Source organism: Lygodium microphyllum, chromosome 7 (genome assembly GCF_053477565.2).
Source record: "Lygodium microphyllum isolate KBCC chromosome 7, Lygodium_microphyllum_v1.1.10, whole genome shotgun sequence".
In the NCBI taxonomy this organism is placed as follows: domain Eukaryota; kingdom Viridiplantae; phylum Streptophyta; class Polypodiopsida; order Schizaeales; family Lygodiaceae; genus Lygodium; species Lygodium microphyllum.
The window spans coordinates 20916339-20988427 of NC_141141.1; the positions used below are offsets into that span (position 1 = coordinate 20916339).

Genomic DNA, 72089 nt, shown 5'->3' on the forward strand with positions numbered 1-72089 from the left:
TCGAATAGTATCATGGAGAAGCTACAGTAATCCATCGTAATAATACTTTGCAAGTTTCCAAAATACTCCATCTCATACACAACCGTGTTCGGATCCATTGCTCGTCGCCGGCTCTCTTGCTCAAACCTTGCCATGACACCACAGTCCATTGTGGAGCGCATTTTGTCAATACGCTCCACCCGAAAATGCCGTCCGCACGACCATGCTGCACTATATATTTTGTACCGTACATTGAAACACTCAAATTAGATGTAGCAAGCAAATTTAGATACGACACATTCTAAACCCCTCATTACCTTTGGACTACATCCCCTCGAGAACTCCCACTCCTCCATTGAGACCTCTGTCCCTTCGCTGGATGCTGCGGTCAAGGCTCCATGCAACCATCGTGTTGACATAAACCGCGGCATCTCCTCCATGCCTTCGGGATATCAAATCGGTCGGTGACGCGTACTGCGTCGGAATTCAGCTCGCGCTTCCTCATGATCTTGCCTTGCAATATGGTACTTGGCGAGCCACGTCTCCATGGAGGCATGGTGCAAAATACAAAAGTGATTCACCTTCTCTTCCATTGAGGCATTCATTCTTTTTTCTACCCCATTTCCAACCACCACATCTCCAGTCAGCCTATCATCGTCCTTCAGCGTCTTTAGCATTTCATTGTCTGGTTCCACCGTTGGTAGCCATTGTGAGATATACACTAACGCTTGTGACACCAACCAACCTTCCGCCATGCTATCTTCTAGACGAGCTTGTTGTCGCACAAAGCCTTTCGGGGTTTTCATGAAGCGCTCCAGGAAGAACATCCATCGCGTATGGATAGGTCCACCAATCTCCACTTCGTCCACAAGATGCACAAGAAGGTGAACGTGTATCGTGAGCATGCTAGTGGGCAGGTATTTCTCAAAGAGACAGACCGTCTCAACTGCTCCCCGCCTTGCAGATTCAATAGAGGACGTCTTAATCTCTTTCTGTGAGAGCCATTGCACCAAAGTCTACAACTTGTAAATGACCCCGCGAATTTCTGGAGTAAGGCGTCCTGCGATCGCGATCGGTAGGACAAATTGCCACAAATGAGAAAGCATTATGAATAATGGCCACTTTTCAAATTGCAAAATGTCCACACTAATTAAAATCCATTCTGTTCACAAACCTGACATATCTTATGCCAATCATGGGATTTTAGCCTAGACATTTGGTCATCTTTAGAAAATGCGGACCTGAGAGAATGCATCATACCCGCCGGAGTGCGGATAGACTTGATTACTTGCTTCACAATGCGCTCTTCTTTGGTAGACAAAACCTAGGGAGCGCGAGCACAAGGAACTTTCAATCGATCCCCATATAGGAAAAAAAGAGAATTCCCCATGGAATTCCCTAGTTGAAAATACATATAAGTGGGGAAAGTAAAAACTAGGGAAAACTGGACATTTCCTAGTGAGAATAAGTAGGGAATCACATAAGACCTTTCCTATGTAGGAAATATTTCCTACATAGGAAAAAACAAAATTTTCTATGTAGGGAATAATTCCTATATAGGAAATATTTCATATATAGGAAAAATTTTCTAGAGGTGATTCCCTAGGTACTCTCACTAGGAAATCTTTCATTTTTCCTATTTTTTACATTCCCTACTTATATGTACTTTCAACTAGGGAATTCCATGGAAATTCTCTTTTTTCCTTATCACTTTATCTACTTTGCCCTTGTTGAGATGTCGAGCTCCACTCGTGATACGCCAGGGTGACCGTTGTGTATTTATGTCACCGACTTGTTAGTTGCAGATGCGGTTGGTACACCGCCCCTGAATAATAGCTACATGATAGCTATCCTTATCTACTCTAGTTCGTGGCTCAGTTAGTATGCCACCTTAGTTAGTTGAGTTTGGTTTGAGACCCATATCTAGGGTTCTTCTATTTTCTTTGTACCAGAGTTCTTTTGGCTTACACAACTAAGAAGAGGAAAACTGTTTTCAGCCTCCACCCTTGTGTGTCTTCCCCCATTGTGCAAGCAAGAAAGCTTCAAGCGAGACTCCTTCCTTCTCTCCCACAATCTTGACATGGTATCAGAGCCTTGTTCGTGGTAAGGAGCTCAAGAAAGCAAGCCAAGCTCGCGGTGGTCTGGTAAGAGGAGCAGTGTTGCTTTCATTTCCTGTTTTGGGAGCAGATCTCTGCAGGTAGCACAGCCGAAAATTGCAGGAGTGCATTGTCTCAGGCTGAGACACCCTTCGCGGTGAAGCAAGAGGGCAGTATATGCTGCGGGGAAGGGCTTTAGCCCTTGGCGACCTTGTTTTTTTGATTTGAGGCCATTTCGGGGCCTGTTTTGCAGACGGAAGTTTTCTGCACGCACTCAAGAAAAGGCTCAGTTTTATGCTGTGCGACCACTGTTCTACAGGTCGGTGAAAAGTTACTGTAGAAATTGCATCGTATGCTTGTGCGCAGAGACATTGGGAGTTTCAGAATCATCCTTGGTTCCTGTTTATGCAAAATCGTCACTAGGAAGTGACTGTGTGGTCAAATACCACTTTCGCCAGTTTTGCAGATTTGCCCTTGTGAGGGTGAAGCTGTGTTTTTTGCAGTGACAGAATTTCTTGCAGTATTCTGTAATGGCGTCTGATTCTCTTTCACAGATTGTCACTGAAAAGCTTGACAAGAACAACTTCCAGGCATGGAAGTTTAGAATGACGAATTTCCTTATGGGAAAAGGATATTGGGAATTTGTTGCAGGAAATGAAGAAGAACCAGTTCTTCCTGATGTTCCCAATCAACAACAAATGCAGGCATTTAAAACATGGCATGAGAGAGCCAGGAAAGTTATGTATTGGCTGTCTATCAGTATTTCAGACTCTATGATTGTGCATATTCAGGATGCAAGTACGCCAAAGGAGGCATGGGATACTTTGTCAAAAATGTATAGCACAAATACGCAAGCCAGGAAAATGCAGCTCAAGCAAGAGTTGCATAATGTGCAAAGAGAAAGTATGAGCATCAACGACTACCACATGAAGGTGAAGAAGATTGCAGATGCACTTGCTTCCATTGGGTCGCCAGTGGAAGATGATGATTTAGTTTCCGTGACCTTGAATGGTCTAGGAAAGGATTATGCACAGTTTCGGACATCCATTTCAGTTCGTGAAAGATTTCCTGATTTTGAGGAGTTGATTGCTCTTCTAATTTCTGAGGAACAGAGAAATGGTGGTGCATCTTCTTCAGGAGGAACTTCAAAAGAAGCTGTCTTCTACTCAAATGCTGGAAGAGGTAGAGGCAGAGGTAGAGGAGGCCGATTTGGAGGCCGTGGCAGAAATCAGAATATGCAGCAAACTCAAGAAAACCAGTCCTATGGAGGAGGACGTGGTAACTCTAGAGGCAGGGGGAGCCAAAGAGGTCGTGGTGGATGGCAAAGAGGCCAAAATGCAAACAGTAATGTTGAATGCTACTACTGTGGTAAAATGGGTCATATGGCTAAAGACTGCTATAAAAAGCAGAATGACATCATGAATGGAAAACTGCAACAAGGGAATTATGCATCTTCTAGTAGACAGGGTGATGACAGAAATGAGCATTTGTTCATGGTGCAGCACATGAACAATTCTATGACAAGTGCAGAAGAAAGCAATGATGTATGGTATGTTGACTCAGGTGCATCAAACCACATGACAGGTCATGCAGAATGGATGGAGGATGCAAGGAAAATGGAAAAACCAGGATTTGTGGAGACTGGTGATGATACTGCACATCCTATTGTGCAGATTGGAAAAATTCCCTTGTCTATGCAGGGTGGGAAAAAGAAATACATGTCCGATGTATTTCATGTCCCGAATATCACCAAGAATCTGGTTTCTGTTGGTCAAATGGTTGAACAGGGCTTGCAGGTCAGATTTAATCCTCATGGATGCTTTGTTGAGGATATAAAAAATAAAGGTCGCTTGATAGCAAAAGGAAAGAAGAAGGGCAGAATGTTTACGTTGGATGCAGACATGTCTGAATTGAGTGCAGCAATGTTTGCACATGGGACCGGTGTAGTTGCAGATATTGATATCTGGCATAAACGCATTGGTCATGTTAATGTACAGCGACTTAAATCAATGCAGGCCCAAAATATTGTTGCAGGATTGCCCAAATTCAAGGTTGCAAAAATGCATAAGGTATGTGAAGCCTGTCAGTTTGGAAAACAGGCAAGGAAACCATTTCCTAGACATGTTCAAGAGAGTGAGAAGCCATTGGAATTAATCCACTCTGATGTGTGGACTACTAAAGCTGCATCTCTTGGAGGCTGTCATTATTTTGTCACTTTTATTGATGACTATAGCAGAAAAGTTTGGGTGTATTTTATGAAAAAGAAAAGTGAAGTTTTTGGGCATTTCAAAACTCTTAAAGCTATGGTTGAAAAAGAAACAGGCCTGCAGATAAAATGCCTAAGGTCAGATGGAGGGGGAGAGTACCTCTCAAATGAGTTTGCAAGGTTCCTGCAGGAGCATGGCATAAAGCAGCAATATTCATGTAGTTATACCCCACAACAAAATGGAATTGCAGAAAGAAAAAACAGACATATTGGAGAGGTGTCTCGTGCCATGCTCAATGAAAAAGACCTGCCAGATTTTTATTGGGCTGAAGCAGTTGCTACAGCAGTCTACATAATGAACAGGACTCCCACTGCAGCAATACATGGAATGACTCCAGAGGAGAGGTATACTGGTAGGAAACCAGATATTTCTCATCTGAAAATTTTTGGTTGCATTGCCTATGTACATGTGCCAGATGAGCTGAGATCCAAGTTGGATCCAAAAGCTGAGAAGTGCATCTTTATTGGTTACTCTCTGCAGCAAAAAGGGTATAGATGCTATAACCCTTCTACTCGTAAGTTTACAGTGAGCAGAGATGTTGTTTTTGATGAGATGAGTAGCTGGTATAAACCAGTAAATGTGATTGATGATGTAGATGCACAAAATGGTAATGCTGCACAGAATTCACAGCAGCAGTCACAAAATATTAGTGGACCTGGAGCGTCCTCTAGCAGTGGTTCACATTCTTCGCCATGGACAGGCAGATTGAGATCAGGAGAATCTTCTCAAAGCAATGCAGATAGTGGTATGCAGGTATCACAAAAAGGAAAAGAGAAGGTTGATCAGCCCATGTTTGATGTGAATGCAGGTCACTCTTATGTGGATGGGGAATCCAGTGGCTCAGAGCAGAGCATTGATGATGAGTTGGGTATTCCTTCTATTGTTACACCTGGAGTAAGGAAGACCAGGGATGTTTTGAGAGCACCTGGGAGTGAACCTACTTTGCGCAGGTCTACGAGAGCTAGGTATCCTGTGGATAGGCTGAAATATGATGGATTTACAGCCATTCACTATGCATATATGGTCAAAGTGATACAGGAACCAGAACCCACTTCTTTTGAGGAAGCCATGGGAAAAGAAAAATGGGAGAAAGCCATGGATGAAGAAATGGATGCCTTGGAAGCAAATGCTACATGGGAATTGGTACCTTTGCCTAAAGGTAAGAATGCAATTGGCTGTAAGTGGGTTTATAAGGTGAAGCACAATGCTGATGGTTCTGTGAACAGATACAAGGCAAGATTAGTAGTCAAGGGGTATGCACAAACATATGGCATTGACTATGAAGAAACATTCAGTCCGGTTGCAAGGATGGCAACCGTAAGAGCAGTCATTGCTATGGCTGCATCAAAGGGATGGTCTTTACATCAGATGGATGTAAAGAATGCCTTCTTGCATGGTGATTTGCAAGAAGAGGTCTATATGGAGCAGCCACCAGGTTATGTGCATGCTGTTCATCCTGAGTTTGTTTGCAGGTTGAAGAAAGCCTTGTATGGCTTGAAGCAAGCACCTAGAGCATGGTCTGACAAGATAGGACAGTATCTTGTCACTATTGGCTTTCAGATTTCCAAGGCAGATTTCTCACTTTATGTGAGAAAGACAGAGAAAGGTATTATGCTGCTTGTCATTTATGTTGATGATTTGATTATGACAGGTGACAGTGATGAAGATATCCTTCATGTGAAAATGCTATTGAAGCAAAAGTTTGAGATGAAGGATTTGGGAGAGCTGCGTTATTTCTTGGGCATTGAGGTGATTAGATCACCAAGTGGGATACAGCTCTTGCAGAGGCAGTATGGATTGGACATGCTGTCCAAATATGGGATGACAGGCTGTAAGCCTATTTCAGTTCCTTTGGAGCAGAATGTGAAGCTGAGCGCAGATGCAGGTGAGCTTCTAGAAGACCCTACTATGTACAGACGCATAGTAGGAAGCTTGATTTATATGACTATTACCAGGCCAGATTTGAGCTATGCTGTTGGATTGGTAAGTCAGTTTATGCAGGCTCCAAGGAAATCGCATTTGGATGCGGCTAGACGCATACTCAGGTATGTGAAGTCCACATTGCAGTATGGACTATTTGATGAGACTGGGGTTCAGATACAGCTGCATGGATACACTGATGCTGATTGGGCTGGTAGCATTTCTGATAGACGATCTACCAGTGGATATGTGTTCTCTTTTGGGAGTGCTGCAGTCACTTGGAGCAGCAAGAAACAGCCTACAGTTGCCTTGTCCAGCACAGAGGCTGAGTACAGGGGTGCAGCAATGGCTGCATGTGAGGTAGCTTGGTTGCATAAGCTACTTTATGATATGCATCAGTCTACAGATGGGCCAGTTGTCATTTATTGTGACAACATGAGCAGTATACACTTGGCAAATAACCCAGTCTATCATGCTAGAACAAAGCACATTGAGGTGCATTATCACTATGTGCGGGAGAGGGTTTTACTAGGTCTTATTGATCTAGTTTATGTCAGCACAGAGGATCAGGTAGCTGACATATTCACGAAGGCATTGGGCGCAGAGAAGCTGCGCAAGTTCAGAGACCTGCTTGGTGTGCAGGAATTGGGATTGAGCTCGAGGGGGAGTGTTGAGATGTCGAGCTCCACTCGTGATACGCCAGGGTGACCGTTGTGTATTTATGTCACCGACTTGTCAATTGCAGATGCGGTTGGTACACCGCCCCTGAATAATAGCTACATGATAGCTATCCTTATCTACTCTAGTTCGTGGCTCAGTTAGTATGCCACCTTAGTTAGTTGAGTTTGGTTTGAGACCCATATCTAGGGTTCTTCTATTTTCTTTGTACCAGAGTTCTTTTGGCTTACACAACTAAGAAGAGGAAAACTGTTTTCAGCCTCCACCCTTGTGTGTCTTCCCCCATTGTGCAAGCAAGAAAGCTTCAAGCGAGACTCCTTCCTTCTCTCCCACAATCTTGACAGCCCTTCCTCTTAGACATGCTAATATCAAACAAGAAATTGCACAATAAATTTTTAACTAGAAAATTATATAGAGAATGTCATCATTTCTAAGTAAGGATCAATAACATGCATCTAATAATCAAAATAGATTAAACAAATTAAGACATCAACATCTACTTCTAGCAACCAAAAGAAAAATGAAAATAATTTTAAAGAAGCATAGAACTAAAAACTAGTTAAGCAACATGTGTGCCTTGATTGTTTTATCCCTTAAATCTCCAATATGTTGCAAAGTAATAAATGTTTGTCTACCCTCTTCTCTAAATTTCAACATGGGTGGCCGATAGATATCATCATATGATGGTATGCGTATCACTCCTATTGATACTCAAGTGATAAAATATCATTAGTTAGTATAACCATTTCAAAAAATGACTCGTTATCAACATAAGAAAGCTGGTAATACCTGATTCTTGGCTTGAAGAAGTGTTAAGGCAAGCAATCTCAATGTCTTCCTTTCTTGCATTGTCTCTTGTGTCATCTTTAGTAACTTGTTTACCTATATATACATAGAGTTAACCAAAGCTCATGATAATACAAGGTTATGAAAAATTTCAATAACACAAAAGAAAGTAATTAGATATTTTGTATCAATTTGGGTCACCAAATTTGTACAAGTTTTTGATCCTTAAAGTTGGTACCTGCATCTTGACTTGAAGAAACATTATTGCAAGTAACCTCCTGATCTCCCTTTCTTACATTACCTCTTTTCCCACCTTTTTTTGTTCTTTAATCTATATTTATATATATATACACAATTACTCAAAGTTTAAAAATATGAATAACTATGAATATTTTAAATTAGACAAAGAGACTAATTAAAGCTAGTTAATCTCAAAATGAATCACCTAATAAAGCAAGATGTAAAATATGTACAAATTTTAATTTTCAAAGTTTAGTAGAAATAAAGACATATACCTGTATCGTGATTTGAAGAGACATTAGGGCCAATGACCTCCTTAGCTTTCATTGTTCCATTATCTCTTGTACCATCATTTGTGATTTTGTTACCTTTATGTACACATAATAAACCAAAGTTTAGAAACATAAGAGACATTTATAAAACATCAAAACACGCATACCTTTTTTTCCCTGTTCTTTACACTATCTGATAGTAAATTGAGCGGTTGAAAACAAGAAATTCATTGTTCATACTTTTATGGGCTCACCAACTTCTCCTTCTGGTTTGAAGCATCGTACAGACTTCCTGTTGAACAGTGCGCGAGGGAGACGAGGAACGGAGGAAGAGAGAAGAGAAGAGAGACACGAGACACTGGAAGTGGAACCCCAGAAGTGCATCAAGTGAGTACACATTAGCTGCAACATCAGCTCCTTAGCTAGAATAGATAAAAAATCAAGTAGAATAAACATGAGCTTGAACAGACGAATCAACTGAAAATAGACAAACAACAACTAGAAACAATGAAACATCAGCTAGAACAACTCAACAGCTGGAATAATAATGAAACATCAGCTGGAACATTTCAATAGCTGGAATAAGAATGAAATAAAATATCATCCCATCAGCTTGAAACATTTCTTATAAACAAAGCGTGAAATAATTTCAACGCATTAGGTGTAATATAGATAAAATGATATGAAACATAGCATGAAGAGCCAAAAATCAGCTGGAAGAAAGAAACATTTTGAATAATCAAATGATGAATAAAATACCGACAATCATCAGCAAGAGCTCATCAGTTTTCTTACTGCTGCTTAGAGCCCAAGCAAACATCTCAGCAATCTGCTTCTGGGACTCTAGGAACATCTTTGTATGCCTAGCCTCCAGATCATCACGAAATTTCTCAGACTCTCTCTACATCTGCAGTTTCATCTCTTCTAATCTGAGAAAGCGCTTCCCCAAAGTACGGATCACAGAAACCAATTTGGAGAGCGGAGTGCTGTCAACTGGGGGCTGTTGATGCCGCAAGCTGGACTTTGAAGAAGTCCTATGGTTGAGAAATCTGTCCATCTTGAAAGCCTTCACGGCCTCATAGTCTATACTGCGGCTGCACTTCTTGTGGAGAGATGTGTAAGAAGTATCATGGTCATCCAGAGACCGGTTGCGATACCAGCATTATCACATATGGCACCATATGCATCTATGGCTAGACACGTGGCAATAGTACAAAGCATTCCAAGAGCTGCAACTGTGATCCCGTACATGGCTGCTAGGATATGGCTGACATAGATGGCAACATCAATAGCAAATATTGGAACAATTACAGACTTGTAGCCAAGTGCCAAACCAAAGGTGACATTGGTAGCAGCTCCTATCCTACAAGAATCAGCAACACTGGTCTGTATGTATTGCTAGTGAAATACTCTGTAACGTAGCCAATTACCAACCCTGCCCAAAGCCCTACTCCAACGCAAAAAAATAGTTTCCAGTTTTGAACCATCTTTGCACCACCGTTAGGATCATATATGTAAAACGTGGATGGTAGTGCTAGCGAACAAACAAAAGCTGCACCGAATGTCATTAAGATGGTGGATATTAGCAACTGTCTCTTCAGTGTAGATTCAATATCCCTTAGATTTGAGATCTCGAACACATCAGTTGCGAATAAGGTTGTGATGAGGCACACCACAATGCCCATAGAGCTAATGAGTAGAGGGAAGCATGTAGCAGTGAAGTCATGATTTGTGCCAAATGATGACATGGAAGCCACAACAAGAGCTGCGCAAGAAGCTTCAGCAAAGGAGCCAAACAAATCTGAACCCATTCCAGCAATATCTCCCACATTATCACGCACATTGTCAGCAATGATCGCTGGATTTTGCGGATCGTCCTCTGGGATATTCCTTTCTACTTTTCCAACAAGATCTGCTCCAACATCCACAGTTTTGGTATAGATTCCACCTCCAACCCTTTCAAATAGAGCCACGGATGAGCATCCAAGTCCATAGCCAGTGATGGCCTCAAAAAGGCCCTCCCAATCATCCTTGTAATAAAGTTCACTACAAGATATAGACCTTATAAAGAGGTTTAAAGCGACGAAAATACAAACAACAAAATTTGCCCCCGTCGTCGCAAAAAGCGTCGTTATTGACGACGCCATAGAATCGTCGCTATATGCCTCGGTATATGCGTCGCTATATGCGTCGCTATTTACGTCACAAATGCGATGCATATAGCGACACAAATAACGATGCATATAGCGACGGTTGCAGATAATTTGCGACGCTGATAGCGACGACAATAGCGACGCGTGCAGTAAATTTGCGACGCAAATAGCGACGGTAACAGAGAAAAAAAATTTTGTGGCACTGTGTGCTGTATGAGAGCCATACAAAATAGTTTCTGCACTGCTGCATACAAAGCGTTTGCAAACAAAAAGAATGTATACTGAAATCATAAAACTGATAGATGAAATAAATACATGATATCGCATAAAATGCGATAGGTACAATCATAAAACAATATCACTAATACATAGAAAATGTCTACATAGATCGGGCGACTAAAAACTAAAGGTATGTGAGCGCTAAGGATCCAAGGGCGAGCTACAAATCGTCGTCCCCCGAAAGCTCTTCCCGCTGTAAAGGAGCATCAAACGGATTCTGCAGAAAAAGAAACAACATATCAATCCACCATACAATAATGCATTCAAATATCTCATGGTAACTACGGACATGAAAGATGAGTGACTTACTGGGCCGCCGCATCTGTACAATCGGTGATCTGAGACCATGCCTCTCTACATATCGAGTCTCAAGGCCTTGCGGATCGCGATTTGTAATGGAGTGCTGCAAAGAAAACAAAATGCTAACTGTTAGAAACATGATTGTCAGTACAAAGAATATCTCAAAAAAACAAATAAGCAAAACAAAAGAGAAACTTACAAAGTCCTCCAAATATGTCCTGTGGCCGCCACTCCCAAGAGGATGTACCGATCCGGCCTCGATTCGTGCCCTCGCCGCCTCCCGCTGCTGACTCCAACGTCTTGGCGAATTTGTAGCCTCCTCCCTCAGTCGGCGCCAGTCATCTGCATCTAACCACTCGGGCTTTGGAGCCCCACTCTTGATTTCCTTGCATGCATCGGATCGTCTATGTGACATATATGCACGCATGCAATCCATCATCCAGCCCGTAGAGAATCTATCCACTGCGGCTGGCACCGGGAACTCCTCGTGCAAGGATGCTACTATGTACTCCTTGCTCCCCTCCGGTATGTTCCTCCAATGATCCAGGACGTTGTGCCGAAAAACTTGTTTGCACAACTCCCTCATGCGAGCCATCACCCTCCTCCCCTCATCATTCATGATGATGGCTCCTGACCTGCCATCCACTAGGTATCCATAATCCCTAGGAGTGTGCCTCGTCTGGGCCCTCTCCCATCTCCGTCCACGCTCCTGGGCATATCCAGGAGACCTCTGAACATCCGGTGTACCGACGGGGGTACCCTCTCCCGGAGTGCCACTCAAAGGGGTGCCACCAGAGGGGGTGCCACCAAAAGGAGTGCCACCAGAGGGGGTGCCACCAAAAGGAGTGCCACCAAAAGGCGTGACATCTGCCGACGGCTGCGCAAAAGCTGGAGTAACTGGAGTGGACGTCCCCATAGGTGTGACAAATCCTGGAGGTGACCGAGCTCCAGCTGAACGACGAGACGGAGACACCGCGTCCGTGTCTCCACAGCAGCCCCCCCTGATCCTCCTGCAGTCGCAGTCCCTCCCTCTGGCCCAAGTCGCGAGCGTCGAGATCGTCTGCTCGAAGCTGAAGCATCTGATCGCACTAAAGCTGATCTAGCAGAGCGCCCTGACGAAGAACGAGACAGCTCCTGATCTGCTATCTCTCTGAATCTCGCGAGCTGATCTGGAGACATACGTGCCATCATCTCCTGAAACTCCTCATCGCTCATCCCTCGACTCATCCTGAAAATGTCGATACCTGCACATGTAAAAAATAATGTTAGAATAATCAATTTAAACTATACAAAGCACATTAATATAAATCATTTTTGAAAAATCCCTCTTAAAATGCATATCTTATCTACCTTTATGGAAGATCTAAACAACGAATTGAGTAATACAATTCTCCAAGAATGAAGTATTCTATGGTCCCATATTAATCTCCTGACACAACTCTGCATACACTGGAAGGTCGATAGACATGTCACCACAAAAGAACGAGTCTGCCTCGTTCTCAAAAAATTCTACGACTTCTGTATTTCCATCATTGTTAGCCGATGCGGGCTCCAAGCTTGCGGTGGCCTCCACCCCTTGTAAGTTCGATCCCTCTATTTGCATATTTTCTTCGTCTATGCCTGGAACATCGCTTTGATCGTATACTCTCGCACCTCGAGGAGTTGAAAGTATAACATACCACCATCGAGGTTGTCGGGGATTTGGATAGAAGATTACCTGTTCACAAACACTTACAAACCGTCTTCAAACCATTGTGACATAAACCATGTCGTATTACAATTAGCAAGCAAATGACTAGTTGTACCTGTTCACAATGTGCCGGCAACACAAAGGTGTCGCGCAAATCTATCCATTTTTTTTCGGAATCTATTTCGAGAAATCCAAATGGACCTCGTCGAACTGTTGCGCCAGCTCCTCCAAGTACCACTTTGAACCACTGCACATCGAATATTATCATGGAGAAGCTATGGTAATCCATCGTAATAATACTTTGCAAATTCCCAAAATACTCCATCTCATCCACAACCGTGTTCGGATCCGTTGCTCGTCGCCGGCTCTCTTGCTCAAACCTTGCCATGACACCACAGTACATTGTGAAGCGCATTTTGTCAATACGCTCCACCCGAAAATGTCGTCTGCGCGACCACGCTGCACTATATATTTTGTACTGCACATTGAAACACTCAAATTAGATGTAGCAAACAAATTCAGATACGACACATTCTAAACCCCTCATTACCTTTGGACTACATCCCCTCGAGAACTCCCACTCCTCCATTGAGACCTGTCCCTTCGCTGGATGCTGCGATCAAGGCTCCATGCAACCATCGTGTTGACATAAACCGCGGCATCTCCTCCATGCCTTCAGGATATCGAATCGGTCGGTGACGCGTACTGCGTCGGAATTCAGCTCGCGCTTCCTCTCGATCTTGCCTTGCAATCTGGTACTTGGCGAGCCACGTCTCCATGGAGGCATGGTGCAACATACAAAAGTGATTCACCTTCTCTTCCATTGAGGCATCCATTCTTTTTTCTACCCCATTTCCAACCACCACATCTCCAGTCAGCCTGTCATCGTCCTTGAGCGTCCATAGCATTTCATTGTCTGGTTCCACCGTTGGTAGCCATTGTGAGATATGCACCAACGCCTTTGACACCAACCAACCTTCCACCATGCTACCTTTCGGACGAGCTCGTTGTCGCACAAAGCCTTTCAGGGTTTTCATGAAGCGCTCCAGGGAGAACATCCATCGCGTATGGACAGGTCCAGCAATCTCCACTTCGTCCACAAGATGCACAAGAAGGTGAACTTGTATCGTGAGCATGCTAGTGGGCAGGTATTTCTCAAAGAGACAAACCGTCTCAACTGCTCCCCGCCTTGCGGATTCAATAGAGGACGTCTTAATCTCTTTCTGTGAGATCCATTGCACCAAAGTCGACAGCTTGTAAATGGCCCCGCGAATTTCTGGAGTTAGGCATCCCGTGATCGCGATCGGTAGGACAAACTGCCACAAATGAGAAAGCATTAAGAATAATGGTCACTTTTCAAATTTCAAAATGTCCACGCTAATTAAAATCCATTCTGTTCACAAACCTGACATATCTTATGCCAATCATGGGATTTTAGCCCAGACATTTGGTCATCTTTAGAAGATGCGGACCTGAGAGAATGCATCATACCCGTCGGAGTGCGGATAGACTTGATTACTTGCTTCACAATGTGCTCTTCTTTGGTAGACAAAACCCAGGGAGCGCGAGGAAGCTGCACTCCCCCTTCAGCACTCGACTGTGGCCAAAGCGCCTCCATCTTACCTACCTCCTTTAAATCCATTCGTGACCCTATAGTGTCTCTCTTTCCTGTGATGTGGTCCCATAGCAAGCTGCCCACATTTTTGAAAATATGCATGGGATCCAACAAGTGGTTGACCTGTAAGTGGGTCCAATATGGCAACTCGTAGAAAACTGAGAACCGTCGCATTCCATTTGGATGTGATTCCGGGTTTACCATTTTCAGCTCGTACTAGCTTGCAGCGTTCATACGTGCTGAAGGTCATCCAAGAAAACCTTCCCTGAGTTCATGATCCTCCGGCAAGAAAGCGGCGTGTCCTTGATATACCATCTTCTTCATGGTTCGTGACCTTTGGGAGTCTAACTGTGGCCCACACAATGGACATGCATGATAACCTGAGGTAACGAGACCTGCAAGGCGATCCACGACCTAGTGAATACTTGATTGAATGAAATAAAATATAGATATTACCGGCGTGAACAAAGGTCTGCTCACCTGAGCACTCTCCCAATCCCGGAAAGTCATGCATCGTCCACATGAGAATGGCTCGAATGTTGGCTGACCGCCGACCATCGCGCCTGCTCATATCTTGCACCGTGACCCCCTCCTCCCACAAAATCTTAAGCTCATCGACTAATGGACGAAGATACACGTCCATATTTTTTACTTTGTAGCGGCCCGGGACAAGCAAGCTAAGGATAAGATGTCCTTTCTTCGTAGAAAGCCATGGAGGAATGTTGTAGTTGACAAGCACTATAGGCCACAAACTGTAAGAAGTCGAGCGAAGACCGAATGGGTTCACACCATCCATGGCGAGACCGAGCCGAAGATTCCTTGGCTCTCGCGCAAAGCCTGGGAAGGTAGAGTCAATGTGGCTCCATGCGCGCGAATCTGCTGATATTCGTTGCACTCCATCCGTAGACCTATTCTGCACATGCCACGTTGTCAAGCTTGCCATGGCAGACGTGCGAAACATGTGGTTTATGTGGGGGATGAGCGGAAAGTGTCTGAGGACTTTTTGAGGGATGGTCTGCCCTTGCAAGTCCTGTCGATACCTGTGAGCACCACACTTTGGACATGTCTCCATAGTCTCGTATTCATCTCGAAACAATATGCAGTCGTTGATACATGCATGGATGTTATTGTAGTCCATGCCAAGCTTCCGTAAAACATGTCGTGCATCATCACGAGACTCAGGCATGGTGTTTGCAGGTGGCAATATATGATATTTCAATAACCTGAAAAAATCATAAAACGCCTTGAAAAATCCAACCATGTTTGCAATAATACTGTTTAAAGAAAAAACAATGAAGTCTGTGTGTAAGGTACCTGAATAACTCAGTCACACTCGTATCGCTCCAACCGTATTTTGCTTGCACACTTAAGAGTGCAAGCAATGTCTTCAACCGAGATACTCGGCACCCATCATATAATGGTATGGATGCTTCCTCTCTAAGCGGGTCAGATGTCTCAACATCCATGGGAATCAATGCATCGATCATTGCCTCCATCTCAGGCTCCAAGATTGTAGGCAAGTCGGGAAGGTTGTCTGTCTCCTCTGGCATTGACGATATAGATGGGCCTTGCAAGTGGTTGATTGGCTCCTACCATCCATCCATCGCACGTCCACAAACTCTTCTAATTGGCCGCAAAGGGTGCACTCTCCCTTGGGTCGAGACATCACCCCCCTGGATACAAAATTTGGCAACAAGACCCAATCTTATTGTGTATGGTTTTCAATTAGCTTGAGAGTACAATGCATGAAAAATGCTAACTTCAAATTACCGTTTGCTGAAAATCTGCAATCGCCTGATCAATGATCTCAGATTGAAACTCGCCAAATCGTCGTACGTGTTCTATAGACAATCGGCGTTTTCGTCTAATTGCCAACTTGCATTGAGAGCAAGGACATGGGACACGCTGATTAAGATACGACTCGCGGTCTTGAACAATAGGACCTTCTTCGTTTGCCATCTTATCTACATTACAGCAAACGAGGCTTAAATGGATAGCTTTATGGAGATGTACGTCAAGTTGCAAGTTGACCATAAACCTTGCATTGTATGTAGTAGTCAAGAGATTTTCCGATGTTATATCTCGGCCTTGTATCATGCTCAACGATTTGCTTGTCCCAGTAGATAATTTTTTGTTATATCTCGGCTTTGAGTATAAGTGATCCATTTTAAAATTAATGCGCGCCATCTATGAAATTTTATAACTATAGTAATAAAATTTATTTCAACCAATTTTACTCATAGTCATAAGACCTGAGAGAAATTATCCTACACTCAATTTAAGGGTTTCTTCTTCTATAACAATAATTTTGGGTTAATTTTGATGAAGTACGTGGCCGTATGCAAAGCACATTGCATATCATTATCAATACGTATATTATCTTAAATTTCATTCCCTTCCCTCTCCCTCTCTTTCTCTCCCTCTCCCTCTCTTCCTCTCTTTCTCTCACCCTCTCCCTCACCCTCTCGTTCTCTTTCTCTCCCTCTCTCATTTCCTCCCTCCTCCTCCCTCTCCCTCTCCCTCCCTCTTTCTCCCTCTTTCTCCCTCTCCCTCTCCCTCGCTCCCTCTCCCTCCCCCTCCCTCTTTCTCTCCCTCTCTCATTTCCTTCCCCTCCCCCTCCCTCTCCCTCTCCCTCTCCCTCTCCCTCTCCCTCTCTTTCTCTTTTTCTCCCTCTCCCTCTCTATCTCTCTTTCTCTCTCATTTCCTAAACAAGCAAAAAATAAAGTGATTTAAACATCCTCCAAGCAAAAGGGAGAGGGAGAGATACAATGCACTCTCCCTCTCTTTCTCTTTCTATCCCTCTCTCATTTCCTTCCCCTTCCTCTCCCTCTCACTCTCTTTCTCTCTCATTTCCTCTCCTAAACAAGCAAAAAATAAAGTGATTCAAACATTAAACAAGCAAAAGGGAGAGGGAGGGAGAGAGAAAATGCACTCTCCCTCCTTCTCCCTCTCTTTCTCTTTCTCTCCCTCTCCTATTTCCTCCCCCTCCCTCTCCCTCTCCCTCTATTTCTCTTTCTCTTTCTTTCTCTTTCTTTCCCTCTCCCTCTCCCTCTCCCTCTCTTTCTCTCTTACTCTCTCGTTTCCTCTCCTAAACAAGCAAAGAAGAAAGTAATTTAAACATTAAACAAGCAAAAGGGAGAGAGAGAGAGAGAATGCACTCTCACTCTATTTCTCTCCCTCTCCCTCTCTTTCTCTCCCTCTCTCTCCCTCTCCCTCTCCTTCTCTTTCTTTTCCTCTCCTAAACAAACAAAAATAAACGATTAAAACCTTCAACAAGTAAAAGAAAGAGAGAGGGAGACTCACCAATGAGATATGGCGAGCGTGGGCGGCTTCTCTTTGCAACGAGGGCTCCTCCTCTCCTTCGCGAACAACGACGGTGGCGGTGGCGGCGGCGGCGGCGGCAGCAAGTCTCTTCCTCCTCTTCTCTCACAAAGCCTTGGCTCTCTCCCTCGCTCTCGCTCTCAAAAGGCGAAGAAAAGAAAATGAAAACGGCGCTCTGGTTTCGGCCGTGCTTTTTTTCCCTGCGGCGTTGCAATTGGCGTCGCTATTTGCGTCGCTATTTGCGTCGCATTTCCGCAATTGGCGTCGCTATATGCATCGCTATTTGCGTCGCAAATAGCGACGCATATAGCGACGCCAATTGCGACGCCAATAGCGACGCCTATAGCGACGCCGATATCCGCCGTCGCTAATCGGCGTCGCTATTGCCCCATTCCCTTGTAGTGGTTGGAACAGTTTTATAGTGATGTATAAAACTATGAGGCCATTAGCAGCAAGTAAGAAACCCATCACCGAACTTGATTGGAAGGCGATTTTGAATACTTTGCCTATCCCTTTTTTGGCTTCCAAAGTTGTGCGAGCATTCGCATATGTTGCGATCATCATGCCCAAAAATCCCGACACTATGGACGTCAAAGCTCCCAATATAAATGCAACTGTAGTGAAAATCGCTGTAAAGAGAGCTGGGGCACATTCGTGCTTTGGATCATATCTACAAGGCTGGGGCTTAATACTGAACCCCTTCACAGATCCCAGGAACAAGAAAATGACAACAGCAAATATGCCCATGAAATAAACCAAATACCTGTACTCTGTCAGCAAAAACGATGTGGCTCCTATGCATATAGCTTGCTGAATTTCAGCGCATTTCATAATAGCTACTGCATCTGATTCCTCATCCAATCTATCCTCCTCGTCGTAGTCTGATGATCCATTGACGATGTTGTGACTGTGGGTGCCGTTGTTGTCGAGGAAGGTGTAGCCATTGCAGGCAGGCCTGGACTTATGCTCGAAGGCCAAGAGACCAATTGCGATAGCGATCTGGTGGTGGTTGGTCAGAATCATTTGCATCTTCGTCTAAGCTCATGGTGGACTCATGATCTAGAAGCTCTCACAAGGATGCTTCCTTCTCGTCATTGTACTCAAAGGCATATGCCATGATGCTTCCTTCTGTTAGCCCTGAGCTTCTGCCAACTTTTATTACCCTCCTCCCCACGATGCTCTTGATGCTTGCTTGCAAGTCAATAGTTATAACATCTCCCATCTCACCTACCCCTTTGATAGTAGTTGTGACTTTGGAGACATAAAAATTGTCCCCGAACGGAATGAAAGCACCATCAGCTCGCACAAATGTCTCTACCCCATGAGCAAACATCATCAAATATCAATATTGTCATATCAAGAAATGGAAACCAAAATTCTTCTTTCAACTCACAGAGAAGTTTATAAAATGGACAATAAAGAATGCCTTAACAGCAGACAGTTCAAAAACAAGTAGCAAAGAGGGAAACCTGGATTCACACTTGTAAAAATGCCATACCACCGCTCATCTATAATAAAAGATGTTGCCCTTTCCACTGCACCCAAATAAACACCAGGTCCAACATTTGGAGGCAGTGGGTGGAACATCTTCTAGTTGGGGTAGTCCAAATCAATTGCAACATGTCGATTTGTCAGAAACCCAACCTGACGAGTCCCTATCCTACTCTGTACTATGGCTCCAAGTGTACCAAATGTCTCCTGACCTGCAACCTGTGCAATTCACGAGAGAGAGAAACGTATCAGAATTGTGAAACTAGTAATGATGCAACAATTATGTACATATATTGCAACTAAAAATCTGCCAATCTTCACCTCTACAGTGTAAAAAACACCATCAGTTGTTTAATTGATATATGATGAAGCATGTACACACTCTCAGCATTTCTCAAAGTTTATGGAAAGGAGGGGAAAAATGTGCGGAAAACATCTAATGACACCAAAAACACAGAAACACATGAGATGGTCATTTCTATTTTCTATACACAAATATGGACATCGTCATGCTGCAATTGAGTATATCGGTAAACAAAATGATGATAGATTCGAGAGTGATGACCCTCGAATATCAATGTAGACATATCAATCTGCCACTAAACTGTACACTATCATAATGCATCAAATGCCCTCATTTGATATGCTAGTTTATACAACTCAATTAAATAAAAAATACTAAACAATTTGTTAGATCAATATAAGACATCAAACTTGATTACATAAAAGGGCCTACAGTTGATCCGAAAATTGAACTAAGACCACAAGCATGACATCAAAAGAGTAGACACATCCAGATTATGACCATGCTCTAAGGCTATGCAACTGATCCTTGAGACAATTTAGAAACTTGGTTGTAAGATGCACACCTCCAAAACAAACGTAAAATTATAAAATGACTAAATTTCAAGACGAGCAGTTTGTATTCAAACTTTGAAGTTATTCACTGGCTTTTTACCTGAGATCCTGGACCGATGGATGGGTCATTGCCCCTTAAACCTTCAGCCAGCTCTGTGTATACCTCTTGCTTAGGGGTTGCGGCTAGAATACCAAAATAAGAGAACTCTACCACATCAACATCACACCATATGCCTCCAGCTGGTCCCTCAAATCATCCAAATGGGTATAGCTATAATATTTCTATGTCAGCTTGCCAACTTAGATAATGATTCAGCACTTTTACAGAACTGGACTTTTCTCCTGCACATTACTCATGGAAAACTAGGCAAGGAAACTTATCTAAAAAAGGGACCATGAAGTTAAGCAAGAAGTCCACTACATTGAAACTAGTATTACCTGTGGATCTTTAGTTGACATCATAATGCTTCTCATGTCAGGCAATCTAGGCATTTATTGCCTAAACTTGATCACAGAATTAGAGGCCATAAAACCACATGCCATGGGTTTTAGAGATAACTTCCTTCACCTCAAGATAAGTTGGAAGCCTCAGGCACTCTTGAAGCCATGCTTTATGAACCTTCCGAGCTACAAACACAATGATTGCAGGAATACTTGTTAAATGCCCCTGCCTTTTGAGGAATCCCACTGTTGTTCCAAGGCTGACTCTGCGTAGGCACCTGCTATGATATGCTCCGATAGTCATGACATCCAAAAGTGTCGAAGCTTGCCTGCCATTGGGCACCCTTTCACTTATGTCTGAGTTTAGATCCTTTTGTAGACCAAAAAAGAAGCTTTTCCTTTCTTCTGCTCTAACATGAGGCCTATGTGCAGGAGGCCATAGGAAATAAGCAGCACTACCTTCCGAATGGTGATGAGCACCAAATGCCAAGGCTTGCAATGTAGGACCATCTTCTCTAGGAAGATGACTAGAGTTCCCAGATGACATGGAATAATCACGATCTAGTGATGAACTCTCTGATACAGGTGAAGAGGAACAGCATACCCATGAATGATGAACCTTTGAGATGTCGATCTCCTCAAAAGGCCTGCAAGAACAGCATTTGATGTCTCAAACAAAGGTAATTCAAGAAAACAGGTAATTCAAGAGAAGTAAATGCCAAAAGATCACTTTGTGTTGTCTTGGCCTTTTGTTAATCAAGCGCACACTGCATAGATAAGGGCGGGATTCGCTATAAATCTATTAATAACAAATTTCAAAATAAAGAGGGTTTCCTTGTCATCTGCAGAAAGACCTGCCTTCTGGGCACATGTGATATTCGATGAATTGCATCTGAATCGCCTCATATTTTTGGTTTTTTCTGTTTTGGGTTCTCCATCAAGAAGTCATGGTCATCATCAGGAAGACTACAAGCCTCCTGTCCCTGCCCTGCCTCCACGCCCAGAACGTCAAGATTCATTCAATCCGAAGGATAGACAGCATCCTCGCAGAAGGGTTGGGGACAATCATGGAAGAGCCAAAGGCCTTGAGCCCTTACACCTCCATTGATGCTGTGAAATCATGAGGAGAGAGAGCAGGTAATGATGATGATTGCTAGAGTAAGAAGGCCACAGCAATTTCGTGTCCCAGGGCTACGTGCTGCCTCGCACAAGGGTGCCCACCATCCAAGGTCAGCTTTGTTCTCTCCTCACCCTTGTCCTCGATCGCAGATTTCTATGTGTGCGCAATGTTTGCGCTGATGGACAGAGCAAACCTAGCAGAGCTCTCTGTATTCAATTGTGGAGGACCCAATGCCTTCACTCTTCAACCTCATGCAGACCGGTCGTAGGGAATTTTAAAAATTTACAAGCAGATGGGGCAAGCTGTCGTAGGGATAGCAGCTGTGCATACCTCCATGATTGTCGACAATTATGCTGCGGGTTGAGTCTCAACAACCATCAGATGAAGAGCTAACGAGCACTATGCAGACTAATATGCAGTATTTACAATACGAGTCAGGAAGTCTCAAATTGAAGGGCCTTGACCTACACAGCAACAACGGTTGTCAGATTTGTTTCAATCTTTCACCCAACCTCGCTTATGTAGATTGTCGCATGTAGTAGCAGAGCCCCTGCCCCATTGTTAGCCTTCGATTATGCACAGTCTAAATAAGTACCCGCACTGTTGCGAAAATCAAAAGAGAACTCTATTCTCTTTCCTTCTTTTAATGTGAAGGTTTGATCACAAAGTATTTTGAGGTTCATGGAAAAATATGCTATTGGGCTTCAAAAAGCCTTCCTAGAGGCTTCAAAAATTTGTCTTTCTAAGGAGCTTGTACCCCCACTTTGAAGATATGCTTCTCCTCCTTATCTTTCTACATGTTGCAAGCACTTCTCTTACAGTCTATCTAGATACTAGATCATATTTGAGCATTCTTATTGGCCCAAATGGTGCTAATGTTAATGCCCTAATGACATTCCATAGGTTTAATATGCCTTCATTCAATACACCTTTGACCCCAAACAATGCCATCTTCATCATAACCTCTACATTAAGGCCTACAATTCTAATCCACCCTGTCACGTTCTTTTAGACAAAGCCTTCTTGCAAGGCAATGCTAGAGAACATGGAGAATTGACTCCCAAGATTGATGGCACATGACACACCATGCATGGATTTTTATAAACTTATTAAGCCTCTCCTTCATGTTTAGCTTCTGCATATACACCTTACATAGAGGGGTGTTCAATTTGTTTATGGAGTACTAGACCACACTTTTCTAGTGTATTTCTGCCATATCTATTCTAGGTGCCATTCTTTATAGCATGAGGCCCATTTGACTTGCCTAAGCTTCCATGTACTTGTCATAGGGTGAAGCCTATCTCCCGGAAGGAAAAATGAATTTCAAGGGTTATTGTAGTATCTCTATTTGAGCCTAGTCTCCTTCTTGGAACAATCAAGACATTGTATGTACCACCTAGCTTGATCTTGATTGTCTTATGTAGGGAAGGCTCTCATGCATAACAGGGATAATGAGAGTAAGATCACAAAACCACATGGCTTGATAATGGTCATCTTATGCAAGGAAGCTATCATGTATGACCAGGATTATATCCTTGCATGACCAAGATTATGGTCATCATTTTTGTTCAAATTTTTTTATGTTGTAAAGAATTTTCAATGAAAAGCAATGAACCTGAAGATGAAAATCAAGGGAAGTCATGTGAAGCTACCCTTGTTGCCTTTGATCAGCAGTAGTTTGGCGAGCACCTCTGTAGTAAGCAGCACTATTGCAAGATAAGAGCCCAAATCAATTTCAAGCTACGTACTCTAAAAACACTAGGCAAGCTGCTTGCTTTGAACTGCTATGACACCTAGGCAAGCATCTAGTATGTTATAGCTAGGTTGATCAATGTCATTAAGTATTTCTCTTGCTTTAATATATTTTAGTAGTTTGTTTTTTCACCTTCAATCCTATTGAAAGATATGTTTAGACCCTAGAGTTTATGCAAAACACCCAGTCACTTTGGAACATTGCCAATCAGAGTGTTGCTCAAATTGGTAAGATAGAATATATTCATTGAAATGACTTCAAATAATTGGTTGGTATTTAGGTACATGACCACCACCACAACACACTCCCAAGTTGAGTCTAATATGCTTCTTGACATGAGATTCTAGGGCATAGCTGCTACTTAAGATGGATGCCTATTGAAACCCAAAACAACTTACTTGTACCAAGCTACTCAAGAGGATTACCACATAACCTACTCGTACCAAGCTTCTCAAGAGGATAGGCTGAGGAGTGTACTAGATAGCTAGGCTATGGATCTTCAACCTTAATTAATCTCACTGGATTCATAATGCCAAAATTAGGACTTTCATGTGCATGTATTTCTAGCTGTTGCATGTTACTTGAATCATAGCATACATAATGTACAAGATAATCAAATAAATTCCTCCATCATATGCTCAGTAATTAAGGTCTGATGCTAGAAATCTTGAAATCACCCAAATTATTTAGAATCAAGCAACTACAGCTTCAATTATGCTACTTGGAAGCCTCGCTCCCTTAGCAACTTTGCTAACTCATTCAATCTTCTTTGCATTTGAAGCATGTATCCAAGAAGAGGGAGAATTTGATATTGTAACGTGTCCACTGGAACCCTCTAGGACACGTCTTAGCAGTCCATCGGAAAGGTTGTCTAGAAAACTCCACCCGGCACTCCCATGGAATGTTGCGGGTTTTGTCATCTAGGACTTTCCGCGTCTGCCACGTAACGGAAGCGTCCTGGCCGTTCCCACTTAGGATCGGCTGGAATTGTTGGTCATTTTCTAACAGCGACTAGCGTCAGACCTGATCGAACTACTTTACGCAGAACGCCTGGTATGAAGCGGATTCATGCTGCACTTGGTTCAAGGAGAATGGGAAACGAGAGGGATGCAAGGCTCGACCTCTCTGCCAAAAGGCATAGTCCCATTCCGTTCCCCCAAAACAGCCTGAATCGGGTAATCGGTACTTCCAAGTCATTGTTCTCCTTGCTTGTTTTGGTGATGACGATCATCCTCTACCCATCGAAGATCTTGAGAAAAGTTCCCGGCTAACCGGGACCACCCATCCGTAGGATAGACCCATGGTCCATCCTCCGCACTTTCCTCAGTTTGTTTTAGTTATGTAATTACCTACCACATTAGTTTGACATATACAAACAGCTTCCTTGATTAACCCTATTAAGCACTGGTTCCTTCACGTAATCTTATCAGAGGACATAAAGAAAACAAAGTCAAACAACTTCTTTGTTATCATTTAATCCTTTTATCTTTGCAATACAAGGAGTTCCCGCCCGTAGGCGCATTCATAATCCGCCCGAAGGCTATCCAGTAATCCTTCCTGTGATTACTATCCCAAGTTTCCGCCCGTAGACTAGTATGCGGGCCTCGAGATCCAATCCCGAGTCACGTTAGTCTCTTGTGCAGGGCCGGGAAGGCGAGGGATTTACAGCCAGAGCCCCCCCTGGCACCCAAGCGTCCTCCTGCTCCAAGCAGAACTCAACGGAGAGACCTCTCACGGCGGGTTCGGTCCACGTTCCCAGCGCGGTTCACAACCCCCTTGGTTAGGGTTAGGCAGGCAGTCGGGGGTAACTGAAGCTGCCTCTCCCTTCAGGCTTCAACCTGAAGTATTTAGATATGTTTTCCTCCTTTAGTTCATTGAGCAAACAATGCAAACAGTGCTTTTCTAATTGTTACAAGCATAATCAAATTCCAATGGTTGTTTTGGCTGGCAAACTGTCAAGGAGTAACTCCTTTTCCTCCGAATGCTACCCGCATTCGATCCGGAATCAATTGCAACTTGGCAAGATTCCTATCATTCTTGGGTTAGGGTCATAACCTTCCAATACATTAGGTTTGTTGTGGCAGGATCCAGCGACCATGTCGCTTCAGTTTATTGTCTGGTCATTTTCAAATACCTAACTTTACTCTTCCTTGGCAAATTATTCCCAAGAAAAGTAAGTAACAGGATGATTAGTCATCCTCTTGTAAGTTAAATTCTTTCAATAACTTGTCAACAATGTTGCGGCTTTGTGCACAAGTATTGCATCTATTCCACGGAATCCTTCTATCCGTTGCTTAGCGTTTCCCGATCACGGAGTTTACCTCCATCGAGTAACAGGATTTTTGGGTATCCCCCAACCCATTCCTAATTAGGTTGCCCCTGGTTCTAGAATATGCAACTCTGTCAGAGTTCCATCATTAAGACGAATGATCCTTAGGATGAACATCCAATTGCTTCGACATTTTTGTGAAGATGTGTAAGATCTTTAGGTTCACGGTTTTTGTCTAAAACTAGGTCGAATTATTATTGCACTAAACCCTAGTCAACACTTAGGATTCCTATCATATCGACTCAGTCATGACTATACGAATCCTTGTGGTTTAGATTACTTAGTCAATTCAATTATGCTTGTCCCGCGACAAGGATGATCCTTCTCAAGGGTAATAATCTAAATCTAACGGAGAGCAATAGATACCATTCCACCACTACGCGTAAGCATGTGATTAATTTCCTCTACGTGTCACATGGTTCACGATAACTTATCTTTCCTTGGTGCATGATAATCTGGCTACTAACTTTTCCTAGGACCTACTAGGTCTTACATCAATAGTCGTACCTACAACCTTGTTGTTTACCTTTTGGCATCTTATGCTTTTACCCCTAATTGCGGCTTTTTAATGATTGATCCTTTTTCTCATGACGACACGCAATTTATAACATTCTCCTAGCTACGAAGTAGTTACTGAAGCTCATGCAAAACTAGTGTTAATTTTATTCCATCTTACAAGCTATTTTTCAAGTCCATACGTACACTTTAGTACCCTATTAATTCTCTTCGAATGATACCTTATGATGCTAACCTTTTTCTATGAAATCATTACGAGAAGTATGTTACCTAATGTGCAGTATACGTTTATTTCTACCATGTCTAGGACGAAGATAATGCACTGATAAATTCCATTTCTTTGCCTAAGTCTCATTACCTTAAAACGGTAACAACTACATGCATCTAACCTTCTAATCGTTCAAATTCATGACAATTTCAATCTTACCTAATGTTCAAGAGATGTATTCTTTCCAATTTCCGTATGCATATTAAGCGTAAAAATGCAATTACATTTTTAAGCTCGCCTAATCATTCCCTTATGCGGAATTAACACGGAAGAACCTGGACTTGTGGAGTCGGGGAGATGTCCACTTGTATATTCGGAGATGAGCCTCCCGCGGTCGCCTCTTGGGATCTTTTCGGGGCCATCGTACACGTAGGTTCGGCTTCTGAATTCGCTTTCGTTGTCTACGGATTGTTTTGCCTTGACATGCAACCTTCCGGCCTTTGCCTTTCCTCGTAAGTGGAAGATTCTTTTACGCAATGTCGCTTGCGGTGAAGGACTTAAAAGACTTATCGCGGGAAGCCTTTTTCTAACGGTCTAGTGGGGTCCTTATGGCCCCTCTTCAAATCCCGGAAAAGGGGTATTAATGGCCTATTCGAAATTGTGGTGGGAAAGGTATTTCGGGACGGTGGTGGGAAAGGGGGTTATGGAGGCCCCCTTTGGAAGCTTCTAAAAGAAGCTTCCAAAGAAGCTTCTGAGCTTCACAGAAGCTCGTGTGGATCGTGGTTAGCCCGGTGGGCGGCCTGAACTGGCCGTGGTCAGGATGGTGGTGGCGCTCGAGGCGTGGCGGTTGGACAGCAGCTGGCGGCGGCGATGGCGTTGGCTGGGCGACAGCGCGGCGGACTGGCGGCCTCTTCACGGCGACGACTTCACCTCCCTCACAGTCTCCTTCTCACAACCTCTTCCTTCCCTCTCTCCTCCTAAACACACCCCCTTGATGGGGGGTGTTTTTATAGGCCTTGGGGGTGGGGAAGGGGGTCTCCACCCACGTGGAGAGCTTCCCCATGCAACCCCCACTTTGCCATCCTCCCCTCCACACTCCCTTTCCTCCAGCCATGCATTGGCTGGGGGAAGGGATAAATATATAAAAAAATTTGCATTAATTTAATTAAATTGCCCCTCCCAAGAGGGTGTTTTTGCGGTTCTTGCGGTTTTTGAACTCCGGGTTTTGATTTACCATTGTAGAGGACCCTATTTCACGCGCGCGGGTCACATATTATACTGCCAATAATTTAAATGCGAGAGATACCCTTTGCACAGGGTTACACGGCATGCGCAAGGTTAATATTTACGGTACGGTTACGCGGAAATATTACATTCTCTCCCCCTTAGAAGATTCGAGATGTCCTCATCTCGAGATAAACTGGGGATATTGAAGATTGAGAGAGCTTTCATCCATCCAGGTAGCATCCTCTTCGGGATAATCTTTCCACTGGACGAGGCATTCTCTCACGGTTCTAGATCTCAACTGTCTCTCCCTGACATCTAAAATCTTTTCCGGCCTTAGTTCAAGGATTCCTTGACTAGGCATTACAACTTGTTGATCATCAAGTACATGATTTGGGTTGGGTACATACTTTTTCAAGAGACTAATATGGAATACATTGTGAACTTTTAGGTTATCGGGAAGTTGCAATTTATAAGCATTGGGTCCTAGGCATTTGAGGATTTTATACGGTCCACAGTACCTTGGACTTAGCTTCTTGCATTTACCTAGAGATAAAGAACTCTTCTTGGGGCGTACACGAATGAAGACCATGTCTCCCTCACCGAAGATCCTCTCTTGGCGCTTCAAATCCGCATATGCCTTTTGTCTATCTTTGGCTGCTTGTATGTCTTGTCTTATTGACCTTATTTGGTCATCCATGTCCTCCAACATTTGTCTTGAGGCTTCCACTCTCAGGGTAGGATCAGAAAAATTTAGAGGACTTCGACAATCATGACCATACAATGCCTGAAAAGGAGTCATTTGAATGCTCTGCTGATAAGAAGCATTGTAAGCAAATTCTACTAACGGCAAATATTGAATCCATCTCTTTGGCTCTCGACAGCAGTAGGCCCTAAGAATATCCTCAATGATTTGATTTACCCGTTCTGTTTGTCCATCTGTTTGGGGATGGTAGGCAGTGCTAAAAGAGAGTTGAGTCCCAATAGCTTCAAAGATAGCTCTCCAGAAGTGAGAAGTGAAAAGAGAATCTCGATCGCTAATGATCCTTCTAGGTAAACCATGTAGCTTGAATATCTCTTTGATAAACACTCTTGCGATATCGGAGGCTTTATAGTTTGTCTTTACTGGAATCAGGTGTGCAACCTTAGTAAGCATGTCAACTACAACCATAATGGAGTTGTATCCTCCTTGGACTTGGGGTAAGCCTACCACAAAATCCATACTGATGAATTCCCATTTCATTTGGGGAATGTCAAGTGGTTGTAATTTTCCTGGCATCATGACATGTTCAGCCTTGATACGTTGGCAAGACAAACATTCAGTGACATATTTGAGGACGTCACCTTTGAGCCTCTCCCAATGATAGCTCTTCCTGACTGCATTAAGAGTTTTTGCATAGCCAGGATGTCCTGCGAAAGGGGAATCATGAGCTTCCCACAATATCTTTTGCTTAAGTGACTGGCTTGCTGGTATACATAGCCTTGTTCTATAGTAAATAAGTCCATTGTCAACAGAAAATTCATGATACTTTGCCTGCAACTTCGGATTATGATCCTTGGTAGATATCTCTTTCATCATTGCTTGGTAAGCTAAGTCATGGCATGCTTCCTCTCTAGCTAAATCGAGTATAGGGTTGCTTGGCATAGATACTTTTGTAGCCAGAGATCTGGCCGTTGATGGATTCTGCAATATTAGAGAGTTTAGGAATGCCTTGCGACTGAGTGCATCGGCAACCACATTCTCCTTTCCTGGCCGATACTTGATTTCAAAATCATATTCCTCCAATACTTCAATCCATCGACGTTGCCTCATGTTGAGCTCGTTCTGGGTAAAAATCCATTTGAGACTCTTATGATCGGTTACTAGAGTAAACTTGTTTCCCAACAAGTAGTGTCTCCAAAGCTTTAGAGCATGGATGACAGCTAACAACTCCAGGTCATGAGTGGCATAATTCTTTTCGTGACTCTTCAATTTCCTTGAAGAATACGCTACTGGATGACCTTCCTGCATAAGAACACACCCCAATGCAAGAATGCTAGCATCAGTTACTACCTCGAACTCCTTATTGAGATCAGGAAGTCTCAGAATAGGTGCTGATACCAAACATTGCTTCAATTGATCGAAGCTATTTTGCTCGGGAGTTGACCATGTAATAGAAGTCTGCTTCTTTAGTAAGTCGGTAAGAGGTGCTGCAATCGAAGCATAGTTTTTGATAAAGATCCTATACCATCCTGTCAAGCCAAGAAAACTACGTATCTCTTTGACAGATACTGGTATTGGCCATTCAAGCACATCTCTGACTTTGGCCGGATCTACTGATATTCCTTCAGATGATACGATGAATCCTAGGTATTCAATCTGACGTTTGAAGAATGCACACTTCTTCATTTTTGCATACAGCTTATGAGACCTCATTGTCTCCAACACAATCTGTAGTTGGGGTTCATGATCTTCTTCCTGTTTAGAATAGACTAAAATGTCGTCGAAGAAGACAAGCACCAAATCATCAAGATATGGCCTAAAAATATCCTGCATTAACCTATTGAAGGTGGCAGGTGCATTTGTAAGGCCGAATGACATAACCAAGAATTCAAAGTGCCCATATCTCGTATTGAAGGCCGTTTTTGGAATATCCTCATCCTTGATCCTGATTTGATAGTAACCTGACCTGAGATCAATTTTGGAGAAGATCTTTGCACCTTGAAGGCGATCAAGAAGCTCATCTATTCTAGGAATAGGGTACTTGTTCTTGACTGTTGATTGATTCAACCCACGGTAATCAATACATAGTCGAAGTGTACCACCTTTCTTTTTCTGGAATAGGACTGGAGCTCCCCATGGTGAATTGCTAGGCCTGATGTAGCCTTGGTCTAGCAGTTGCTTGAGTTGCTCCTTCAACTCAATAGCCTCTGGAATGGACATTCTATAAGGTCTCTTTGCAATTGGCGCAGCTCCGGGTATTAGCCTTATCTCATGATCAACTTCTCTTGGAGGTGGAAGTTCAGTTAATTCCTCAGGGAATACGTCAGCATATTCTTTTAGCCAAGAGGGTCCCTCATGAGCCTCTTGCTTTTGATCCAACTTGTTGAGTTTGATCAAATAAACGGGTAATCCTTTCCTAACCCCTTTTATGATCCGTGATACCTTGGCTAGCTGGATTCTCGGTACTCCTGCCTCACCTTGAGTCGTAACAAACTCTCTGTCAGAGTTTCGAAAGGAAACTTGACCCTTTCCACAGTGGATGTGGGCGTCATTGGGCTTAAGCCAATCCATCCCGAGTAGACACTCATGGATGCCTAAGTTCATGACTCTGAATTTGACTGAGGTTTTCTTTCCTCCCAGATAGAACTCCTCCTTAGCAGTTTGCCTAGCACAAGTTACCTCACGACCGTTTGCCAATTCCACAAGCAGGGTAGGTGCTTCTATTGTGGCTATTCCTAATCTCTTAGCACACGCTGGTGAGATAAAGGAATGGGTGCTGCCACAATCAATCAAGGTTCTGAAACTTTTACCTTGATAGTCCGACGGCGTTTGAATTACCGAGAACTGGCGATTCGGGCCCTTCTTGTGTAAAGCGGCATGGACTGTTGCTCTTTCGAATTCCGCTTCCATAGTCAGGTCTTCCTCTTCTTCTGCATTACATCTTTGCCTAGTGGTAATGCAGGCAGCTCTTCCTCTACCACGGGTGGCGGCTCCCTGCCCGCGGCCAGTACCTTGACGGTGTCCCTCGCTAAGCTTGGGACATTCCTTTCTGTAGTGACCAAGTTCATTGCAGTGGAAACATCGGATGTTTCGGCCATTACCGTGAGTAGGAACAAAGTTATTGACGTTACTTGTCCTTGCTTTCTTTCATTGTCCCTGATTGTGGCCTTGAACTCTCTTAACCTGGGGTCTGAATGCTCCCCTGCTTGGGTTGCTATAAGTCCAACTCTTAATACTCCTTGGTTTAGCTTGCACTTCTTGGATTATGGGTGCTGCTCTAATGAGTGCTTCTTGAAGATCTGATGGTCTCATAGATTCGAGACGAGTATTTACAAGTGGATTTAAGCCTGCGCAAAATTTGGACACCTGCTGTGTCGTGTCCATTCGTGGCGCATACTTTAAGAGTGAGACAAACTTAGAGTAATATGCGTCAAGCGTGAGTCCTAACTGTTTTAGCTCATAGAACTCATTCATTTTCTGTGTACGATATGCGGGTGGCAAATATCTCCCTTGCACGGCTTGCTTTAACTTCTCCCAGGTAACGAAACCCTCTGAAATCCCTTGATCCCTGCACCATTGCTTCCACCATAGTCTGGCTTCACCGGTGAGTTTTAATTTGGCGAGCATGGCCTGATTGGTAGGTGCAGTGCCAGCGGCTTCGAAGTAGTCCTCCATAGATTCAATCCAAATCTCAGCGTCTGACTGGACGAATCTGCCTCTCCCGTCAAACTCGGGTGGCTTAATCTGTTTGAGGAGGAACTTCTTCTCCTGGATCACAGTCGTACTTGCCGTAGGGGGTGAATTTGGAACTTGTACCTGGGGTTGCGCCTGAGTAAAAGTTTTCTTTACTTCACTTCTAATGAAATCTTATGAAAACAATTCCATTATAAGTCGGCTCTGATACCAACTGTAACGTGTCCACTGGAACCCTCTAGGACACGTCTTAGCAGTCCATCGGAAAGGTTGTCTAGAAAACTCCACCCGGCACTCCCATGGAATGTTGCGGGTTTTGTCATCTAGGACTTTCCGCGTCTGCCACGTAACGGAAGCGTCCTGGCCGTTCCCACTTAGGATCGGCTGGAATTGTTGGTCATTTTCTAACAGCGACTAGCGTCAGACCTGATCGAACTACTTTACGCAGAACGCCTGGTCTGAAGCGGATTCATGCTGTACTTGGTTCAAGGAGAATGGGAAACGAGAGGGATGCAAGGCTCGACCTCTCTGCCAAAAGGCATAGTCCCATTCCGTTCCCCTAAAACAGCCTGAATCGGGTAATCGGTACTTCCAAGTCATTGTTCTCCTTGCTTGTTTTGGTGATGACGATCATCCTCTGCCCATCGAAGATCTTGAGAAAAGTTCCCGGCTAACCGGAACCACCCATCCGTAGGACAGACCCATGGTCCATCCTCCGCACTTTCCTCGATTTGTTTTAGTTATGTAATTACCTACCACATTAGTTTGACATATACAAACAGCTTCCTTGATTAACCCTATTAAGCACTGGTTCCTTCACGTAATCTTATCACAGGACATAAAGAAAACAAAGTCAAACAACTTCTTTGTTATCATTTAATCCTTTTATCTTTGCAATACAAGGAGTTCCCGCCCGTAGGCGCATTCATAATCCGCCCGAAGGCTATCCAGTAATCCTTCCTGTGATTACTATCCCAAGTTTCCGCCCGTAGACTAGTATGCGGGCCTCGAGATCCAATCCCGAGTCACGTTAGTCTCTTGTGCAGGGCCGGGAAGGCGAGGGATTTACAGCCAGAGCCCCCCTGGCACCCAAGCGTCCTCCTGCTCCAAGCAGAACTCAATGGAGAGACCTCTCACCGCGGGTTCGGTCCACGTTCCCGGCGCGGTTCACAACCCCCTTGGTTAGGGTTAGGCAGCCAGTCGGGGGTAACTGAAGCTGCCTCTCCCTTCAGGCTTCAACCTGAAGTATTTAGATATGTTTTCCTCCTTTAGTTCATTGAGCAAACAATGCAAACAGTGCTTTTCTAATTGTTACAAGCATAATCAAATTCCAATGGTCGTTTTGGCTGGCAAACTGTCAAGGAGTAACTCCTTTTCCTCCGAATGCTACCCGCATTCGATCCGGAATCAATTGCAACTTGGCAAGATTCCTATCATTCTTGGGTTAGGGTCATAACCTTCCAATACATTAGGTTTGATGTGGCAGGATCCAGTGACCATGTCGCTTCAGTTTATTGTCTGGTCATTTTCAAATACCTAACTTTACTCTTCCTTGGCAAATTATTCCCAAGAAAAGTAAGTAACAGGATGATTAGTCATCCTCTTGTAAGTTAAATTCTTTCAATAACTTGTCAACAATGTTGCGGCTTTGTGCACAAGTATTGCATCTATTCCACGGAATCCTTCTATCCGTTGCTTAGCGTTTCCTGATCACGGAGTCTACCTCCACCGAGTAAGAGGATTTTTGGGTATCCCCCAACCCATTCCTAATTAGGTTGGCCCTGGTTCTAGAATATGCAACTCTGTCAGAGTTCCATCATTAAGACGAATGATCCTTAGGATGAACATCCAATTGCTTCGACATTTTTGTGAAGATGTGTAAGATCTTTAGGTTCACGGTTTTTGTCTAAAACTAGGTCGAATTATTATTGCACTAAACCCTAGTCAACACTTAGGATTCCTATCATATCGACTCAGTCATGACTATACGAATCCTTGTGGTTTAGATTACTTAGTCAATTCAATTATGCTTGTCCCGCGACAAGGATGATCCTTCTCAAGGGTAATAATCTAAATCTAACGGAGAGCAATAGATACCATTCCACCACTATGCGTAAGCATGTGATTAATTTCCTCTACGTGTCACATGGTTCATGATAACTTATCTTTCCTTGGTGCATGATAATCTGGCTACTAACTTTTCCTAGGACCTACTAGGTCTTACATCAATAGTCGTACCTACAACCTTGTTGTTTACCTTTTGGCATCTTATGCTTTTACCCCTAATTGCGGCTTTTTAATGATTGATCCTTTTTCTCATGACGACACGCAATTTATAACATTCTCCTAGCTACGAAGTAGTTACTGAAGCTCATGCAAAACTAGTGTTAATTTTATTCCATCTTACAAGCTATTTTTCAAGTCCATACGTACACTTTAGTACCCTATTAATTCTCTTCGAATGATACCTTATGATGCTAACCTTTTTCTATGAAATCATTACGAGAAGTATGTTACCTAATGTGCAGTATACGTTTATTTCTACCATGTCTAGGATGAAGATAATGCACTTATAAATTCCATTTCTTTGCCTAAGTCTCATTACCTTAAAACGGTAACAACTACATGCATCTAACCTTCTAATCGTTCAAATTCATGACAATTTCAATCTTACCTAATGTTCAAGAGATGTATTCTTTCCAATTTCCGTATGCATATTAAGCGTAAAAATGCAATTACATTTTTAAGCTCGCCTAATCATTCCCTTATGCGGAATTAACACGGAAGAACCTGGACTTGTGGAGTCGGGGAGATGTCCACTTGTATATTCGGAGATGAGCCTCCCGCGGTCGCCTCTTGGGATCTTTTCGGGGCCATCGTACACGTAGGTTCGGCTTCTGAATTCGCTTTCATCGTCTACGGATTGTTTTGCCTTGACATGCAACCTTCCGGCCTTTGCCTTTCCTCGTAAGTGGAAGATTCTTTTACGCAATGTCGCTTGCGGTGAAGGACTTAAAAGACTTATCGCGGGAAGCCTTTTTCTGACGGTCTAGTGGGGTCCTTATGGCCCCTCTTCAAATCCCGGAAAAGGGGTATTAATGGCCTATTCGAAATTGTGGTGGGAAAGGTATTTCGGGACGGTGGTGGGAAAGGGGGTTATGGAGGCCCCCTTTGGAAGCTTCTAAAAGAAGCTTCCAAAGAAGCTTCTGAGCTTCACAGAAGCTCGTGTGGATCATGGTCAGCCCGGCGGGCGGCCTGAACTGGCCGTGGTCAGGATGGTGGTGGCGCTCGAGGCGTGGCGGTTGGACAGCAGCTGGCGGCGGCGATGGCGTTGGCTGGGTGACAGCGCGGCGGACTGGCGGCCTCTTCACGGCAACGACTTCACCTCCCTCACAGTCTCCTTCTCACAACCTCTTCCTTCCCTCTCTCCTCCTAAACACACCCCCTTGATGGGGGGTGTTTTTATAGGCCTTGGGGGTGGGGAAGGGGGTCTCCACCCACGTGGAGAGCTTCCCCATGCAACCCCCACTTTGCCATCCTCCCCTCCACACTCCCTTTCCTCCACCCATGCATTGGCTGGGGGAAGGGATAAATATATAAAAAAATTTGCATTAATTTAATTAAATTGCCCCTCCCAAGAGGGTGTTTTTGCGGTTCTTGCGTTTTTTGAACTCCGGGTTTTGATTTACCATTGTAGAGGACCCTATTTCACGCGCGCGGGTCACATATTATACTGCCAATAATTTAAATGCGAGAGATACCCTTTGCACAGGGTTACACGGCGTGCGCAAGGTTAATATTTACGGTATGGTTACGCGGAAATATTACAGATATCAACCAACAACTCAATCCCATTAGGATAAAAAAGCTAGAGCATCTTAAGGATCTTCTTCCTCTTATTCCAAAGTATGAGAGGCCACTTGCTCCACTAGTTAATATTATTGTAAGAACATAGAGCGCTCTACCTAGCACTTCTACTAGCACATTAACTTATCCATCTAGCAAAGTAGGAAGTCCGTGAAAACTAGCCCATATTGGACATTCAATTTGCAAGACCTCCTCGGGAATAAAATCAACATGCCATAGAAGCATGCAAACAAGGCTCACTTTAAGCCAAACACGTGAACCCAAAACCCAATCTCTTTTTGCTTTAGATGAAAGCAAGACCCAAAATAAATCTAATGGCAAGCAAAACAATGTGAGCACCACTTTGATCCATAGGTGAGCCAAAAAAATCTAGAAAACTCATCCTCAAGGGGGACCTTCCCCTAAAATACATGAACATGTTGCATAGAGAATACTTAGCATTGCTTTGCCGAATGCATGGCAACAAGGATACCACTCATGCACATAGCACTCGCTCCCCAAATTCTATTGTCTCTCTTTTAATTCTCATTAAATATTTTTGGTCACCCCACATCTTCTTCTCTAGATCTTCCATGTTCATGCTAGCAATGACAATGTTAGCATAATCCATCTCCATCCCATTGTCTTGCTTTTATTGGTTTATGTTTGTGCTATGTGTTCTATCATCTCTTACTCCTTGTTCACCCCCCTAAATATGCTACATGCATGAATGTGGGAGTATATGCCACATGTTGGTAGGAAATGTTGCTTTTTTAATGAACTTAATACAGCTACCCTAGTTAATAGACCATGTTCCATGACTGTCTATTGAGAGCTCCCCTCTTCAAGTTTCCACATACTCAAGAGGTTCTATGTCTTCCATTTAAGGAAAAGTATTACAATTTGAATTGTTTCTATTTTGCTAATGGATGGATATGCTCCTAGTTTGTAAGGGGCTCAAATAACTTTTGATAACCATTTGTGCTTGTATGGATGCTAGGTATATCCCACATTTCGGGGGGATTTGAGGGGAATTTCAAGATTTAGAGCTATGTCATTGAGTTGAATTGAGATTCTTCTTTGTTTTAATGTGATAAGGAAATATTTATATTGTTAAAAATGATATTTTATTTGTGGATGTGTAAACGATTTGTGCTATGTGAGTAAGAATTAAAAGTTATCAAAATGCACAAATGTATCTTATAGCACATGTACATTTTGGATGCATACAAACATATCCATTACAAGTGTGTATTGACATTGTCTTATTTGAGATTGACTACATGGCTAATGGTTAAGCCTATCAATTGTGATGTGTTATTACTTAACATGACTATATAAGCATGACTATGTTAGATGTTATATACAAATTTGTTTTGATTTACTGTGCATACACATTATCCTATGATCCATAGCTTCATAATTTTGTCCAATAAACATGGCTATATCAGGTGATATATAGAATTTTTCCATGCTTTACCATATAGACACTTATTTACTAGTTACAGCTTTATATCTATCTAGTAAAATTAAAAACCTAGTTCCAATTTAAAAAATCCTAGTTACTAACTAGAAAAAATTGTGCATTTACTAGATATAAAGCTATTTACCATCTAGTTTAGTGTCTAAAGTTCCTTGTGCGGGGGCTCATTGAGGTCGGCATCGTCCTCCTCCTCGTGGCCATGGCGATGCTGGGAGGTGTCGTCGTCTACGGCCATGGCGACAGGATAGGGGAGGCAGAACAGGGGTCAGGGGCAGAGGAGGGCGCGGCGACTTCACATATTCGCTAACAAGAAAGGGAGGCAGCGGTCTCTCCTCTCTCACAGCCCTGCCGTTGCTGCAACTTGCCGATCCTGGCCATTGTGCGCACGCTCCGGTGCAGCGACTTCACATATTCGCCAGACAGGACAGGGGAGGCAGAACAGGGCATGTAGGGGCAGGGGCAGTGGTCAGGGGCAAAGGACGGCGAGAAGGAGTTTGAGCATAGGTCCCTATCACATCATTTACTCGTGAAGGAAGGTCTTCAGCATTAGCACCATACTTTTTCCTAACACCAAAAGAATGATCAAGTTTCAAGCAATGTACATGAAAAGCCCCCAAGAAAACCATTACATGATTTGCCATACCAGGCTGTTATTCTTAGACTTTCCTCGTGAACAGGTGGTGGTGTGATGAGAACAACAAGCGTGGCATCAGAAACACTCTGAGAAACAAGCCAAGAATAAGACTTTGAAGTCTTTAAGATCTTAGAAACTTAGCAACTAACAACCTTGCTCTGATACCATGTTGAACAGTGCACGAGGGAGACGAGGAACGGAGGAAGAGAGAAGAGAAGAGAGACAGGAGACACCGGAAGTGGAACCCCAGAAGTGCATCAAGTGAGCACACATAGTTGGAATATATAGAGGGGACCAGGGATGCTATATATAGACAAACTATATATAGCTTATACTTCCCACTAGCAAGATTGAGCATGTTCAGCTTCTTATCCTGAAACCATACAAGACAAATAACTTAACATATTAGCCAATCATGTTTCAATATAAAACTTGTGGTAATCTTCCATGAAAAGAACTTCCAACCTGTCCAACAGTTACTGCTATCTTGTTGTATGGATCAATATCCATATCATAAACTATGCTACAAGAAGCCATTTCTTGATGATAATGTGTACTCTTGATGCCCATTGTTGTTGCCTCTATGTTGCAAAACACCAATGATCTACAGGTAAGTGGTTTTACAATTGAGCGAAAACAAAATAGACTTGAGAATCTAAAAATTCAAAGTAAAAACCATGACTTTAGGAGGAAGCCATACTTGTCCGCACTAGCACTCAGCAAATTGAAACCACCACAAGCAAATTTTGCTGCACTGATTGAAGCTGAATGATCATCTCATGTCTCGATGATGTCAAAGTTCCTAGATTCAAAAATCAAGCACGCTCAAAGAAGTACTCTATAAGACAAACTCTTCAATAGCATAAGACAAAAAATATATCTACCTCCAAAACATGAACTTTGAAAGTGAATTAAATGACCACCATGTTGACAAAGGAATGATAGACTATGAATGTACAAGTCACAATAGCTACATAAATCCACAATGTCTAAGACATGCAAAAGCATAACTGAAGTTACAATGATCTTCATTTAATATTGGCCACTGGCACACCTTGAGCGTGAAGATTGTAGCAAAGTTTCTCAAAAGATACAACCAACCTGTGTTGCCTTTGAATAATCTGTTGTCAACAGGCTTATGGATGTATGGTACGTTCCAAACTTTGGATGAGGTTGCACAGCTCAGCAATTTGGAGGCAACAATCTGGAGGCAATCAACATATACAGTAGGAACTGCATACTTCTTACTCTGCAGCTTCGCACCATCTGGTTGCACATAAGAAGGTGAATGACCTTGGCACTTGGTTCAAAGAGAGTGAGAAGTGGAAGAGAATAAAATGTTGATCCCCTTGCGGATAAGGCATCATCTCACATTAGCCCCCCAAAAATGAAGTTGAGCCTCATATATATCCTAGTGAATTTGGAGGATCATGTATTAATAACTCCATCTAATGTTTAGAAAAGCTACCCAAATTATTAGGTTCATCTAGCCATAGATGATTGGTCATCAGGATTGAGGTATTCTCACGTTCCTTGATGGGATTTATTTTACTTATCTAATTAGCAAAGGTACCATACTATTACAACATAAAAAAGTAGCTTCCTTTTATTATCATGTTACATAGGGTCCATTAACACAACATCTAGCACATGACAAACACTTTGGAAAACAACATTCTATTGCACAAAAGATAATATATAAAAACACCATTCCATGAAGTAGTATAAAATCCATCTCCCTACAGAGAAAACAATTGTCTAGCCTAGGATGTGAGCTTCCAACCCCATAAGATTGGGTTGTATGTGATTACACTACTTTTGTCAACAACACACAGTAGGGAACTTATTAACTTAGATCCATGATAAGCTTCCCTCAGCATTAAAGGTATCCTATATAATAGGGTCACTTGGCCTTTTGCCTTCTCAAGCACTCATGTAATCAAAACACCGATCTCCTAAAAGATCATGGGATCCCAACCCACTAGTGAGTATTTTGGCATCTTATAGGATGCTAAGGCATATTGGGATGGAAATGCCAATGGCTTGAACTACAATGATAAAAATTTTGTCAGATTGTTCCATGAAAAACTATAATTTTAGAGAATAATTTCAAAATATTTGTTATAATTAGACAAAATGATAATTTCATAGAGTAATTTTAAAATATTCGTAATAATGTTTTTTGGGGCCATAAATATAGTCGTTGGGATATGATCTTCACAAGTATATATGAATGGTCTTGCTAAAAATTCATGTGTAATTATTTCTAAGGGTAGAGAAGGGATATGATAGTGCTCATGAATTTTCTTGAGTTGTTCCAAGATTTTTGGGAGCTTTGAATTACCTCTAAGGCTTGACTTATAGGAATAAGGGCTAGAGCAAGTTAGGAGGGATTAGAGGGTAGCATAAATAGACTTGTCATGGATGTTACACTTGATGTTTGTTATGACCACAAGATGATACTAACCAAATAGGTGCCTATAGGAGAAGTTGCTACACAAGATTGCACACATCATAATTTTTGAATTGCCAAATGCATAGCATGATTGAAATCCTCACGGAGAGTACATTAAGATCCTCTAGGGGTTCAACCTCTCTTGTAGAGATTCAAACCTATGGTTTTTTACCCAATAGGAGAGAATAGTCCAACATGCTTTCCTCCCCTCCTTGCTTTTTATAGTACTCTATTTTAATATTGGCCTTGTTGAGCTTGTTCTTAGCACAAAAAGCATGCCTTTCTTTTAGCTCTCTTATTTTTTCTCAAAAGATAAATTCAAAATTTTTCCAATCTTAATTTGTTCTTCTTTTCCTCTTGTATTTTCCTTTTATTATGATACACTTTCAAGGTTCCATTGAGAATTTGCAAGAGTTTCTACATTGTTTGAATTATTTCACCTACCTTTGAGATTGGTGAGAATTTGATAGGCTCCCATCGATGCTTTTCTATGGAATTTCTCAACTTCAAACCCTAATAAAATGAGAATATCCAATGAGGATTTCTTTTTTTTGGAGCACTAGTTCTTTGTAAAGGTAATATACTTCCACCCTTGTAAGGCTATTTAGGTGTAGCCTTCTTGTTATTCAAGTCACCTCATAGTGAACCTTAAAGTAGCTTCCCATCTATCATGTTGCAAGCTTCCACATAGAGCTAGCTACAATAGTTGGAAATCACTAGAATCCTTGGTACTTATATTTTTGTGTTAAGACATGAAGTTTATAAGTTTAGTGCTAGTTTGAAAGGTGATAATATTTCATCATACAACTAGCAATGTAGTTTTCTTTATTTTCTATAGCCACATGTTTTGGGCAATGCAATTTAGCTTTTTCTCAATATGGCTACGCGCTTTGCCTTGGTGGTTCTTTTTTTCCATGTGCACTTCCATGACCAATATGGTCATGCACTTGGTAATGTGCTTTCCTTTTTAATATGGCTATCTAATTTTCATGATGGGGTATATATGATTGTGTGGTTTTCTTGCCATGCACTTTGAATGTTTGCTCTTGTTGCTCATTTGGACAGTAGGGAATATGATGTTAGTGTGTGGAGTTTCTATTTAATCCATTGGGGGAATATGCTTTTTTCTCACTAATATAATCATGAGCTTTGCAATAAGATGGATGTCATGGCCATGATATATGCTTGGTCAATGTGGCCATGTACTTTGCTCAACATTGTGAGTGTTACTGTTGCTAAATGCAATGACTCTGTTGTTGGGGCCACACAGTTTGTGTTATTCATGTGTACTAAACATCTTTCTTTTAATTTTCTTTTTTGTTATTGTGATTACCTTTCAACAATTGTGGTCTTGCTTTTGTGTCAATGTGAAAAGCTTAGCTGTGAGTAAGTATTATACAAATGTAAATGTCTAATCAATGAATATTTATTTACTAATTATACCTAGAAAAATCATGAGTTCCAAGTTAACTTGATAGAATATCTATAATTCCCTAGTTAGAGGATAGTACTTGCTAGTTATGACTAGTAAAAAGTAAAATTTTCTAATTAGGTTGATATTATTACTAGTTATACAATAACTTGCTAGATAATGTTGCTAGATAGGGCTTCAATTTTCTAGATACTATCTAGGAAAAGGATGTTACTAGTTAGAAGAGACTAGTGATGGCAAAATTATCTAGTTATAACTAGAAAATTTTACATTCTTCCTTGTTTGGTTAGTAATCTTCCTAGTTATAATGTGAACTTTCTATATAGTAAGTGGTTTAGAGTTTCTTGTGACCTTTGTTCTTACCTTCTCAAAACCATCATTATTTTCTTGAATTGAGAAATAGAGAATTGTGATAAACATCATCTTTATCTTATCCTCATTGTACCTTTAATTCCCTATTACATAAAAGTAGGGAATCACATCCTTATAATTCCTTATGTAGGGATTTTCAAAGGAATGTGGGGAATGCTCTATATTCCCTATTATAAGATGTAGGGAACGTAAGGACTTTCAAAGGAATGTAGGGAATGCTCTATATTCCCTATTATAAGATGTAGGGAATGCAATTTCCTAGTTATAGATGGGGAATACATACTTGTCTACATAGGAAATATTGGAGAATTTCCTATATTTCACCAAATTGCCTATGTGGGAAACGATTGAAAGTTCCTTGTGGAGGAAGCTACACTCCCCCTTCAGCACTCGACTGCGGCCAAAGCGCCTCCATCTTACCTACCTCCTTTAAATCCATTCGTGACCCTATAGTGTCTCTCTTTCCTGTGATGTGGTCCCATAGCAAGCTGCCCACATTCTTGAAAATATGCATGGGATCCAACGTGGTTGACCTGTAAGTGGGTCCAATATGGCAACTCGTAGAAAACTGAGAACCGTCACATTCCATTTGGATGTGATTCCGGGTTTACCATTTTCAGCTCATACCAGCTTGCAACGTTCATACGTGCTGGAGGTCGTCCAAGAAAACCTTCCCTGAGTTCATGATCCTCCGACAAGAAAGCGGTGTGTCCTTGATATACCATCTTCTTCATGGTTCGTGACCTTCGGGAGTCTAACTGTGGCCCACACAATGGACATGCATGATAACCTGAGGTAACCAGACCTGTAAGGCAAGCCACAAAAAAAATTGTGACAAGGAAACAAGCTCCTCTACCACATATAGCACTATGTGGTATATTTACATTTTACAAATGGATTATATGTTAAGTGTATACCAGTCATCAAAATGAGCGCAAAATGTACTTGAACCCACGAGATTGATATATAAAATAAATACAAGATCATTGAATGAAAACTCATGAAATCATGGTAAGATACAAAGGATGATAATAATATACTACATAGAAGATGCTTGTATAAATCGTAGGACCAAAAAGGAAGAGGATGTGCGCTCCATGAATCCAAGCGTGAGCTATAGATCCTCACCATCTAAAAGCTCGTCTCGACGTAAAGGAGCATCGAACGGACTTTGCAAAACAAAATACAACTACATATCAGTCCACCATAGATGATGCATTTTAATAAAAATAGTGATCACTACAAGAAAGATGAGTGATTTACTGGGCCGGCATGTGCATATAGTTTATTGATCAATGCAGTGAGACTGTGTCTCTTTGCATATAGAGTCTCTAGGTTGGTGAGATTGCAGTTTGCAATGGAGTGTTGCAAAGAAAACAAAATACAACTACTAGAAACATGATTGTCAATACAAGTGATATTGCAAAAAATAAAGTGAGAAGAACAAAAGAAAAACTTACAAAGTCCCTCGGGGAAGCTACTATATGTACATCGTCCATATCACGTGCATTTCAGGCCTATTTATAAATATCCTTATCTGTGAATTTTTCTAAATAAAACATAACACTTTTCTATTCAATTTGTAAATAACCCCTATATATTATACCATTCTATGTGTAAAAAATGTATAAAAATTGTGTTTTAAAAATACATTATTTCAAACCCACGTGATGCACACATATATTCATGAGTAACTTATCCGAGCAAAGTCCTCCATATAATTTCTATGGCCGCCACTCCCAAGATGATAGACCACCTCTACCTCCAATCTTGCCCCCCTCGCTACCTCGCGATGCTGTCTCCAACATTTTGGAGAATCTGTAGACTTCTCCCTGAGTCTGCGCTACTCATCTGTGTCTAGCCACTTGGACTTTAAGGCGCCACTCTTGAGTGCCTTGCGTGCATTCAATCGTCTGTGTGACATATACACATGCATTTACTCTATCATCTAGCTTGTGGAAAACCTCTTTGTCATGGTGGGTACCAAAAACTCTTTGTGCAAGGATGCTACTATGTAGTCCTTGCTCCCCTCAAGTATGTTCTTCCAATGGTCCAAGATGTTGTGCCAAAAAACTTGTTGGCATAACTCTCTCATATGAGCCATCACCCTCCTCTCCTTATTATTCATGATCACGACCCTATTCTATCATCTACAAGGTATCCATACTCCTCTAGGATATGTCTAAGATGTGTCCTCTCCCACTTGCTACCGCACTCCTGAGCATATCCAAGAGACCCCTATACATTTGGTGTACCCATGGGGATGGTATCTCTCGGAGTAGCACCCATAGGGGTACCATCGGCGGATGGTTGAGCAAAAGCTAAAAGCTGGAGTCACTGGAGTAGACATCCCCATAGGTGTGACAAATCCTACAAGTTACACAAGTCCACCAGAACGATGAGCTGGAAACACTGCATCGGTACCTCCATAACAACCACCTAAGCTATCCTCTCTCAAACCTGCATGAGAGTGAGTAGTAGCACTTATATCTTGAGCCAACCGCTAGCTCGCTGTATCCATGTCTCTGCAGCATCCCCCAAAACCACTCACTCTATCTTGCCCAAGTCTGGAGCATCGACCTCGTCTATTTGAAATTGAAGCATTAGAGCGTGTCAAAAGTAGATTTGACAGAATGGCCTCATGGTGTCAGAGACAGCTTCTAGTTCGCCATATCTCTGAATCGAGTTATCTGATCTAGATGCATACATGTGAATATCTCCTGCGACTCCTCGTCGCTCATCCCTCGACTCATTATGCTCTCCAAATATCGTCAAAGATCACTGCGCGTAAACAAAAAGTGATGTTAGCATAATCAATATAAAGATTCAAGCAAAGCACCGTAATATAACTTTGAAAAAAATGATGTTACTTAAAATGCATATTCTAGAGTACCCTTATAAGAGATTCATCAATGAATTGAGTAGGCGGATGCTGCAAGTATGACATAGCCTATGGTTCCATGCCAATCTCTTGACGCAACTCTGCATACACAGGAAGGTCAATAGACAGGTCACCACAAAGGGATAAGTCTACCTCCTTCTTAAAGAATTATTGGCCTCTTGTCTTTTCATCATCATTACCCAATTTTACCTCTTCCACACACTCTAAGCCATCTTCGACCTCCACCCCTTGCGATATCGACCCCTCCATCTGCATATTGTCCTCATCTACATTGGGGAGCTAAAGGCACAACATACCACCATCGAGGTTGTCGAGGTTTTGGATAGAAAATTACATGTTCAAAATCACATACAAGAGAGATTCAACATTTGTGACATATACCATGTCGTAATCATTTTTTTTTAAAATACTTCATATACCTATTCACAATGGGCTAGTAAGACAAATGTGTCATGCATATATGTTCATCTTTTTTTAGAATCTATTTTGAGAAATCCAGATGGACCTCGTCAAATGGTTGCCCCCAGCTCCTTCCAATACCACTTTGAACCACTATACATCGAATATGATCATGGAGAAGCTATGGTAATCCATCCTGATAATGCATTGCAAGTTCCTAAAGGGGTTTTTAAAACATCATTTTTATACATTTTTTACATATAGAAGGGTGCCATATAAAGGGGTTACTTACAGATTGAATAGAAAAGGGTTGTGTTTTATTCAAGAAAAACTCACAGATTAGGATATTTATAAATAGGCCATGAATGCAGGTTATATAGAGAATATATATATAGTGAACCCCTCGAGAGGGGGCATGGAAAAATCACATGATCAAGAAAGAATTAAATACTTTAAATACACAAGACATGGAAGAGGAAGAGTCAAAGAAAACAATTTACTAGAGGCCTTTCAATGGTTTTATAGATAAATTTGGCATAAATCCAAGCTAAGAGATATAATCACATCATGCAATATATCATCTTTGGCAAAAGCCACATAAATGCTTACAAAAAAATGAAAAGAGGGATATCTAAACTCTTGTGCAAAGCAGAGGTTTTGAGAATGGTTACAAACTAAATAAAGAGAAGGTAAAAGATGTCTTTCAAGAGACCCTCGATTCTTTTGGATATTTCAATCTGTCTCTATTGTAGAGAAATCCTTGGATGGATCCCACTCAATAAGGCAACTATATTTCAAAGACTCTTATTTTTTGTAGCCTAGAAGAAGCTTCAAATATTTTGCATCTCCCATATGGGACAATAAATAAGAGCAAAGGACTCCAAAGTATCCAATTGTAGACCCACTATAACGAGTCATGTAGCCAAAAACCCTTATGGCTTCTTCCTTCTATACCAAAATTATCTTCTCAACTCATCTATTGAAAACTTTAGATCCAACGACTTTGCAAATAGCTTATAAAGGCATCATTGGTAAACTTGGAGAGCTTGAGAATATAAAAAAGTTTTTCTTGTCAATTGATGAAAATATTAAAATCATTATCTTTACCTACTATTAAGACTAGGATGAACTTGGAAATATATTTTAGAAGGTTCTCATCATAGAGACTTATTGAGTTCTTTGGCTTCTCTTGTAACGGTTGCCTTTATGTGTCTTCATACCCCATGCCCTCAATGCCAAGCCTGCCTTACACCTCTACAAACTATTCTTCTGTGGAGGTAGCCCCTTCTTCTCATATATCACAATCTCATTGATACATGTGTGCAAGGCCATGAGGCTGTCTTGAAAATTCTCTCGCTCAACATTTAGAGCTGCTAGTATGTATGGTTCACAACTTATGAAGTCTTGATCAGTCTGGCCCCATGGTGCTAAGATGGCTAAGCAATAATCTTCTTTGAGATTAAAAAGATGTTGAATATGTCATTAACCAATACATATATGTTTATTGTAAGGTAGGTAGGAAATGTATGGATATAATCCAAGGGGCCTTCTTCAATCTCTATACTCAATTCCATCTCTTCTTCTACCTTTATAATGTTTTGACTATACTCAATTCAAGGGGCCTTCTTCAATCTCTATACTCAATTCCATCTCCTCTTCTTCTACCTTTATAATGTTTTGACTCTTGAACACAACATGATCAAAACCTTACACTAGCTGGTTCTCAACATCCATTTGAAACGTCATTTGTCTTCTCTTCAGCCTCCTTATTCATATATACAACATCTTCTTCCTTGCTCTATTTCACTTTCTATGAAGGAGAATCCTTCATATATTTCAGAAACACAAGGAAACCTATGCGTATGTGAATCAAAAGATACTATTATTGATCCCTATGAAAAAGATAGGTTGCTTCATGCCCTCTAAACTCTTCATCAATAAGATAATACGTGGCAATCAAAGTTTTCATGGAAGCATTGGTTGCTTGGAGCACCTCATTAAAATGAACATAATTATCAATAGTGAGAGACTACATATCTAGAATAGAACTCTTTGTAGTCTCTAAGCTTTTCATCAAGATCTCTTAGTAACTCTTGCAAATTAGAAGTGACATTGAGCATCTCCATGATGTACATAAATTTGGATGAGTTACTTGTCTTCTACAAAAAATAAAAAAGAATATCATAGCAATTTTTGTCAAGCTCCTCTTGCTACATTCGCTTAAGCGGTAGCTTTCTATTTGAGATCCCTAAACCTTGCAAAAGCAACAAATATAAAAGCATATCCCTAACAAGCTCCCCCCCAAAAAAAAAAGAATAACTGAATATTATGTCAAAAACCTAATCCTTAATGTATGAAATGTGTGTTTAGTACCAAGATCCAAACACCAAGACAATGAGATTTGCATTTCATACAACATCACCTTGGCAGACTAAAAATTTGGATGTTATGCTGTCACAAATTTTTCATAAAACCAAAAACCCCTAGTAAAGCATTTTATAGGTAGGTTTTTTTTGTGTAACTGTTTGTGTTGCTACTTTCTAGCTACATTTTTTGTGTTTTTCTAGATTATGAATTGTTCATGTCATTATTTTGGTTTTGTTATGCTTGGGAACTTGATAGTCTTGGTCGAGATTGGTGTTTTCTTGGACAAATTAGAGTTAGATTTTGATTGTAGCTGCTTGGAAATCTTGAATTAGGTATACTTTCTTGCTAATATCTTTACACATCACAAGGATCTTGTATTCAGGAGCACTTTACATTGCGCTTGTCGAATACATTACGCTCAAGGGTTGTCTCCTATTTATTTCAATTACTTCCATGCCAGAGGTTGCACTAATGCACTAATTGCACCTTTATTGAACACTAGCACAACATGATGCCTACTGCAGCTATATACATAAAAATTTTAGATGCATGTGCACTTAAGAGAGCACACTTTTATTGTGCATGCACTATTCTTTGCATGAGTGAGAGTTGGAATATTTATCACTAAATTATAAATGTAAATTGGTTTACAAATAAGATCGAGTGGTTACATGAGAATTTCATTCTTATCTCTTGATGAGTTTTCCTTTGTAAACTATTAATATGCTAGGAATATGTATCATCAACAAAACAAGATGAACATAAGTGCATGAAGGGGTTTGGCTATCTTGAGGATATCATACTGCCATCCATATACATATCTAGTTGTCCTAATAATTCATGTTCAAGCTCATAAATTAGCATATTGAGCATGGATATCCATTGATGCTTGCATATAATAAGATTGAGTGTTGATGACTTCATTTGTCTAAAGATAGGTTTTCTTTGACAATGTCTATTGTGATCTATAGGATTCAAACATTAGCCATCTATTAAGGTATTCATAAATGGTTTTCTTTGCCACGTAAGCCTACAAAATGATATGTTGAATAATGATTCTCTTTTTATAAACTTAATTTATTGTAGTTCCTTTGGGATCTCGGGGAGATCAATAATAAATATATCTATGCATCACGTGAGTTGAACATAAGGGATTTTTAAAATACCATTTTACACATTTTTTACATACATAATGGTCCCATATAAAGGGGTTAATTACAGATTAAATAGAAAAGGGTTACGTTTTATTAAGAAAAAAATCACAGATAAGGATATTCATAAAAAGGCCTTGAATGCACGTGATGTAGAGGGTATACATATAGCGAACTACCCGAGTTTGGGCTTAAATACTATGTTTTCTTTGAATTAGTGTACTTACAACAATTAGATGTCATTTTGGAATAATGAAGCATAGTAACATCAACTACATGAGTCATATTAGTATTAAGCAGCAGAGGGTGGATAGTACATATATATATATACTTACAACACTTGGATGTCATATTAGTAATTATGAAGCATAGTAACACCAACTATACAAGTCATATTAGTATTAAGTAGAGGGTGGATAATACATATTTGGAATTATGAGGCATAGTAACACCAACTAAACGAGTCATATTAGTCTCAAGTAGTTGAGGGTGGAGAGAGAGAGAGAGAGAGAGAGAGGGAGGTTGACTCTCTCTCTCTCTCTCTCTCTCTCTCTCTCTCTCTCTCTCTCTCAAACACCATTGTTGAACCTTTCACCTAAAGCCTTTGGTTGTTCTCATAAGAGCAAGAGGAACATTCATCACAAGAGCAAGAGGAACAATGACTTTGCAAATAGCTTATAAAGGCATCATTGGTAAACTTGGAGAACTTGAGAATATAAGAAAGTTTTTATTGTCAATTGATGAAAATATTAAAATCATTATCTTTACCTACTATTAAGCCTAGGATTAACTTGGAAATATATTTTAGAAGGTTCTCATCATAGAGTTTTATTGAGTTCTTTGGCTTCTCCTCTAATGGCTGCCTCTGTGTGTCTTCATACCTCATGCCCTCAATGCCAAGTCTCCTTTACACCTCTACAAACTCTTCTTCTGTGAAGGTAGCCCCTTCTTCTCATATATCACAATCCTATTGATACATGTGTGCAAGGCAATGAAGTTGTCTTGAAAATTCTCTCGCTCAACATTTAGAGCTGCTAGTGCGCATGGTTCATAACTTATGAAGTCTTGATCAGTCTAGCCCCATGGTGCACTAGCTGGTTCTCAACATCCTTTTCAAATGTCATTTGTCTTCTATTCAGCCTCCTTATTCATATATATAGCATCTTCTTCCTTGCTCTATTACAGTTTCTATGAAGGGGAATCCTTCATATATTTGAGAAACACAAGGAAAACTATGAGTTTGTAAATCAAAAGATATTGTTATTGATCCCTATGAAAATAATAGGTTGTTTCATGCCCTCTTAACTCGTCATCAATAAGATAATACATGGCAATCAAAGTTTTCATGGAAGCATTGGTTGCTTGGATCACCTCATTAAAATGAACATAATTATCAATAGTGAGAGACTACATATCTAGAATAGAAGTCTTTGTAGTCCCTAAGCTTTTCGTCAAGATATCTTAGTAGCTCTTGAAAATTAGAAGTGACATTGAGCATCTCCCTAATGTACATAAATTTGGATGAGTTACTTGTCTTCTACAAAAAATGAAAAAGCATATCATAACAATTTTCCTCAAGCTCCTCTTGCTACATTCACTTAAGCGATAGCTTTCTATTTGAGATCCCTAAACCTTGCAAAAGCAACAAATATAAAAGCATATCCCTAACAAGCTCCCCCCCCAAAAAAAAAAGAATAACTGAATATTATGTCAAAAACCTAATCCTTAATGTATGAAATGTGTGTTTAGTACCAAGATCCAAACACCAAGACAATGAGATTTGCATTTCATACAACATCACCTTGGCAGACTAAAAATTTGGATGTTATGCTGTCACAAATTTTTCATAAAACCAAAAACCCCTAGTAAAGCATTTTATAGGTAGGATTTTTTGTGTAACTGTTTGTGTTACTACTTTCTAGCTACATTTTTTGTGTTTTTCTAGATTATGAATTGTTCATGTCATTATTGTGGTTTTGTTATGCTTGGGAACTTGATAGTCTTGGTCGAGATTGGTGTTTTCTTGGACAAATTAGAGTTAGATTTTGATTGTTGGAAATCTGGAATTAGGTATACTTTCTAGCTAATATCTTTACACATCACAAGGATCATGGATTCAGGAGCACTTTACATTGCGCTTGTTGAATACATTACGCTCAAGGGTTGTCTTCTATTTTTTTCAATTACTTCCATGCCAGAGGTTGGACTAATGCACTAATTGCACCTTTATTGAGCACTAGCACAACGTGATGCCTATTGCAGCTATATACATAAAAATTTTAGATGCATGTGCACTTAAGAGAGCACACTTTTATTGTGCATGCACTATTCTTTGCATGCGTGAGAGTTGGGATATTTATCACTAAATTATAAATGTAAATTGATTTACAAATAGGCTAGAGTGGTTACATGAGAATTTCATTCTTATCTCTTGATGAGTTTTCCTTTGCAAACTATTAATATGCTAGGAATATGTATCATCAACAAAACAAGATGAACATAAGTACATGAAGGGGTTTGGCTATCTTGAGGATACCATACTCCCATCCATATACATATCTACTTGTCCTAATAAGTCATGTTCAAGCTCATAAATTAGCATATTGAGCATGGATATCCATTGATGCTTGCATATAATAAGATTGAGTGTTGATGACTTCATTTGTCTAGAGATAGTTTTCTTTGACAATGTCTACTATGATCTATAGGATTCAAACATTAGCCATCTGCTGAGGTATTCATAAATGGTTTTCTTTGCCACATAAGCCTACAAAATGATATGTTGGATAATGATTCTCTTTTTATAAACTTAATTTATTGTAGTTCCTTTGGGATCCTAGGGAGATCAATCATAAATATATCTATGTATCATGTGAGTTGAACATAAGGGATTTTTAAAATACCATTTTACACATTTTTTACATACAGAAGGGTCCCATATAAAGGGGTTAATTACAGATTAAATAGAGAAGGGTTATGTTTTATCAAGAAAAAAATCACAAATAAGGATATCTATAAAAAGACCTTAAACGCACGTGATGTAGAGGGTATGCATATAGTGAGCTACTCGGGTTTGGGCTTAAGTAGTATGTTTTCTTTGAATTAGTGTACTTACAACAATTAGATGTCATTTTGGAATAATGAAGCATAGTAACATCAACTACACGAGTCGTGTTAGTATTAAGTAGCTGAGGGTGGATAGTACACATATATATACTTACAATAATTGGATGTCATATTAGTAATTATGAAGCATAGTAACACCAACTACACAAGTCATATTAGTATCAAGTAGTTGAGGGTGGATAATACATATGTGGAATTATGAAGCATAGTAACACCAACTAAACGAGTCATATTAGTCTCAAGTAGTTGAGGGTGGAGAGAGAGAGAGAGAGAGGGAGAGAGGTTGACTCTCTCTCTCTCTCTCTCTCTCTCTCTCTCTCTCTCTCTCTATGTATGATTCATTCACATGTGAAATATGGATTGCTAGAGAAAAAAGTTCCTTGCTAATCATGCTATGTTATGACTTTGCTTGTACTTTTGCATGCAAGTGGAAAATGTGCCATTATGAGATTAGCTAAAAATCTTCTCTTGTACTTTGTTGGATGGCTTGAAAGACTAATGAATCCTTTGAGCAATATTCATGGGTTACCACAAATATTTTCTATGCCAAGCTAAGCATACAACACAACAAAAGAAAGTTCGAGATTAGGAAGTTAAAACCTATGTTAAAGCCCTTTTCAATGTTTTGTTAGTATGATGAAGGGCAACAAATCATTTGAGGACTAGTCTATGAAAGGATAAAGGGAGCACAATTACATAACAATCCACTTGAGGACCAGTCTATTATGAATGAAGCATAGTTACTTACACCTGCATAACATGCAAGCAACACCTCAAAATTTTTGCTTGCTACTCCTTGTTCGCTTGATCACGTTTCTAGTAAGGCACCACGGAACATAACAGATTTACTACAACGCATTCAATCGTATACACAAAAAGGTGTTCTACATTGCCAGCTACATCTGTAGTCTGTAATAAGGTATGCGTTAAACAAAGGTGCACCCCATGAATGTGAGCATTGTGGGTCTATTTGTTGTTTTTCCATAGTTTGTTTAGTATTCGTGAAAAACCTAGGCTTAGTGTTAAGTGAATCACAAAATTTTCAAAAATGCCATTGATAATTCGAAGAGGTTGAATGTGAAATGAAGTGCACAATTTTCATAAACACCTTGTTAATTCAAAGAATAAGGTTTGAAAACATTGGACTTCACAAAATTCTTATTTCTAAAAGCGAAAAATATATGGAAATCGATTCAAAAATCCATTCAAAATTTTGAGTTTAAGGTTTTTATATTTGCTATCAACAATGTTTGCTATCAACATTGTTTTCCAATTATCATAAGTATGGAGTATTGAAAAGGTTCTCTGTGTGTGTGCATGCGTGCACATTCCCCACCAAAAGAGACATGGAAGATGAAGCTAGTCTGAAAGGGATAAAAATAGGCAATATATCATGCAACAACACTCTCATCCATAGGTTTTAGAAATTGTTGAAAAGAGACCATCATCCTTAAGTTTTATGATTGATGCGAGCTAGGAGTTATGCAATCAATGTGTATGAGCAACTCAATGAAGCATGAAGCTTGGATAACAAGATCTAGCCAAAGCTTTGACAATAGGTGGGTGTCCTATCTCACTTTTTCCATTTCCTTCGGGATTATAAGATGTAATGAGAACAAGCTTAATCCCCATGCTTGAGAAGAAATCCCTAGCTTCATCAATATCTATTTCTAGTTAGCTTTGAACACAACTGTAGCAGCATATCACATCTTTCAAAAGATATTTGCATACAACATTGGTAGACTTTGTTCTTAAAGATTGACCTTCCACGTTGTTTCTAAGGTCTTCTCTTGCAAGTGCAATGTATATCATTGCCAAAGATCCACATGCATGATCACTGAGTCAATCATCCACTTATAATGCATAAGCAATGGATATGTTGTATGTAGATCATCACAATGTCATACACAAGAGTACATCTAGCAAGTGGCACTGATGCCAGGAGGCATATTTCACGGTGGATTCCGTGAGGTTTTACGGTGGATTCTGTAAACTTTGATGACCGGGGCTCATACACAAAGTGGATTCTTTGTGCGAGAAGTTGATGGGGACGCCTATCCTTTTCGGGCGTTTCATTAATTTAGTGTGAACATGGGTGATTCCATAGCGGGTGATTCCGCAAAATGCATATTGAATTAATAAACGTTTATGAGTTTAGAGTGCGCACTCGTAATAAATTAAGGTTAGGATTGATTTCTAACCAGTTGATTTAATTATGTAGTTGAACACTGCTAGGTATTCACTTTTGTCGGTTTAATTGTATTGTTTTACTAACGATTGTGAATGCCTCAGTTGATGTGTAGAGATAGCAGTAGTGGGGCGGAGGAAAGCATTGGAGGATAACGAGTATTCGATTTATTACTTATATTTTGATGGGCGCATACCTTAGGCATGGCGCCTATATTTTGTCATACCTATTTATTGAGGCGTTGGATATTTATTATTATTTTGTATGCACATGGGCGCACGATTATGTTATTTGTACTTGGACATTGCATTGGGCATGCCAGACTTTTTGGGCACTATCTGTTAGCTTTATTCCTATTTTGTGCTCAAGCAAACTCAAAAGCTAAAAGCTTGCTATTTTGTAATTTGGGCTATTATTTGAGCTTGAAGATGATTAATACATAAAATACATGCTTTGTGGAGCGCTCACACAAGGCATGGGGGGAGATTGCACCCAATTGGTCTCTTGTTCATGTCGTTCATGCTTTTTAGCTTGAATTGTGTGCAAAAAGTAGAGTTCTATTGTTCTTGGGGACCTTTTGGCATTCACTACGCGAGCGTACAGTATCCGATCTGCACACCAGTGGTATCAGAGCGAAGCTGAGATCAAGAGCTTCCAATCGCTACCCATCTTGTGCGAAGGCGGAGCTCCTGGAACGATCGGGCTCTACGGTCAATCTCGTTGCGAACGGTCGATACAGGTGGATTCCTGGCGATCAAGAACCTTTGTTTCCATCATCAGACTGTGAAGGACCAGCTTGCAGAGGCGGAGGACCACGTGGATATCTCCTACATCAAGTCGTCTTCATACACAGAGATAAGACTCCATAGCTTAAAAGCCTAAAAGCTTTTATTATTAATAGCTTAAAAGCCTAAAAGCTTTTATTATTATTAAGCTTAGTAGTAAAGCTTTATAAGCTTAAAGAGTCTTAAAGCTTCAAAATTCCATCGCGAGGTATCAGAGGAGGTCCGTGATTTTCGCCGCGTGGAAAAAAATGGCCCCCCCTAAAAATCGACGACGTCTTGCTGCCCTTTTACTAAGCTTATTACTTAGCTAAGTCACTTAAGCCACAGGTCACACAAAAGCTCTCAAGTACTGCAAGTCTGCAAAGTTCAAGTTCTGCAAGTATTCTAATTCTAAATCCTGCAAGTCAGATAAATCAACTAAGTTTTGCAAGTCCTGGAACTCTGCAAGTCACATAAGTCTGCAACTCTGCAAGTCAGACAAGTCATTTGAAGTCAAAACTGACTTCTGTTCAAAACTCATAGAAGGGCTGTTCCTGCGCAGAAACTCCGAACTGCAAAGTTGTTCATTGGAAGGTACTCTTCGCATACGCAGGTTTGCTGAAGCACTTTCAGCATACACAAAAGGATAAAACACAGAATTCTTAAAAATTACAAATCCCGCAATAGTCGAAGACGAAGATTGTGAAAGCCACACACAAAAATATATAAGCCTTGTACACCCGAACTTGAGCTACGCTCATCCCGCTAACATGATTTTGAGAGTGAGAGGTCTTTTGAGTTTTGCAGGATGACGGAACCACATATGGATGATTTAATGGCTGAAGGTGACCTACTTGAACCTACGATGGAGCAAAAGCTGGACTTAATTAGGATGCAGTTGAATGAAGAACGACGAGCTAGGCAAGCGTTGCAAGTTCAATTGGCAAATTTACAAAGATCGACTACCGACAAAGACAAACCTCAATCTGAAGACCTTATTCGACGTACCATCGACGCGACTCTCGAAGCTCAATCCATCCGCAAGAAATCAAAGATAAGTAGAAGAAATTTCAAATTCCGTACTTTCAATGGCACTCGAGAGAAAAAAACTGTTCTTGCATTCATTAGTCAGTTTGATGACTACTTTCATGAGGAAACCTATGCAGAAAAAGATAAAATCAAGTGTCACTAATCATTTAGTGGATAGAGCATCTCTTTGGTGGACTGTGGTACGCAAGAGTATAGATTGTCCCACTACCTGGGAGAATTTCAAGAAGAAGTTTATGCAGAATTTCCTTCCTCCATAATTTCATGAAAAAGCTATAAAGAAATGGGATCTTCTTCAGCAACGAGATCGTGAGCCTATTCCTCAGTACACAGAACGCTTTTGGAATGCATTACTCCAGTTAACGCATGCTTGAAGACGTACCTGAAGCGACACACAAGCGCAAGTATATGTCTGGACTACTTGGGCATTACTACGCTGAAGTTAATATGTTCAAGCCTGCAACTCTTGAAGATGCAATTTCACTAACTCATGACACTGAAGACAAGCTGCGAGGAAGAGATAGACGTCCACAGCAATTCCAAGCCAATGGTAACTATGGATCTAAGCAATTCAACTCAAATTTTAGAAGATTTAATCAAGGTCGTTTTCCTTCATCATCTTTCCGTAAGAATTGTGCAAAACCACCTGCTTTACCATCCAATACCAACCAAAACCCTAAGCCTATTCCACAGCCAAATCCTAATGTACTTAGACTTCCTGCCATTGCAAACAATGTAACCAAAGCCAAGCCTATAGTATGTTATAAATGCCACTAGCCTGGACATCTAGCAGCAAATTGCCATTCGAAGAAGCCACCTGTCCATATCAACTACCTTGGAGCAATGGATGATGAAGAACATGAAGATATGCCTGATTTCACGGAAGATGAGGACAACATTACTACTCCTTCGGATACTTTACCAGGTATGCCAACTCCACATTCTTTATTGACTATGAAATGTTTAGTGCATGGAAAGGAAAAGATTATTTTGCATGATGATGGTAGTACTCATGATTTTATTTCTGCAAAGCTAGTAAAAGAATTGAAGTTACAGACTGTACCTACGCATTATCGCATCAAAGCAGCATTCTTAGGCACTACGTATAATGGTATACAGGAAGTGCATGACTTAGAAATTCAAATTGGTCAATACACTGAAAGAAGAAATTTTCTAGTTGTACCACTACAGTCCAGTGACATTATTTTAGGTATGCCTTGGCGTAATCAGCATAATCCAGATATAGATTATTCCACACATTCAATTAATATTAAATCTCAAGGAAAACATATTACATTGTATGGTATGCATGCATCTAATACTTTTCCACTGCTTTCGCATACTCAAGCTAAACGTGCATTACGCAAAAGTAGTAAATCTTATCTCATTTGGGTGAATGAACTGCAAGTAAAAGAAAATCATATGCACCCTAGGCATAAAGAATTTCTTGCACATTTTAAAGATTGTTTTGCCGAAGATCTACCACCTAGTTTACCTCCTTCACGTCCAAAAGACCATAAAATAGATTTGATTCCTGGTACCCAACCACCTTGTAAAGCACCATATAGGCATAACCAGATAGAGCAAAAAGAAATTCAAAGTCAAGTTGAGGAATTACTAAATAGAGGATTGATTAGACCTAGTAGTTCTCCATTTGGTGCACCTGTTCTGTTAGTAAAGAAAAAGAATAATACCTATCGTATGTGCATTGACTATCGTGCTTTAAATAAGATCACAGTAAAGAATAGGTATCCAATTCCTAGAGTCGATGACCTTATGGATAAACTGCAAGGTTCTGCCATATTTAGTAAAATAAACCTTAAATCTGGTTATCATCAGGTGAGACTAGATAAATCTGACATATTCAAGACTGCATTTAGGATACAATTCAGTCATTATTAATTTTTAGTGATGCCTTTCGGATTGACTAATGCACCTGCTATATTTAGTAGAATGATGAATCGTATATTTTTGAAATATCAGTATTGTGTTATTGTCTTCTTTGATGATATTTTGGTGTTTAGTCAAAATGAGAAAGAACATTATGAGCATTTGTCATTGGTTTTCCAGGTATTAAAAGATAATCAACTGTATGCAAATCGGAAAAGAGTGAGTTCTTTAAAACAGAAATTGAGTATTTAGGTCATATTATATTTGATGGAATTAAGGTTGACCCTAAGAAAATAGATGCAATATTGAATTGGCCTGTACCTAAAAATGTACATGAGTTACGATCATTCCTAGGTCTTGCTAGTTTCTATAGGAAGTTTGTGCGTAATTTTTCATTACTTGCTTTACCATTAACCAAACTTCTATAGAAAGGTATTATTTATCATTGGTCCGATAATCAACAGAAATCCTTTGACTTATTGAAACATGCATTAACCCATGCTCCTGTACTACAGTTGCCTAATTTTAATAGACCATTCTTTTTAGTAGTGACTGATGCTAGTGGATCAGGAATAGGAGCCATACTTATGCATGACAATCATCCAATAGCCTATTCTAGTTGTAAGCTGAAACCCTCTGAACTGAAATATTCCACATATGACAAAGAATTATTAGCTGTTATACAAGCCTTAAGACAATGGAAACACTACTTAATGGGTTCAGAATTTATGATTAAGACCGATCAGCAAAGTATTAGACATTTACTTAGCCAACCCCAAATATCTGACCGACATATCAAATGGGCATCTTTTATTCAGAGTTTTCATCCTATCATTCAATATCAACGCGATAAAGAAAATGTAGTGGCCGATGCATTAAGTAGAAGAGCTGCCCTGCCATTCACAATATTTCTGTTATATCTTTTGATTCTTTGATTGCTATGAAAGATACTTATCATCAGGATATTACTTTTCATGCTAATTGGAATAAATTAGTTCAAAATAACTTGATTCCTATTGATTCACTATCTTATAATGATGGATTTATGTTTTATGAAAAGAGGTTATGTGTTACAGTTCCATTCAGATCTTTTGTTTTGAATGAGATTCATTGTCCTCCATATCAAGGTCATAGAGGTATCATATCTACTTTACGTACATTAACTGAAGATTTTTATTGGCCGCATATGGACACTGATGTATCTAACTTTGTTTTTGAATGTTTGATTTGTCAAAGAGTTAAGAGACATCATGGTAAATAGTATGGATTACTTATGCCTTTGTCTATTCCGTCAAGACCATGGGAACAAATTTCTATGGATTTTATTACTAGTTTACCTAATACTAAATCTAACCATGATATGATTTGGACAGTAGTAGATAGGTTTAGTAAACAAGCATATTTCATTCCATGTAAGAAAACTTTAACAGCATCACAAGCAGCACAATTGTTTTTGAAAACTGTTTTCACTAACCATGGATTACCAAAAGTTATTATTTCTGATTGTGATTCTAGATTTTGTAACAACTTTTGGATTACTTTGTTTGCTAACCTTCCACTTCCCTTTCAACTAGTATCATAGGAAAGGCATTGAAGCATTTTCGACATTATCTTCAGCTCAGATTTGAAGAGCTTCAACCCAAGCTTCAATGGCAGCCATGGCACCTTCATTTGCAGGTATGTTTTGATCTCGTGCCTCCTCCCCGAGCTTCTAGACTTCCATTGGCACCTTCCAAGGTTGCATCGGAGCCCCCTTGACATTGCCAAGTGCTCCAAAGCACTGTTGAAGACCCCCCAGCCCCCATGAACAACCAGCGCAAAATGCGGCGTATTTGTAGAGGGTTGGGCTGATCTTTTCTTGACATTTCCCACTTCTTCCCCAACTTCTTGGCACTCTTGGCAACCTTCCCAATCATTGTTGGACTCCCTGACAGTAGTTTTGGCTCCCGGTGATTGATTTGAGCGCTTCCCCCTTCAGCCATTGTTGTATACACAGTCCCAGGACTGTCAAAACATGGCAGCACTTGACATTTACTGTTTGATGCTTCTTGGCATTGCCCGTTTGATGCCTATTGATGCCCGGATGTTATGGGATGCTATGTCTATGCTTTGGGACTGATTTGGAGTAGATTTGGGCACTGATTGAGCTTCATTTATCAGTAAATATGCTATTGTAATATAGTGGGATGAAGCTCATTTACTTGGTGTATGCATTGATTCTTGGATAAAGGGTGCTTACTAGAGGTTTGAATGATCATACCGATGTATTTGGAGATTGTCAAATGCTTCTTTTCGGTTCCGGAATGTTTTTGAGCTTGGATTAGGCTCCAACTTGGTCATCCTTCACTGGCATTTGGCTTCACTTGGGATGCTTTAGACCGGTTTATGCCTATTGTCATTGCTTGACATTTAGGCTTTTTGCATTTATGCTTTGGTCAGATATGGGTGCCACTTGGTTTGCCCATGCTTGGCAATCACTTGGAGCTTCTTCGTCAGATGTATTTGAGTATTTTGCACCTACTGGGCATTACATTTGGTTGTCAGTTACATGCTCTTTGCATTCTTTCAGGCTTATACTTTACAGGTCTGAGATAGCTTGGGATTTATGCTCCGGATATATCCTATTGGGATTTGGCATGTCTAATGCTATGTACTCCATGTATTAGAGCATTCCTTGGTCTATTTGCATCTGACTTTACTTCCACTGGGAGCCTCTTGGTATATTCGTATGTACACAATGTCTTACTTACACTTGAGCTTGAGCTTTTGGGACAGTTACATGCATTTGCTCTCTTAAGAGCTTCATTCTGCTGTTAGTCTGTAGTGGGCTGATTTGATACAAGGTGCTTATTGGAGATTTGAATGATCATACCGATATCTTTGGAGATTGTCAAATGCTTCTTTTTGGTTCTAGAATGCTTTTGAGCTTGGATTAGGCTCCAACTTGGTCATCCTTCACTAGCATTTGGCTTCAATTGGCATGCTTTGGACTGGTTTATGCCTATTGTCGCTGCTTGACATTTAGGCTTTTTGCATTTATGCTTTGGTTAGATATGGATGCCACTTGGTTTGCCCATGCTTGACAATCACTTGGAGCTTCTTCGTCAGATGTATTTGAGTATTTTGGACCTACTGGGCATTACATTTGGTTGTCAGTTACATGCTCTTTGCATGCTTTCAGGCTTATGCTTTACAGGTCTGAGATAGCTTAGGATTTATGCTTCGGATATATCCTACTGGGATTTGGCATGTCTAATGCTATGTACTCCATGTATTAGAGCATTTCTTGCTCTATTTGCATCTGACTTTGCTTCCACTGGGAGCCTCTTGGTATATTCGGATATACACAATGTGTTACTTACACTTGAGCTTGAGCTTGTGGGATAGTTACATGCATTTGCTCTCTTAAGAGCTTTATGTCTATAGTTAGTCTATAGTGGATTGATTTGATATGCCTCTTGGTATATTCGGATGTACACAATGTCTTACTTACACTTGAGCTTGAGCTTGTGGGATAGTTACATGCATTTGCTCTCTTAAGAGCTTTATGTCTACAGTTAGTCTATAGTGGACTGATTTGATACGCCTATTGGGGTAGGCACCTATCTCTGTCACATGTTTGTCAGTTTTGTATGCATCTTAGATGGTTATGCATTGAGCTTCTTGCTCTATCAGTTGTGCTTATACTTGGGCTCTTCTCTTACCCTGAGACCCATTACATGCATGACTTCTAGACCTATGAGATGTCTCTTGCCTGTCAGGTTATTGGTTTGACAGTTCTTGGTACCCTCTTGCCCTTTGACACTCACTGTTGGATGTATCTCGCTACCTGGCAATTGCAGTGACATATGTATCAATGATTGCTTCATTTTGGGACAATTTTACATACTGCTGTCATTTATTACAACAAGCTAAAATCTACAGATTTCGAGCACTTCTATGAGGGTAATGCTTACTATTTGATGTTGTCTTGGTCATATTTGGTGGATAGGTGCTTCTCTTGGTGATATCCACTCTTTCAGCCAGCTTTATCACTGGTTTTAGTTCATTTTCTGTTAATTACAGCAACCTGCAATTTTGTTTTTTTGCTTTGATTTGGGATAGTATGGCTGGTCATCTGAAAGACATAGCTCTCTTTAACATTGCCAAGTTGGATGCTACCAACTATGGATATTGGAAGTCCCAGATATGGCAGGTTTTGGTGTAGGAATTACAGATTAAACCCTTGCATTTCAAGGGTGTTAAACCTGAGGATATGGATGATGATGTTTGGATGGATTTTTATGAGCTATGCAAGTCTACCATTATCTCGTCACTCTCAGAGAGGTCCATCATAATGTTGTTGAAGATGAGAATCAGAGTGCATGGGATTTATGGGAGAAGATTCAGAAGCTTTATGCGCAGTAGAGTCTTGCATCACAGATGTATTGGCTGAAGTAGTTGATGGACCTTTGCATGAAGGAGGGGACATCTCTATCATCTCATTTCAATTAGTTTCATGCTATCATGAAAAATTTGTTGTCACAAAGTATTGAGTTCAAAGACAATTTGCACCCGTTGTTTCTGCTTGGCACCTTGCCTGAATCATGGGATGTCTTCCGTACTGCCATATACATGAACAAGCTTGATGGGCTGAGAATCAAAGATATTAAGAGTGCTTTATTGACTGAAGAAATAAACAGGAGAAACAATGATGCTTCCCACTCTTCACATGCATTGACCATTAGAGGTGGCAAACATGGCATGCATGATAATGATCATAAGGGCAAGGACTCTCAAAAGTCTAGGTTCAAGTCACATGGTTGCAGTAAGTCCTGTGGACGGAAGTCTAATCTTACATGTCATTATTGTGGGAAAGTAGGACATATTAGGCCGCAGTGCCATAAGATGCACGATGATAAGAGCAAGGAAAAGGGAAAAGAGAAAGTGTAGGAAAAGTCTTCTGAGCGCAGTAGTGTACCTGCAAAGTCCAGTGTGAAGATAGAAGAGGTTAACATCATGCAAGCCACTGATTCAGATGACGATTACATACTTGCAGCTTCTTCATGCGATGCCTTAGAGACTTCTGAGATACATTCTATGTATGTGCAGTGTTGGCTTTTGAATTTGAATTCGTCATTTCATGTGACACCTTGTAGATTGGTTTCATACCTATCGTATCATCTCTAGTTATGTGCGTCTTGGTGATGATAGGTCTCTTGACATTATGGGCATTGGAGATGTTAGGCTACAGTTTCCTTCTAGCAGTTCTTTTATTTTGCATGATGTACGCCACGTACTTGCATTGACTGGTAGCCTTATGCCAGCTGGACAGCTTGATGATGTAGGGTATTTTGTGTCTTTTGGAGACTCTGCATGGAAGATTACTGGTGGCAGGCTTGTGGTTGCAAGAGGTGCCAAGTCTGGTAGCCTATATCCCTTACTTGTATTTGGAGCTATCTTGAATCATGTTTTTTTTGTGGGTTATATCCCCCAAGTATCCCTTTGGCATGCTCGTTTGAAGCATATGTCCCTTAAAGGAATGAAAATGCTCCGTGCTTTGCAGTATCTTCCACCTTTTGACTCTTCGCATTTTGATTCTTGTGATCATTGTTTGTATGGCAGGCAGGCTAGAAATACGCATAAAAATTATGGTAAGAAACGCATGGGTGAGCCCTTGGCTCTTATGCACTTAGATGTATGTGGGTCCATGCCTTGTCAGTCACTCGGTGGGACAAAGTACTTTGTTACTTTCATAGATGATTACTCACGTAAGGTTTGCGCTTATCCCATCAAGAGAAAATTCGATGTCTTAGACACATTTCAGCATAAGCTTGCATTAGCAGAGAACCAATCTGGGAAAATGCTAAAATGCCTAAGGTTAGATAATGGAGGTGAGTATGTATTACGTGCTTTTGAGTAGTTTTGTGATGATCGGGGTATTAAGCTTCAGTTGACCACCCTTACACCCCACCCTAGAATGGTATGGCTGAATGCATGAATAGAACCATTCAGGAAAGGGTCTGTAGCATGCCTAGCCATGCTGGCTTACCGTAGCACTTTTGGGCTGAGGTAGTTACTACTGCAGTGCATCTCATTAATAGGTCACCTAGCAGTGGCATTGACTTTCAATTTGCAAAGGAGGTATGGGCAGGCAAGTCCCCCCTCTTATGATCATTTGCGTGTCTTTGGATGTGAGGCATTCTACTATGTGCCCAAGCACAAACCCAACAAGCTGGATCCTAAAATTTTCAAATGCATTTTTATTGGCTATGGAGATGCGGGAGAGATGGGTTACTGTCTATGGGATTCGCATGCACGAAAAGTGATCCACAGCCATGATGTCATCTTTCATGAGGACAAAATGCATATGCATCCTGAGAAAGTGGTTGAGGTACGCAGAGTTATCTTATAGGAGGAGCCACCTGCTCACGTTCAGCCCCTCCACGGCCAACTTGATAGTGTACAGTATCATCTGATGCTAATGGCCCAGATGTTAGACGTGTTGATGTTAGACAGGATGTCGATCAAGCAGCAGAGCCTGGGTTGAGGCATTCTAATAGAGATAGATGACCTCTTGACCATTTTGCGCCCTCTATGGATTATGTATTGTTTACAGATGTAGGAGAGCCTCTCACTTATGACGAGGCTATGCACAAGGGTGGTTGTCACTCTTGGGAGAGAACTATGCAGTCTAAGATTGACTCATTGCATAAGATTCAGAGTTGGGATTTGGTTTCATTACCCTAGGATAAGAAGGCTTTGCCGTGCAAGTGGGGTGTACAAGCTGAAAAGTACCCTTGGACACCCCAAGTCGGCATACAAGGCTCGATTGGTTGCTAAGGATTTTAAGTAGGAGCATGGTGTTGAATTTGATGAAGTCTTTTCTCCTGTGCTCACGATGACAACCCTACGCTTAGTCTTGGCCTTGGTTGCACAACTTGACTTGGACTTATACTAGATGGATGTCAAGACGGCTTTTTTACATGGGGACTTGCATGATGAGATTTACATGGAGCTGCCTATGGGCTTTGCGGACCCTGGCAGGGAACACCTAGTGTGCAAGCTAAAGAAGAGTCTATATGGCTTGAAGCAGGCACCTAGGGAATGGTACCATAAGTTTGATGCATTCATGCAGTCACAGGGCTACAACCGCAGTGCTATGGATCCGTACTTATACACGAAGAAAGCCCATGACTGTTCTTTGCTGATTTTGATACTCTATGTGGATGACATGCTTTTAGTAGGGACAGCTCATGAGGAGCTAGATGCCCTTAAGGCTCAGCTCAAGAAGAGCTTTGAGATGAAAGATCTGGGACATGCCTCTCATATACTTGATATGCGCATTACGTGCGATAGATCTTAGTGACTGTTCTATTTGTCACAGAGGGAGTACATTCATAAAGTCCTTAAGCGCTTCCATATGCAGGATGTTAAGCCTATTGGCTATCCATTACCTTCTCATGTGAAGATTTCACATGCTGATTGTCCGCAGACAGATGAGCAAAGAGCCGAGATGGCCAAGATTCCCTATGCATCAGCCGTGGGCAGTCTTATGTATGCCACCATGATAGCCACCTATCCAAATATAGCTTTTGCAGTTGGGGTTGTGGCACATTATATGGCTACAACTAGCAAGAAACATTGGGATGTCATGAAAGGATATCATGAGGTACCTGAAGGGCACAGTAGATATGTGTATTTGCTATGGCAGCCAAGATACAGGAGTCGTGGGGTACACTGACTCTGATTGTGTAGGACATGCAGATAGTAGAAAGTCCACTTCTCGCTATGTGTTCACTTATGCTGGAGAGGCTATCTCCTAGATGTCCAGGGCGCAGAAGTGTATGGTCCTTTCTGCTACAGAGGCCGAGTATATTGCAGCCACAAAGTCTTGCAAGGAGGCTATTTGGTTAGGCCATTTGATTGCAGACCTTGGTATGACAGATGCTATGCCTGCATTCAAATTATATGAGTGCCATTCAATTGGCCAAGAATCCGGTCTTCCATGTGAAGACAAAACATATTGAGGTGAGGTATCACTTCATTTGCGAGGTCATTGAGGATAGGTCTATTGACCTTGTCAAGATTTTGACTGAGCAGAATCTTGTAGACTTGCTCACAAAGAGTCTCACTACAGAGCGCTTTGCCTTCCTCAAGAGATTAATGGGCATTAGATGAGATGATGTCTTTTTCCTCATCCTATTGTACATGTGTACATGTTATACTGTCTTTTCTTTTTCTCTCTCACTGGGGCATATTCTCCTTTAAGTGGGAGGTTGTTGGGGAGGCACCTCTGCCTAGCCGCCCATTTATTACTACACAGACAGTACACGCCACAACACACTGCAGGTGGCAAGTACCCATCAGAGTCACTTATTCTTTATTATTTTTGTAACAGTTTGAACAAAGGAAGGCCCGGCTACACATTGTGGTTGTTGGAGTTTCCACTTTCAGTTTCACTCTCTCTCTTGCTCTTGCTCTCCATGCACCATAGCTCTCACCGCCAAGCTTCTTCCTCCTAAGTTCCACTTCTCTTTCAACATATTCCTAGCATATAAATAGTTTACAAAGGAAAACTCATCAAGAGATAAGAATGAAATTCTCATGTAACTACTCTAGCTTATTTGTAAATCAATTTACATTTATAATTTAGCGATGAATATCCCAACTCTCACGCATGCGAAGAATACTACATGCACAATAAAAGTGTGCTCTCTTAAGTGCACATGCATCTAAAATTTTTATGTATATATCTGTAGTAGGCATCATGATGTGCTACTGCTCAATAAAGGTGCAATTAGTGCATTAGTCCAGCCTCTGGCATGGAAGTAATTGAAAAAAATAGGAGACAACCCTTAAGCATAATGTATTTGACAAGCGCAATGACAAGCGCAATGTAAAGTGCTCGTGAATCCATGATCCACCTTATGATGTGTAAAGATATTAGCAAGAAAGTATACCTAATTCAAGATTTCCAAGTAGCTACAATCAAAATCTAACTCTAATATGTCTAAGAAAACACCAATCTCGACCAAGACTATCAAGTTTCCAAGCATAAAAAAACCAAAATAATGACATGAACAAATCATAATCTAGAATAACACAAAAAATGTAGTTAGAAAGTAGCAACACAAATAGTTACACAGAAAATCCTACCTATGAAATGCTTTACTAGGGGTTTTTGGTTTTATGCAAAATTTGTAACAGCATAGCATCCAAATTTTTAGTCTACCAAGGTGATGTCGTATGAAATGCAAATCTCATTGTCTTGGTGTTTGGTTCTTGGTACTAAACACACATTTCATACATTAGGGATTAGGTATTTGACATACAATTTGGTTATTCTTTTTTTCTTGGGGGGCCCTTGTTAGGGATGTGCTTTTATATTTGGCATTGCTTTTGCAAGGTTTAAGGATGTCATTCAGAAAGCTACCGCTTAAGGGAATGTGGCAAGAGGAGCTTGAGGAAAATTGTTATGATATGCTTTTTTATTTTCTGTAGAAGATAAGAAACTCATCCAAATTTATGTACATCAGGGAGATGCTCAATGTCACTTCTTATTTGCAAGAGCTACTAAGAGATCTTGGCGAAAATCTTAGGGACTACAGAGAGTTCTATTCTAGATAAGTAGTCTCTCACTATTGATAATTATATTCATTTTAATGAGGTGATCCAAGCAACCAATGCTTCCATGAAAACTTTGATTTCCAGGTATTATCTTAGTGATGAAGAGTTTAGAGGGCATGAAACAACCTATCTTTTTCATAGGGATCAATAACAATATCTTTTGATTCATACATGCATATGTTTCCTTGTGTTTCTCAAATATATGAAAGATTCTCCTTCATAGAAAGTGCAATAGAGCAAGGAAAAAGATGTAGTATATATGAATAAGGAGGTTGAAGAGAAGATGAATGACGTTTTAAAAGGATGTTGAGAACCATATAGTGTAAGCTTTTGATCATGTTGTGTTCAAGAGTCAAAACATTATAAATATAGAAGAAGAGGAGATGGAATTGATTATAGAGATTGAAGGAGGCCCCTTGGATTATATCCACACATTTCTTACCTACCTTACAAAAAAATATATATGTATTGGTCAATGGCATATTCAACATCTTTTTTATCTCAAAGAAGATTATTGCTTAGCCATCTAGCACCATGGGGCCAGACTGATCAAAACTTCATAAGTTATGAACCATGCGCACAAGCAGCTCTAAATGTTGAGTGAGAGAATTTTCAAGATGGCTTCATAGCCTTGCACACATGTATCAATGAGATTGTGATATATGAGAAGGAGGGGCTACCTCCACAGAAGAAGAGTTCGTAGAGGTGTAAAGGAGGCTTGGCATTGAGGGCATGGGGTATGAAGACACACAGAGGCAGCCATTAGATGAGAAGCCAAAGAACTCAATAAATCTCTATGATGAGAACCTTCTAAAATATATTTCCAAGTTCATCCTAGGCTTAATAGTAGGTAAAGATAATGATTTTAATATTTTCATCAATTGACAAGAAAAACTTTACCCCCATTGTTGCTAAATGCATTGGTATTGGCGTCTCCATGAAATCATCACAATATGCATCTGTATTTGCATCAGTTTTGTGATGCAAATACTGACGCATATTGCAGCATATGCAACACCAGTAGTGATGTGTGCAGTAAATTTACAACGCTAATAGCGACGGTTACATATTAAAAAAATTGTTATGTGGTTTATTTACATTCTAAAAATAGATTATATGTTAAGTGTGCAATGGTCATCAAGATGAGCACAAAATGTACTTGAATCCACAAGACTGATACATAGAATAAGTACAAGATCGTTGATGAAAACTCATGGAATTATGGCAAGATACCAAGGATGATAACAACATAGTACAGAGAATACACCTACATGAATCACAAGACCAAAAAGAAAGAGGATGTGGGCTCCATGAATCCAAGCACGAGCTATAGATCCTCGCCATCCGAAAGCTCATCCCAACACAAAGGAGCATCGAACAAAGTTTGGAAAATAGCCAACTACACATCAGTCCATCATACATAATGCATTTTGATAAAAATAGTAACTATGGAAAATAAAGATGAGTAAATTATTGGGTCGCTGCATGGATACAGTCTATTGATCAATGTAGTGAGACCATGTCTCTCTGCATATTCAGTCTCCAAGTCGGTGGGATCGCTGTTTTTAATAGAGTGCTGCAAAGAAAATAGAATACAACTGTTAGATATATGATTATCAGCACAAGTGACATTGCAAATAAGAATGCAAGAAGAACAAAATACAAAGTTCTCTAGATAAATCCTATGGCCGATAAGTCCTATGGCCGCCACTCCCAAGATGATGGAAAACCCGTGCCTCTAGTCTTTCCCTCGTTGTCTCTTGCTACTATCGCCAACATCCTGGAGAATTTGTAACCTCCTCCTTGAGTCTCCACTAGTCATCTATGTCTAGCTACTTGGGCTTTGAGGCACTACTCTTGAGTGCCTTGTGTATCATCTGTGTGACATGTACGCATGCATGCACTCCATCATCCACCCAGTGGAAAACCTCTCTACCGTGGTGGGTACCGGAAACTCCTCATGCAAGGATACTACTATGTAGTCCTTGCTCCTCTCGAGTATATTCTTCCAATGGTCCAAGACATTGTGCTGAAAAACTTGTTGGCACAATTCTCTCATACAACTCTCTCATACAAGATATCACCCTCCTCCCCTCATAATTCATGATCATGACTCATATCATATCATCTACAAGGTATCCATACCCCTTTGGGGTATGTCTAAGGTGTGTCCTCTCCCACCTACGACCACGCTCCTAGACATAACCAGGAGACCCCTATACATTTGATGTACCCACCTAGGACAACGCTCCTAGACATAACTAGGAGACCCCTCTGGGGTATGTCTAAGGTGTGTCCTCTCCCACCTACAACCACGCTCCTACACATAACCAAGAGACCCCTATACATCTGATGTACCCATAAGGGTGATATCTCTTGGAGTAGCACCCATAGGAGTGCCATTTATGGACTACTGAAGAGAAAAAGTTGGAGTCACTGAAGTAGATGTCCCCACAGGTGTGATAAATCCTATAGGTGACACATCTCCACCAAAACAACAAGACAGAGACAGTGCATTGATACCTCCACAACAACCATCTGAGCCACCCCTCTCAAACCTGCATGAGAGAAAGGAGTAGCACCTGTACCTTGAGCAACCGTAGGCTCACAGTATCCACATCTCTGTAGTATCCCCCAGAACCACTCCCTCCATCCAGGCCCAATCTAGAGTGTTGGTCTTGTCTACTAGAAATTGAAGCATCAGAACATGCCAAAATAGATCTAACGGAATGGCCTGATGATATCCAAGATAGCTCTGTGTTGGAGCTCATGCTCAACCGCCATGACCCACGGACCGCTTATTGCTTCAAGCGTTCCAAGGCGAGCACTAATGGCTACCTCTCACATAGGTGACGCGCCATCCATATCTACGGGTGTAGTGAGCTTACCTCCATGCCGATCGAGTTACCTCCTCTCCCGTGCACTCCAGTAGCTTCACGATCCAAGTGCAAGCTTCAAGCAAGCTCCATCCTCAAGCTCCACGCTCCAAGCTCCATCACTGCGAGCAAGAGAAGAGAAGAGAAGAGAAGAGAAGAGAAGAGAAGAAGAGAGGAAAAGATGGAGAGCTTCTCCACCCCACGGTCCCTTACCCTCACACACTCACTCCCTCACACTCTCACACTCCCTCTCTCAAGCACAAGCTCAAGCAAGCAAGAAGAAGAAGAAGAAGAAGAAGAAGAAGAAGAAGAGAGTCACTTTTTTCCACACACAAGAATGAGCTTCTCATTCACTTTTCAACTTTATATACAAAACCCTAAATCCCTTTTTGGGCGGTCATCCCCTTTTCCCCTTTTTTACATGGCCGGCCGTAGCCTAGGCCCTTTTTCTCATTGTCCTTCTATCTTTCTAGCTTTCTTTCCCCCGCCCGTCTACATTTACAAATTGCACAGGTGAGAGCCCGGCGCTCGAATTAAACCATGATGCGCTTGCGCTTTTTTACAAGATTTTTGACTTGCGCTTTTCCTTGTGCGCCTTTGTCTTCCGTTTCTCTTTGCCTTGGCCTTTGTCTTTGTCTTCAGTTTTAGCTTTCCGGATTTTCCACCGCTTGGCACTCTTTTACAAGATTTCAGGGTGTGCCTTTGTATTTTAAAATGCACCTTTCCCCTTTTTGCACAGCTGCCTTGGACTTTTAAGGTTGTCCTCGTGCTTTTGACCTTTTCTCCTCTTTTTTCTTCAATCGAGCTGCCTTTTTCCTATATCTTTTTTATTTTCTTTTTCTTTCTTTGTATTGGGGTTAACATTACCCCCCTCCTAGACGAGTGCCAGTCCCATGGCACTCATCGTCGTAGGTAGCAGGCATTAGCATGCACCGAAGACACGGGTGGCAAGGACGGTGGGGGTTGCGATGGCAGAGTGTCGGTAATGGTGGAGAGGAAGGTCGTTGGGGGCACATGGGTGGGTTGAGTTGTAGGTGGTAGGGCAATGGGAGTTGGTGGCAGGGCTGTAATTTGGGGGTTTGCACGGATGGAGTACAAGTGGCAGTTTGTTGGGAATTCAGTGTGTATGATGATTCTTGGCAGGGTTATAGGGTGATAAGGATAGGAAGTCAGAGTTGAGTGTTGATGAAGAGCGAACGACACCTTCGTTGGAGTCGCCAATACCTACAATTGAAAAACCTCCCATGTGGTCTCTCCCTAAGGGTAGTGCTAGTCTTTTTATCGTGCGCAAGACATAATTTGATTAGTTTGGGAGACAGGTCGAACTCTAAGCAAGCCTGGAGTATTATCCTGAACTTGAGGACCCAAACTATGTATAAACTTTAGTGCAGGATAGGGCACAGGAATAGTGTATGAGCCGGAGGTGGGCGGCATTGGCCTATGGATGAGAACAGTGTATTGTTTATGGCCCTTCATACGGTGCGTGTCCCAAGTGATTGCCATGGTTTTAAGGCAGAGTGTGAGAGGGAATTGTGGGAATGGTGCAGGGTGACAGGTTTAACCATAGGCGAGACAAGCTTCCTAGGGCTATCCTGCTCATGATGTGCCCTGAAGTA

At 41.0% G+C, this 72089-nt stretch overlaps 1 long non-coding RNA gene and 2 pseudogenes across 1 annotated transcript; all 3 read right to left on the bottom strand.

The window, feature by feature from the left end:
* Positions 1-7516: 7516 nt before the first annotated feature.
* Positions 7517-8063, bottom strand: LOC148033251 (uncharacterized). Its single transcript, XR_015691451.1, has 3 exons — positions 7965-8063; positions 7730-7822; positions 7517-7641 (listed from the first exon to the last, which is right to left on the bottom strand). It is a non-coding gene; the product is annotated as an uncharacterized LOC148033251 (long non-coding RNA).
* Positions 8064-9321: 1258 nt separating this feature from the next.
* Positions 9322-18625, bottom strand: LOC148033252 (pyrophosphate-energized vacuolar membrane proton pump 1 pseudogene; annotated as a pseudogene).
* A 40-nt stretch (positions 18626-18665) lies between these two features.
* Positions 18666-38465, bottom strand: LOC148033253 (protein NARROW LEAF 1-like; annotated as a pseudogene).
* Between the last annotated feature and the right edge of the window lie 33624 nt (positions 38466-72089).